At 41.2% G+C, this 61418-nt stretch overlaps 5 protein-coding genes and 3 long non-coding RNA genes across 16 annotated transcripts; 2 read left to right on the top strand and 6 right to left on the bottom strand.

The window, feature by feature from the left end:
* Positions 6169–11240, top strand: LOC109826967 (arginine--tRNA ligase, cytoplasmic-like). Of its 7 annotated transcripts, none has more exons than XR_002243311.1 (7): positions 6169–6493; positions 7179–7311; positions 8005–8066; positions 8153–8233; positions 8573–8637; positions 8957–9011; positions 10915–11240. XR_002243311.1 is itself a non-coding variant. In XM_020393981.1 (5 exons), the coding sequence occupies exons 3-5, from the start codon at positions 8058–8060 to the stop codon at positions 8732–8734; spliced, it is 252 nt and encodes an 83-aa protein (XP_020249570.1). In that variant the 5' UTR covers positions 6169–6493; positions 7179–7311; positions 8005–8057; the 3' UTR covers positions 8735–8940. The 7 variants fall into 7 exon arrangements, 3 of the variants coding, with proteins under 3 accessions (XP_020249570.1, XP_020249571.1, XP_020249572.1); XR_002243313.1 differs by having other exon boundaries at positions 10905–11240; XR_002243310.1 differs by having other exon boundaries at positions 8957–9026.
* Positions 12583–14398, bottom strand: LOC109826392 (subtilisin-like protease SBT1.5). The gene is made up of 2 exons (XM_020393425.1): positions 14039–14398; positions 12583–13923 (listed from the first exon to the last, which is right to left on the bottom strand). Exons 1-2 carry the CDS (start codon positions 14396–14398, stop codon positions 12583–12585), a joined length of 1701 nt encoding a protein of 566 aa, XP_020249014.1.
* On the bottom strand, positions 21517–22826 carry LOC109826391 (subtilisin-like protease SBT1.7). The gene is made up of 2 exons (XM_020393424.1): positions 21780–22826; positions 21517–21717 (listed from the first exon to the last, which is right to left on the bottom strand). Exons 1-2 carry the CDS (start codon positions 22824–22826, stop codon positions 21517–21519), a joined length of 1248 nt encoding a protein of 415 aa, XP_020249013.1.
* LOC109826390 (subtilisin-like protease SBT1.7) lies at positions 28321–30298 on the bottom strand. The gene is made up of 2 exons (XM_020393423.1): positions 30130–30298; positions 28321–30083 (listed from the first exon to the last, which is right to left on the bottom strand). Exons 1-2 carry the CDS (start codon positions 30296–30298, stop codon positions 28321–28323), a joined length of 1932 nt encoding a protein of 643 aa, XP_020249012.1.
* Positions 37865–40115, bottom strand: LOC109826969. 2 transcript variants are annotated; one of them, XR_002243315.1, is made up of 5 exons: positions 39954–40115; positions 39718–39785; positions 38964–39507; positions 38349–38486; positions 37868–37983 (listed from the first exon to the last, which is right to left on the bottom strand). It is a non-coding gene; the product is annotated as an uncharacterized LOC109826969 (long non-coding RNA). The 2 variants fall into 2 exon arrangements; XR_002243314.1 differs by having other exon boundaries at positions 37865–37983; positions 38964–39785.
* LOC109826389 (histone H2B.1-like) lies at positions 40972–41295 on the bottom strand. Its single transcript, XM_020393422.1, has one exon. The coding sequence runs from the start codon at positions 41293–41295 to the stop codon at positions 40972–40974; it is 324 nt and encodes a 107-aa protein (XP_020249011.1).
* Positions 42388–43377, top strand: LOC109826971. The gene is made up of 2 exons (XR_002243318.1): positions 42388–42703; positions 43019–43377. It is a non-coding gene; the product is annotated as an uncharacterized LOC109826971 (long non-coding RNA).
* On the bottom strand, positions 45487–49592 carry LOC109826970. 2 transcript variants are annotated; one of them, XR_002243317.1, is made up of 3 exons: positions 49232–49592; positions 46062–46225; positions 45487–45981 (listed from the first exon to the last, which is right to left on the bottom strand). It is a non-coding gene; the product is annotated as an uncharacterized LOC109826970 (long non-coding RNA). The 2 variants fall into 2 exon arrangements; XR_002243316.1 differs by lacking the exon at positions 49232–49592 and having other exon boundaries at positions 46062–46373.

The raw sequence follows: 61418 nt of genomic DNA, 5'->3' as shown, positions 1-61418 counted from the left end.
GGCGAAACTCTCTATCCGTTACTGAAACCGATAGCGCCAATGATCTTGTTGTTTGCATCCGCCTGGGATAAAGTAGCATTTTCCGTTCCATATCGGTGGCTGTGGAGGTGGAGGCATATTCTTGTCGTCGAATGAAGGGTGGTCTAACTTGATTCTAGAGTTGATCATACCGATTATTATACCTCGACCATAACCTAAATCTAGCCACAGTCCATTCGACCGGCTCAGACCTAAGAACTTCTGGCTGTACGTCGTTTGGAGTTCGCATTCGTGTTCAGGATACACACTTAGTACTCCTGGTCTAGTTTTTATCACCTGCAATTCCTCCGGCATCAGGTTCGCAACAAAGCCACTGATAGCATGTTGATATGCGTAGACTATAGGCTCGCTGGAGTTTGAGGTTGCGTTTGGTAAGAAAGACGTACAAATTTCTTCAGTCTCTGAAGGTGAGGAATTTGGTGTGTTTGGGCATTTGTTCATGGACGATGTAGGCTTGAGAATCTGTTGTGTTGCTCCCATGGATTTCAAAGAGAGAGGAAGAGAATAAGAAGAACAAAACAAAGGTTAGATGAGAGAAATTGTTGACATATTAGAATAGTTAATGGGGTTATTTGTAAGATGTATTTGTAGGGGGCCTATATAAGCCCATGTTATCTCATTAATAAGATTAGGGTTTTCATTCTTCATCGGTCATCCAGGGCCAAACCCGTAGCCCGCCATCCCCGCCATAGCTGCAACCGCCCCTTTAGCTGCCGCCCCCTCTCCGATCCTATTCGCAACCGGCGAAACCCGCGTCCCCACTCCCCTTCGCCCGATCCTGTTCAAATCCGCGGAAAGCCCCCCATTCACGCATCTGTCACGGCCAGCCGGAACCGCCCTTCACCCTCTGTTCAGCTTCGCGACGGAAACGCCCCCCTTCACCTCTGTTCAGCCGACCCCCGCTGGCGCCTGCTCTCTTTAACGATCAGATCAGCCCCCCTTTTTTGTCACGCCCTTCTGTGCCCGCAGAAGGGTTCGGCCGCCCCGCCCGCCCGCGCGCCCCCCGCCGCCCCGCCCGGCGCCCGCCCCCGCGCCCCGGGCGCCCAAAAAAAGAGCGGCGCCCCCCCCCCCCCCCCCAGGAGTTAAAGAAAGACCAGTCGTACAGAATTGAAAGATAGAGGCCCGATGGACATGAAAAAACAAAGAAAGGAACAACGACACCGATCAACCCCATCCCCTTTTTTTCGCATCCTTCGGCGAAGCACCCCCCCTCTCTGTTTTCCGAACCCCCCCTTTTGTGGCCAACCGGGTGTGCGAACACTAGAGTTGAGCATGGATTCCCTCGACTCAGTCCCCGAACTGATGACAGGAAGAGTATATATCTCACAGCGATGAGATATATAACTGTTTTTGGTTCTTGTTTCCTCTGAGAAACGAGAATTTGTTTGAGATCCTACTCTTGTTGTGCAGCAGAGGTGCTGCCGAAATTTTCACTGCACACAACAAGGGTCGGAAGAGAAGGTGAACAGGTGGTGGGTCTGAAGCTTGTTCGATGGAGGAGATCATCAAGAAGTTGAACCCTGCGGAGGTATCAACTTTGATGAAGTTAATGAAGTTGTCGGCTGGTGAGAGCGCGACAAAACCATCGAAGAAGTTGGAGCTTCCGACCATCGATCTGAAGCTGGATGGACCTAGTACGTACCTGAGCTGGTCACGACGGGTGAGATACCCCCTTGCAGGGAGGAATCTGGAGGGTTATCTGACAGGAGAGGTGACAGAGCCGGAGGAGGACTCGGAGGGAAGAGATGAGTGGAAGGCCACTCATATGCTGGTATACATCTGGCTCCTCAACTCGTTGGTCCAGTCGATCGCTGCCACAGTGGATGGCATTGAGAAGGTGAAGGACGTCTGGGAAAAGTTGAGGAGGACCTATGATGGAGTGGGGAATAACCTGAGGGTGTTCCAGATTAAGGGTGAGATCGACGCCACAGTCCAGGGAGATAGGACTGTACAGGAGTATGCCATAGAGCTGGAACGGCTGTGGCTAGATTATGATCACTTCTCACCTCGGGCAAGTTGCAAGGACCCGGGATGTAAAGAACGGGAGGCCTTTCTACAGGAGAGGACTATGATATTTCTCAAAGGATTGACATCAGAGTTCGCTCAGCGAATCGCATTGCTGCTAGCTCAGCCGAAGATTCCCACGCTTGAGGAGGCTGTCTCTGCTATGATCCAAGAGGAGACTCGTATTAGGCTGCAGGTGGGGACATGTGGACTTCCTGTGGTGAAGTCAGCACTGGCAGCCTCTAGCAACACTGGATCTAGGGGAGAGACTCGACAGTGCTACAACTGCGGTGCGGTGGGTCATCTAAGGTATGCTTGCACCAAGCCACCCAAGGAAGGAGATTCGTGTGGACGTAGACAGTTCGGAGGTCGTGGTCGTGGCCATGGGGGTCGACAGGGTGGAAGAGGAGCAGGGAATCGGGCGAATCTGACGGTAGCAGAGGAAGAAAAAGCTGAGGTGGTCTTTACTGAGGAGGATCGTGCTCTCCTGACGATACTCAGGAGAAAACAACAAGTAGCAGGGGATGGAGACATGAGGAGTGGAACTGAGGAGGCATCCACTTTGTTTTTCGCCAGAGGCAACATTGCTACCTATGCTCATCCGACCAAAGGTACTGATGACATACATGCTCTTGCTTCTATGTCTCCCGACAGAACATCAGAGTGGATAGTCGACTCCGGTGCATCTCGCCATGTAACAGGTAATGCTAGTGAGTTCTCATCATATACTCACTTAGCATCGCCTGATAGTATTCAAACAGCTGATGGTACATTTCAGCCGGTGGTTGGTAAGGGTACAGTCGATTGTACTGGTTCTGTAACTTTGTCCAATGTTTTGCATGCTCCTTCCTTTCCAGTCAATCTTTTGTCCATTAGTTCTATCATCCTCCAACTAAAATGTATTGTTTCTTTTGATATTCGCAAGGTGATTTTTCAGGAGAAGGGGACAGGACGGAGACTTGAGACTGTCACATGGCGTAATGGACTGTGGTATCTGGATCGTGAAGGGCTAGATTCAGCTTTGGTGTCAATGGTAGAGAGAGCATGAGTAGGATCTGAGATGAGTGCTGAGAGTGTGTTGATGCTTCATCACCAATGCTTGGGACATACTTCTTTCGGTGTTTTAAGTAGGTTGTATCCATTTTTATTTGAGAAAGTAAATAAAGAGAAACTTGTGTGTGATGCATGTAAGTTGGGAAAGCTTACTAGAAGCTCTTATGTTAGTTCTGATCATAGGAGTTCTCATGCATTCGATATGATACATTCAGATGTGTGGGGGCCTTGTTCTACAAGTTCTATGAATGGATACAAGTATTTTGTTACCTTCATTGATTGCTTCTCTCGCGTTACTTGGTTATACCTGATGAAGAATAAGAGTGAAGTGTTTGGCTGCTTTCAAAACTTTCATAGGTATGTTCAGACTTAATATGGAGCAGTGGTGAAGGTATTGAGATCTGATAATAGGATAGAGTACACCAACAGAATGTTTGGAGAATACTTGTCATCTCAGGGAATACAACACCATACTACATGTCCATACACACCAGCTCAGAATGGGGTAGCGGAAAGGAAGAACAGACATCTTTTAGAGGTTGCTAGAAGTATGATGATCTCCATGAATGTTCCAGAAAACATTGTGGGGGCAAGCAGTGTTGACTGCAGCGGCGCTGATCAACAGAATGCCCTCCAGAGTACTGGATTGGAAGTCTCCGTGTGAGACATTGAAAGGAGATAATGGTGGAATTATTCCACTGAAGGTATTTGGCTGTGTGTGCTTTGTGAAGGATAACAGACCATCCGTCGGGAAGCTTGCCCCTAGAGCAGTGAAGTGCATTTTTGTGGGATATTCTGCTACTCAAAAGGGATATGTTTGCTGGAGCCCGGTGGAGAAAAGGCTGTTCGTGAGCATGGATGTGTACTTTCGTGAATTTGAGCCATATTATACACAGAAGGTACCCTCATCCGTTGGTGACTCACCCAATACTGGAAGTATGAGGCGAGAAGGGGAGAATGGTGAGAGGCAGATGAATAATGTAGAGAATAATATGGAGAAATCGATTTCTCTAACGATTCCTTGGGAAGGAGAATTGGTTGAGGAGGAGCAGGAGAATAAAGAAGAAGAGGATAAGGAGACAAGAGGTGTTAGGCCCACGGCTCAGGGGGAGCTACTTACCTATAGTAGGAAGGGGAAGCAAATTGCGGAAGCAGTACCTACAGTGCCACTAGTGCCAGGTCCCTTATCAACGCCTGTCCCGACTCCTGAGACACCTACACCATCATCAGATTCCTCCCAAGGTGATATCATTCCTCTCCTTACTCCTCCCACACCAATGTCAGTACGGAGGACTACTCGCAGCAATGTGGGACATCCTCCCGATAGATATGGTTAGGATCTTGCCCAGTTTGTATCATATTCTAATATCCATCCTACACATAGAGCATTCATTGCATCATTGGACTCTGTTACTATACCTAACAATTGGCAGGTTGCTAAGAAGGACCCAAAGTGAAAAACAGCTATGCATGAGGAGCTAGGAGCTCTTGAGAAGAACCGCACTTGGGAGCTAGTAAAATTACCAGAAGGGAAGAGAGCAATTGGGTGCAAGTGGGTCTTCACTGTGAAGCAGAATCCAGATGGACAAGTTGAGCGCTACAAGGCTCGTCTGGTGGAAAAAGGGTATAGTCAGACATATGACATCGATTATGATGAGACTTTTGCACCGGTGGCAAAGATGAGCACTGTTCGGACCTTAATCTCTCTGGCAGTAAATGGTGGATGGAAGCTACACCAACTAGATGTGAAGAATGCATTTCTTCATGGAGATCTAGTGGAGGAGGTATACATGGAGATACCACCAGGATTCGGTACAGATCAGACAGTGGGAAATGTCTGCAGATTGAAGAAGTCTCTTTATGGGCTGAAGCAGTCTCATCGTGCTTGGTTTGACAGATTCAGGAGGGCTATGATTGGTATGGGGTACCAGCAGATTAACGCCGACCATACTGTGTTCTTTCGACGAAATGGAGGCCACATTACCATGCTGGTGGTATATATGGATGATATGATTATTACAGAAGATGATGAGAAGGAGATTGCCCAACTCAAAGTAAGACTGGGTAAGGAATTCGAGGTAAAAGATCTTGGCTTGCTTCGATACTTTCTTGGAATAGAGATAGCTCGAGGAGCAGAGGAAATCGTCCTATCCCAGAGAAAGTATGCACTGGATCTTCTCAAAGAGACATGGATGTTAGGGTGCAAACCTGCAACTACACCGATCGACCAGAAGTTCAAGTTCAAGCTAGGTGCTGAGGCTGGAGAACCAGTTGATCGTGATAGATACCAGAGGCTGGTGGGAAGGTTAATCTATTTGAGTCACACACGTCCTGATATCTCTTTTGCAGTGAGCGTGGTGAGTCGCTACATGCACGATCTGAGGAAGGGTCATATGGACGCTTTGTACCAGATTCTGAGATATTTGAAGAGTGCCCCCGGAAAGGGGCTGATATTCAGAAAGAATGGACATGTGAGCATCGAGGGTTATTGCGACTCTGATTGGGCTAGCTGTGCTGATGACAGGAGATCCACCTCAGGATACTGTATCTTTATAGGAGGTAACTTGGTCTCGTGGAAGAGCAAAAAACAGTCAGTGGTGGCGAGATCAACAGCTGAAGCAGAATATAGAGCTATGGCCTTGGGAGTCTCGGAATTATTGTGGTTGAAGAGTATGTTGGTGGAGTTGAAACTGGATCAAGGAGCAAAGATGAAGCTGTGGTGTGATAACAAGTCAGCCATCAGTATCGCTAATAACCCAGTACAGCATGATAGAACCAAACACATCGAGATCGATAGGTTCTTCATCAAAGAGAAGTTGGATAGTGGATTACTGGAGTTAAGTCATGTTTCAACAAAAGACCAGGCAGCAGATTGTCTGACTAAGGGACTTAGCTCAGTAGATATGATTAGAGAATGTGACAAGATAGGCTTAGTGAATATCTTTCGCCCATCTTGAGGAGTGTTGACATATTAGAATAGTTAAGGGAGTTATTTGTAAGATGTATTTGTAGGGGGCCTATATAAGCCCATGTTATCTCTTTAATAAGATTAGGGTTTTCATTCTTCAGAAATTGACGGGTTTGTGAATCTCCACTGAAATGTACATAGGGCTACATGGATCTGTATGTGACCTTGTATAATTTCATCAAGCTTATTTATCGTAGCTAGAAGAGAAATAAGCAGGAATCAAGAATACAAAGTTTATGAAATTGTAGCCTTGGGAGATAAGAGGTAAAAGTTGGCCTATATATAAGGCGTACATTAGTAATACAGATTTCATCAAAAACTCGATTGACCCCTGATCCTCCGCATGACCCAACAAAGCTCCTCTCTGAAAGTGTTAATTGATCTCTGATCATGCCTCAAGTTCCAACCACTGAGGATCGAAATCCCTCGGTAAAGTTTTGAGCTTGACCTCTAAATCTGCTAATTTCTGTTGGGATTAGGGTTTTTAGTGTTTTTGGGGGAGTTTGATTTGTGGGTTTTGGGCTTCATTGAAGAATTAGGGTTTTGATTGATTCCTTGTTGAAGCACTGACATTGGACGGAATGGGTTGAATTTCTTAACGTTTTTTGATCAAATTTAGATTACTGTTTTGGCTGAGGGATTACGTTTGTGATGGATTCTCACATAAACAGAATTTTTATGCTGATATATGCTTATTTATTCAATTTGGTGTTTGATTGAATTTTTCTCTTGGATGGTTCATGGAATCAGTGTGTATGTACTCCGCTGATATATGCTTATTTATTCAATTTGGTGTTGTTTGATTGGAATCAGTGTTTATTCAAATTTTCTGTTAATTCCCACGAAGACTTCTAAACCGCCGTCAGACTCTCAAATCCCTCTCTCATGAGGCTCCAAATTTCCCTTTTTCCTTCTATTTTCGACCTAAAATTTCAATCTTTTTTCCTAACAATCCGATTTTCTTCTGAATCCTGGAGTAAAGATGCAGAACGAAGAGGGAGCCGTTGTTGATCTCTACATTCCATGAAAATGGCATGAATATAACATTCTTTGATTGATTTCTTTTAATTTAGGGTTTCATTTGTTGATTGTTTTTTTTTGCGATTTTAATCAGTTCGGCGACGAATCAGTTGATTACTGCAAAGGATCATGCGGCGGTCCAGATTAACATTGGGCACGTAGATGAGAACATGATTTACACTGTCCAGTTCTCCACTTTTGCGCTCTCTAGTTTCATTAGAGCTCAGGTATTTGTTTTTGATTGATTTTAGAGTAATTTTGGCTAATTTTATTAGAAATGTCATTTAAATTTATGTTTTTGTTGCATGCTCTTCTTTGATGTGGTCTACTGTGAAATGCCTGCAGAAGGTTTTCCAAATGTATGGTTCTGGTTGCATGCTCTTCTTTGATGTGGTCTACTGTGAAATGCCTGCAGAAGGTTTTCCAAATGTATGGTTCTGAATTTATCATTCTTTGGCTTTATGGCTACTGTGAAATGCCTGCAGAAGGTTTTCCAAATGTATGGTTCTGAATTTATCATTCTTTGGCTTTATGGCTGTCTCATTTCTTGCATTTATAAGATGAAAACTTTCTACTTGAATTATGGACTGCTTGTTTGACCTTGTAATCTGCGCAGAGATAATATTCATAATAACAATGTATCATTCTTCTCTTCATAAGATAGACAAATATATTGTTCTGATTAGCTCGCTACCTGCAAAAGTAAATTAAAGTTACATGCCTAACGTTTGACATTCTTTACTATGTGGTGTACTTTGTCAACTTTGACTTCCATCAGTAATAATATAGGATTGATCCTAACATCATCAGTGACAGTTATTTATCTCTTTTTTAACACAATTAAATTCTTGTATAAGTTGAACCCAGAAGCGCACTCTCTGGTTGTATAGAATTCTGTTATATTGCCTCTTTGTTTGCAGGTGCTATAACTGGAGCTATAACTACCCCTCTTGATGTATTAAAGGCAAGACTGATGGTTCAGGTAAAGTTATATATGCTTTATACATCTCCTATTTCATGAATCCTTATAGCATCATGCATACCTGTATCTGGATGTAAACTTTACAGGGTTCAGGAGCGAAATACAAGGGACTTATTAGTTGTGCTCAAACTATTGTCAGAGAAGAAGGCCCTGCTGCTCTTTTGAAGGTTTGCTCTTCTATCTATATACTTAGAAAGATATTTAATTTTGAGTTTTTGTGTCAAAAGAGTTATAGTCCAACAGAGTAACTTCATGCTCAAGTTGGTGGGATCCCCTTTGTGCCAGATGTAGCAAGTCTATTTTATGATCTATTTTATGAGTGGAAAATACATGTCACAGATGCTGGTCAGCAACAATATTTTAGTATGGTTTCCATTATATGTACGTCAATTTAATTAAGGCTTCATCAGCTCAATAGATATCTCATATTGTATAGGCACCTGACAGGATTCCTTAGAATATCTTGTAATTGATTCCCTATTTCCTTGTATGTGCATTTGTTACAGGCTGCTAGACTAGCTGGTTGGCTTCCAGAAGTCAGAAATTTATATTCAAAAGCAAGCCATGGCAGGTTCGGTCTCGTTCTTGGATCAGATGGCAAGCGTTTTAGAACTCGCAGCTCGGAAGTTGTTAGATTAGCGGAATTACTTGATGAAGCTAGGGATTAGAGTAAAGATGAACTAGGACATGCCTTGAGGACAATGGCAATTTGTTGGTCTTGTTCACTTTGCTGTTCCCATTTGATTTTTCATCATGTTCTTTAACTTTTTTTTAATTTGATATTTTAGTTTCTGGACATGTATATAACGGTTACAGAATACAGATGCTTATTTGTTTGATGTTAAGATTTCATAAATCATGCAACTTAGGTTTTTTTTAATGTTGAATAGGTAAACTTGCAAAATGGATGGATGAAGAGCTTGAACAAACTGTAGAGACAGTTGGGTATGGTTCTGTCAAGTAAGCTTTTTTAAGATTGTGATTCATCTTTGATTACCGTCTTCAAGTCTCGTTAACATGCGTAGTTTTTAGTCTTTAATAGTTTTTAGCTTTATGTTTAGTCTTTAATAATTTTTAGTCTTTGATTAAGAGTGTAGATCTTTAATAGTTTTTAGTCTTATGTTTTTGGATTACTAATACTATTCTTGGGGAAGATGATTATTCACTCAATCATAGTGCACAACACTACGCATATAGCTTTTGAATGTCAAACATTAGTGAACGAGAAAATATAATTGTTGGTTGTCTAAAAATCACTGCAGATAGCTAATCCCTCATCAAACACCGACGATAGAAGTTACAATCTGACGACTTCCAGAAGACTATAATTTAAAAACTTTCACGTAGATTGATGAAGGTTACAATCTGACGACCTTCACAACAACTGATGAAAGCTCTAGTTCAATAGCCTTCACAATCAATATCGGGAGTTACAATTTGACGACTCTCATATTTTAAAGGAGCCAAGATGAAGATTACAAGATGACGGTCTTTGCAACGTTCCGGCAAAAGAGACCACAAATTGATGGTCTCTTCACATCAAAACGCAGAGGTCATCCCTGTGTTACAACATCAAAACGTAGAGGTCATGCCCATATTCTAGAGTCAAAACGCAGAGGCCACCCCAGCATTCAAGTTCAGACGCAGAGTTCGTGGACTCAAAACACAAAGTTCATGCAGAGCCCAACTCTGCGTCCAAAACGCAGAGTTCATGCAGAGCCCAACTCTGCGTCTCAGGTCCAAAACGCGGAGTTCATCTCTATGTCTTAACTCTGCATTTTAGATTTACAACGTAGCGCGACCTGTGCGTTCAGCCACTAAAATAGGTCAAACTCTGTGTTTTAAGTCTAAAACGCAGAGTTCGGGCCCTGAATGTTATTTTTCAGCGTTTGACTCGTTCAAAGCACGAATTGAACGGTTTTAAAACCGTTTTCCTCACAATTTGGGGAGTAGTTTAAGGGGGCGGTTACACTCCATTCAGCCCCACTTAGGAGCGAAATAAATAGGAGTAAACTCAACTGAGTTTGGATCCTTTGGATCTTGGAGTATCTTGGAGATCTAGAGATCGGCTTCTTCGGATCATCGTCTCGGCAGCAGATCATCTTCAAGCTTCTCACAACAACAAAGTTCTTGGAGCATTCCCTTGGCTTACAAACCGATCTCGGTTAAATCAACTCTTTCATAGAGTTTCAAACTCGTTCAGAGTTATCAACTCATCAAGAATTCTTTAAAACTTGCCACGTAAGTTCTTCATAGCATTAAATCGTGAGGAGAAGACCACGTTTCAGTGACACAAGACGTTCGGATCGTCAACGAAGAGCAAACTCGACGCGAGCATTCGAGGGAGGCACTCCATCGCCACCGTGAAGAACCCCGAATTAAACAAATAGGAGAATTCAGATCAATTCTCTTCTCTTTTGTAATCAAGAAATTCAAATTGTAATCAAGATTGAGAGAATAAAACATTCAATTCTTTCATTGTCTTTTTACAAAATTTCCACCAAACAATAACTAAAAGAATTTCTTGTGGTGTTTATATATTTTCTTGTCATACTTTAAGGTCATGTATGAAAACAACTGCTTCTTTTCATTGGAAGAAACTACAATAGATTTTCATAATTTTGTTGTCTTCTTGATTTATTGGAAGCCACCCTCTTGTTCCTTTCGGTTCCTCTTCTGCTTTTTTTTCCGAGTAGAAGACTAGTTATAGCATGAGCAACATTTAGTGGAAGCTATCCTCTTGATTTATTGGAAGCTATCCTCTATTTCTAAATCTCCATAGTTTGTGGCATCCTCTTGATTTATTGGAAGCTATCCTCTATTTCTAAATCTCCATAGTTTGTGGCAGGATGAAGGTTGTGAGGTGATGGATGGTGAAGGACGGAATATTTTGGATAGAATCAGTTGGAATGTGACAAAGCATTGGGAGAGACTCGATGAAGGAAGAACTCGTCTTGATAATTAATGGGCTCGCCATGATCTTTATCATTCAAATTCTAATTATTCATGGATTATTGCTTCACTGTCATATGTCTTTGAATAAGTTTTAATTTGTTAGAATGCATTTCAGCTAAGAGTTGTAGGATGTGGAGAAGTTGTGAATCTTGTAAATTGTCTAAACTCAAAGTTTTATAGTTGATTATCACTTCATTGAATTTATTGACAAAGCATGTATCGAGCACTCATCATTTTTAAATTGATTAAGTTAATTTCTTATTTATGATGATAATTATTTGTTTCATTTGAATGATATCATGTATTGAAATAAATGATTAGAAATAGATTAATATCATTGCTACAGTTGGATGCGAGAATAAGCATTAATATCTTGGTGAAAATATCTTTTTAATACCCTATAGCAAAAGATTTTCTGTTGTTAATATACCTTAGCGATGGTTAGGATTTTACTGATGTGGATATTTTATTTTAAAAAAATAAATATTCAATCTTATAGTAACGGTTGCTTTTTGTTGTTAATAGACTGTAGCAACAGTTAGGATTTGCTGTCGTGGATTTTTTATTATTTTATAAAAAATAATCTAAAAGCAATAGTTGTTATATTTGCAACGGGTTTAGGTCGTTGCTATAAGCTAATTGCAACAGCTTTAATAGTAACAAACTATTTACAACGTTTTTAACTGTTGTTAATGTATTAGAAACGGTCCATACTGTTAGTCTAAGGTGTAGACCCAAAGTTCGAGACAAGAGCTGAAATCAAAAGGATAAGAAAACGAGCAGACAGATCCACGGTCGACCGGGTCGGTCGACCGCGAACGTGCACAGGAGCTGGGAGAGCCTAGAACAGGTCGCGGTCGACTGACCCGGTCGACCGCCAAAACCCTGTAAGAAAAACTGGTCTCGGGTTTTGATTGCGGTAGACCGCGCCGGTCGACCGCCAAACTCTCTGGAATCTGATCGGTCGACCGGGCCGGTCGACCGCGACGCAGTCAAACAGAATCCTGTTCTGTTTAGGAATCTGTTTCACCCAGGGTTCTATATATACCCCAAACGATTTTAGGGTTTGTACTACATCAAAAAAAGGAGTTTTTGACTGTAAAAAAAGAGAGAATCTCAGAGAGATTAATCCCTTGTTTGAGAGCTTGTATTTTCTTCTTCAATTAATAAAAAAATTATGTGGTGTGGCTCCCGAGGACGTAGGCACATTGCCGAACTTCGTTAAATCTGTGTGTTCATCTCCTTTACTGTTTTTTGCAAGTTAGATCTTTATTTCTGGTTTTATTCCTACTTTCCTACTTTCAACACAAGGTCCGGAAGGGCAATGGTTCGATTGATTGTTTCGAATCCCCAACACATACTGTTACTAAGAGGTCTATAAGCAACGGTTGGAACCATTGCTATAAGGGGCTTTTGTGGAAGTACATTGCCATTTTTATGACATACTTCTTTTGATATGATACCTGCAATACCCGTTTCAAGAATATTATGTGCACACCAAATTCCATGTGTTTATTTACTTATTTTTTTATTTTCAACAACTTTACATCTCTTTGGGATCTCAGGTGAATGTAACTGCAATAGGACTCCTCACAAAATACTTGCCAGAATCCCATACCAGTTGCCCTTCTGAAACTTTGCCTACTTTGGGTGGTACTCCTTGAATACTCAATGTCACAGTAAAATCTTGCTTTTCACCTTCATTATTGAATGTAAGGGTAATAGGGTCAACATCCACATCCACTCCCTCTGGATTATCAACCTTCACCGTGTAAACTGAGTTAGCATCACCAACATTCGTCACCATTCGATTCACAGTCTTCGATACCAATTTAGCCCCGAGATACACCGAAATCGAAGGATAGTTCAATTGCTCAGGCTCAATAGCTTGAACTTGAGAACACACAATCGGGCCACCAGCAATTGTTGATACCTCAGAATCCGTAAGTTTCATCCCACAAAGATATCGGATGTAATCGTGCGGGTCATTGTCATATATCAGACCCGGATCATTAGCTGCCACGGGATCCACATGGCCCGATCCCATCGTGAAAACTCCAGCATTTTCACCATCGTATTGATCTTTTATCGGATTACCATCTGGGTCTTTCGTGTAGGCTGTTGTCATGATTGCTGATTTAATTGCGGCAGGTGACCAATGTCGATGATTGTGCTTGAGAAGAGCTACGATCCCTGAAACATGAGGTGTGGCCATCGAAGTTCCACTTACCATGATGAACGTCTTATCCGTGCCTGTATGACTCGGCCCAACTTCAGTTGGCCAAGCTGCGAGAATGTTCGAACCGGGTGCAATAACGTCTGGCTTTATTATGTTACCGTTAAAGGGGTTAGGCCCTCGATTCGAAAAGGAGGACACTACAGGTGCGGGGCGACCTCCAAATTGCGTTCCGTCGAACTTCATCGCTGCAGTAGGATTTGATTCCTGTTTGAAATACGTCATAATTTCTTTTGAGTCGTTGTAGGTAACACGAGAAGCTGGATGGAGAAAAGCATCGGCGTCCGTTCGATTCCCCATCCCCGCCTGGCTCAGGACTATAATGGCGATGCCACCGGCCTTTTTAACCTCATCGCTGGCTTCCACATTCTTTTTATAATCCGTATTGGCTCCACACAGCACAATCTTACCTGTGATGTCGATCAATTTTAGAGCGTTGCCATGGCATTTCCTCGAATCCTCAGATTTCAGGACGCCGTATGGATAAATCAAAGGAAACTGAGTGGGAGGGAAGTTATCTGGCTGATAAGCCGATTCCCCATAGAATTCTCGGCCATCTCCGAGCTCTACTATCGATCTTACCCTTCTGTCCATGACGCTCGATCCGACCATTAGAATCCATGGAGCTCCGTCGACTTGGTTCGCTAGAGGCCCCGCGTTTCCCCCCTGCTTGAACAGGGACGATCCCCTTTGTAATGGCCGCAAACGATCCAACCGCTACCTTATCCTCATCAAGTTTATAAGGTTTGTCATAGCCTAAAGACATAGAGAGCATGTGTACCTGATCATGGATAGCTTGGTCTATACCTTTGAGAATATCTGCAGAAGTCCCGGGCGTGACTCTGTAGACTGCGAGATGAGCTCCTGGAGCTAACCCGGAAGCCGTGCCCTTTGCATGACCGACGGCATTGGCGTCATCAACGAAGCTCCCGGCAGCTGTGCTTGCCGTGTGGGTCCCATGCCCTCTGGTGTCCAACGGCGAAACTATTCGTCCTTGATGGAAACCGACAGCACTGATGATCTTCTTGTTGCATCCGCCTTGGCTCCAGTAGCATGTTCCTTTCCATATGGGTGGTTGGGGATGCGGAGACATCTGCTGATCGTCGAATGAAGGGTGGCTGTACTTGATTCCACTGTCCATCATACCGATTATTTGACCCGCACCGTAGTCTGAGCTAGGCCACAGTCCGGACCACCGGTTGAGGCCCAAGAACTTCGGGCTGTAGGTGGTTCGTAGCTTGCACTCGTGTTCAGGATGTGCACTTACTACTCCTTGTTTAGATTTCAGCGTTTGCAATTCGTCGGGGGTTAGCATTGCCGCGAAGCCAGTGATTGCGTGTCTATACGTGTAGATCATCCGAGGCTCACCGGAATCTAAGGTTGTGTTTGGCAAGAAAGACATGTACCAATTTCTCCGGTCTCTGAAGGTGAGGAATTTGGTGTGTTTGGGCTTTTGTACGTGGACGATGTAGGCTTGAGGATCTGTTGTGTTGCTTCCATGGATTTCAAAGAGAAAGGAAGAGAGTAAGAAGAACGAAAGAAAGGTTAGATGAGAGAAATAGATGGGTGTATAGATCTCCATTGAAGTGGATATAGACCAATGTGTAGCATAGATCAGGTTATATAGAATCCATGACAAGCTCAGGTATGATTTACTTATTGCATTGTGTAGCATGATACTTAGGGAGCAGGGATCCAATGTTCGTGAAAATTTTGCTTTAGGAGACGAGAGAAAAAAGCCTGGAAATAATGCGTGCGTACATGTACACAATAGGAGCAGCGTATGCTATGCTGGAAGCATCCTATGGGTGAATAAAGCACGAACAAAATGACTGTGGCTCTTTCTTCTCTTTTAGTTACGTTTATTGTTAATTAGAAACCAACTCAGTAATTAGAAGCCTCCCATAACTTTAAAAATATCAGAAATCCCCCCTTTAATCTAGGGTTTATCAAAAAGACCCCTTACCTTTAAGATTTAATTAGAAAACCTTCCTAAAAAAGGTAAACCGCAATTTTCATTGGAAAAAAAACTACCCCCAATGCTAAAGGGGTCTTCTGATAACCCCTAAAATTAAGAGGGCTTTTATGATATTTACAAGTTACGGAAGGTTATGTAACAATCGTTTCTGATATCTAGCCTTGACTCTCACTTGTTAGTGATAGGGAAATGCTTGTACTTTTGCTGATCAAAGATTTTGATCAAGAGAGGATAAATGTATTGTTTTTGCATGTAATATTCTGTTGGGGATTCGAACAATCAATCGAACCCGTACCTTTTCAGATCTTGTGTTTGAAAGTAGGCAAGCAAGAAATCACCACAAATAAAAAATAAAACTTACAGGAAAAATAAATAAGAAAGAACACACCAGATTTAACACCAGATTTAACGAGGTTTGACAACGTGCCTACGTCCTCGAGAGCCAACACCACACAATCTTTTGATTAATTGAAGAAGGATTATAAGCTCACAAATTAGAGTTTAATCTCTATGAGATCTCTCTGAAGAATCCTCTCAAAACTCTCTATTTTCTATTGCATACATTATTCTAAAATCGCTTAGGTATATATAGAGTCCTGGTTCAAAACAGAAACCCAAAAACTTTAGGAAACTGCCAGAACCCATCGCGGTCGACCGGGCTTTGTGTGGCGGTCGACCGGCCAGAGCGTCGATTCTTTACCCTGCAACGTGCACGTTCACGATCGACCGGACTAGCTTCCGCGGTCGACTGACCGGAGAGCATGTTTCTTCTCAGTTTCTGGCAAGCATCACGGTCGACCGGACCAGGCGTGGCGGTCAACCGACCCGAGATTTGACTGTTCCCTTTGTCTTTTTGATTCTAGCTTTGGATCTACACACTTAGACTAACAATCTCCCACTTGGAGACCAAAGCAATATCAACGAGCTCTCCCAAACTCTCTCCTTTTTCGCAAGCATCTTCTCCTACCCGTAAAACATCCATTCTTCAATCATCATCTTCTCAGCGATCCTGCCGATCCTCCTGGTGTGGCTCCGCCTTCATCTCCTACGCGTGAAGGCCAACTGAAGTTGCGCACAACTCCAGTTTCTTGATGATCATTACTTTTGTCAACATATCTGCAGGATTTTGACTTTCTAAAATCTTCTCCAGATGTAACTTCTCGTCATCAATCAACGAGCGTATGAAATGATATCGTACATCGATGTGTTTCGTTCTGGCATGATATACTGGATTCTTTGCAAGATGTATAACGCTCTGGCTATCAAAATAAAGAACTCCTTTCCCCTACTTCAGATCCAACTCTTCCAGGCACCCGGTTAACCAAATCATCTCATTGCTGGCTTCAGTCACTGTGACATACTCCGCCTCAGTTGTGAAAAATGTTACAATCTTCTACAAATGTGATACCTAACTCATTGCTATCGACGCTAAAGTATAAACATACCCCATGGTTCTTCGCATCGTATCACGATCACCGGTGAAGTCCGCATCCACGTATCCCTGTAGTACCAACTCCCTCCTGAAACATAATGGTTTGTCCGTAGTCACTCTCAAGTATTGTAATATCCACTTCACGGCCTCCTAATGCTGCTTCCCTGGATTGCATGCAAACCTGCTCATAACTCCCACTGCATGGGCGATATCCGGTCTCGTGCAAACCATCGCATACATGAGACTCCAAATGGCCTATGAATATAGCACGCTGCTCATATGCTCCCTTTCTACATCTGTCTTAGGTGATTTCTCCTCAGATAACTTGAATTGCCTTCCAAAGGGCGTGCTAACAACCTTAGCATTCTGCATGTTGAATCTATAAAGTACTTTCTCGATGTATTCAGCTTGACTCAACATCAATATTCCTTCAGCTTCATCTTTACTGATTCGCATCCCAAGAATCTGCTTCGTTGCACCCAGATCCTTCATAGCAAATTCTCTTGCCAATTGCTTTTTCAATCTGTTTATCTCTTCTAAACATGGTCCTGCAACTAGCATGTCATCAACATACAATAACAATACGATAAAGCTGGACTCGAACCTCTTGAAGTAGCAACAGTGATCTGAATTGCATCTTCCATAGCCATTGCTCTGCATGAAGTTGTCGAACTTTTTATACCACTGTCTCGGAGCATGTTTCAATCCGTACAAGCTCTTCTTGAGCTTACACAACATCTCTTTCTTTCCTTCTTCAATGAAGCCAACAAGTTGCTTTATGTAGATTTCTTCATCCAAGTCACCATGAAGAAAGACAGTCTTCATATCTAACTGCTCAAGGTAGAGATCTTCTACATCCATTAAGCTCAACACCATTCTGATGGTTGTGAGCTTCACAATGGGGAAAAATATCTCCGTATAGTCCACTCCTTCCTGCTGCTGGAACCCCTTCACGACTAATCTAGCATTGTATCTCTTGCTTCCATCACTCTCCTGCTTGACTCGGTAGACCCATTTGTTACGTAATGCTTTCTTCTGTGCAGGTAGCTGGGCTAACTCTCATGTCTCATTAGTGTGTAGAGAATCCATCTCCTCCTGCATCACATGCTCCCACTATTAAGATTCACTCACTTGCATAGCTCCTCATAACACTCTGGTTCTCCACTATCTGTCAAAAGTAAATAATCAAGTGATGAGAGATATCTAGGATTCGGTTTGGGTATCCTGGATGACCTCCTAAGCTCCATGCTCTGGGTAATAATTTTTGCACTTGGAGCCTCCTCCGTTCTTCGGTCAGAATTGACTCTGTCACCCCTATCTGGAAGTTCCTCTAAATCTATGTACTTGGATCCACCTGCATCCGTAGTGCTGCTCCCACTATTTTAGCTATCCTTGGCATTATCCTTGTTCTTGTACATCACCTCCTCATTGAATATCACATCTCTGCTCTTGATGATTTTCCTATTCTTCTCATCATAAAGATGATACCAGAACTCATCATTGTCGTATCCAAAGAATGTGCACTTCTGTGACTTAGTTTCTAGTTTGTCCCTAACATGGTCACTGATATGAACATATGCCACGTAGCTAAATACCCGCAAGTGTGAGAGATTGACCTTCTTGCCACTCCAAACTTCCTCTGGAATCCCAAAATCCAATGGAACTGATGGCCTATGATTAATCAAATAAGCTGTCGTATGTACCGCGTCCATCCAAAATGTCTTAGACAGACCTGCATGTAATCGCATGCTCTTGGCACGCTCCGTCAATGTCCTGTTCATCCTCTCTGCTATGCCTTTACTGCGGTGTCCCTAGAGTAGTCCTCTCCAAACGAATCCCATTCAGAACACAGAACCTCTTGAACTCCTCCAGATCATATTCTCTACCGTTGTATGATCTCAGATACTTCACCTTCAGATCTGTCTCGTTCTTGACCATGGCCTTCCACTTCTTAAAGATCTCGAACACCTCTGACTTGTGCTTCATGAAGTATACCCATACATCTGTATGAACAAGCTCTAGCTTCTAAGCTTTAGATGGTCTTCCATTCTTCTGAAAGCTGACCCTCTTCTGCTTCCCGTAGATGTAGTCCTCACAAACACCAACTTTAACTGAATCGATGCCGGTTAACTTTTCCTACAAATGTAGAATCTTTATCCCTTTCTTGCGTATGTATCCCAGCCTATTGTGTCACACATCTGTACTCTCTTTGCCAGCCATAATTGCGAGGATGTCACTCGCATGTGAGGTGAGTAGAGAGTTCCTGTTTTGTTGCCGCGGGCAACAACCATAGTATCGTTGGAGATCCTCTACGAATCCTCGGTGAATGTCAAAACATAGCCTTCCGTTCTAAGCTGTCCTACCTAAACAAGATTCCTCTTCAGTTTCAGTACGCGTCTGACGTTCTTCAGATTCCACTTAGAGCCCTTCATCTGTATCTGAACATCGCCCTTTCCAACAATATTATAAGGCTCGTTGTACCCCAAATATACTTTTCCAAAGTTCACTGCTACATAGTTCTGGAGAAGATTCCTATTAGCAATGATGTAGAAAGAGGCTCCTGAGTTGATGACCCAAGAAACAGAATCGTTGTCCATAGCAAGGATCAATGCATCCTGCACGATATGAGCATTCTGCTCGTTCGTATTCTTCTTTGGCGTTTTATAGACTGAAGACATATGGCCTTCTTGGTCGCAATTCCAACACTTTCCTTTGATAGGCCTAACTTTCGAGTTCGACCTTTTCTTTATTGACTTCGACTGATTCATGTTCTGATTGCCCTTCTTCTGGCTTCTGCCTCTCTGCTCGAGATTTAGGGCTGAACCTGAACCTTCAGATTCGGATGATTTCCTTCTAACCTCCTCGGATAGAATCATGCTAACAACCTCTCTCAGCTTTAACTTTTCCTTCCCCGTCTAATTGCTAATTGCGGTCACACAACCTGCCTAACTATCCGACAACTATGATAGTAATAATAGGGCCTGCATTTCGTCATCGAATGTGATGTCTACGGATTTAAGTTAATCAATAATCATGTTGAACTCACTAAGGTGCATCGTGAAGGACTGTCCTTCTGTCATCTTAAGGTTGAAGAGCGTTTTGACGAGATGCACCTTATTTGCTGTAGACGGTTGCTCGTACATCTTCACGAGCGCTTCCATAAGCCCCACCCGTCGTCTTTTCCTTTAATATGTTGTGGGTGACTATCTTAGCGAGCGACAACCATATATACAAGTCATTTTAGTACAGATAGTCATTCATCTGTGACTTCCAGTAGGCGAAGTTTGAGTCAAACTTCTTGATCTTTGATTTGCTTTCTTCTGCCATGACTATAACCTGAATCTGGCCACAGTCCATTCGACCGGTTCAGACTTCAACCATAACCTGAATCTAGCCACAGTCCCTTTGCTTTCTTCTTTTCGATTATTATACCTTGACCATAACCTGAATCTGGCCACAGTCCATTCGACCGACTCAGACCTAAGAACTTCGGGCTGTACGTCGTTTGGAGTTCACATTCGTGTCCATGATACACACTTAGTACTCCTGGTCTAGATTTCATCACCTATAATTCCTCCGGCATCAGGTTCGCAGTGAAGCCACTGATAGCATGTCAATATGCGTAGACTATAGGCTCGCTGGAGTTTGAGGTTGTGTTCGGCAAGAAAGACATGTACAAATTTCTTTGGTCTCTGAAGGTGAGGAATTTGGTATGTTTGGGCATTTTTACATGGACGATGTAGGCTTGAGAATCTGTTGTGTTGCTCCCATGGATTTCAAAGAGAGAGAGGAAGAGAGTAAGAAGAACAACACAAAGGTTAGATGAGAGAAATTAACGGGTTTGTGAATCTTAATGATACATGTGTATCTTCTCCGCTTCGGGAACTTAGCGATCCTCATGGGAGCTTGAGGATAGATGATTCTCATGGTAGCTTGAGAATAAAAACATGATAGAAGCGTGTCGAAAATGGCGAAAATCAGGAAAAGACGACTCTAGCGAAATAGTTCTGGTCGGTCGACTGATGGCTTGGCATCAGTCGACTGATAAACGTGCACATTACAGGGTGCTGAAAGTCGCTCTGGATGGTCGACGGATGCTGGTTTATCAGTCGACCGATGAGGGCCTATCAGTCGACTGATAAACCATCATTAGACGACCGATAGCGGGTCGGGCCGATTCTGATTCCTAGCCGGTTTTGGGTTTTTAGGGTTTGTATAAATAGAAACCCTATTGATTTGGGATTCCCAGTTAGAAATCCGAGAGTTTTGAGAATAGAGAGGAGATTTGTAATTTATTGTTCTTTATAATCTAGAGAAGGTATTTTCCTTCGCCATATCGAACTGTTCTTCTGTCTTGCTGTTTTCTTCATGAATATATCTTTAATAATTCCGCGATCAAAGGTGCTCGCACGACGACTCGTATTAAGTTGGTATCACAGCCAATATATTACTTGCATCAAGATTATTTATCGCAACTAGAAGAGAAATAAGCAGGAATCAAGAAATCAAAGTCTATGAAATTGTATCTTTAGGAGAGAGAGGTAGAAGTTGGCCAATATATAAGGCATACATTAGTAATACGGATTTGATTAGGAGTCCTCCACCTACTTGGTTTGAATAGAAATTTGACAAATTTGTAAATCGAAACAAAGTGATCGTTTGGATTTATCTGAAGATTTATTTTATAATTTATATAGAGCAATGACCATTGCCATTTTTATGACATACTTCTTATGATATGATACCTGCAATATATACTCGTTTCAAGAATATTATGTACATGCACACCAAATTCCATGTGTTTATTTACCTATTTTTATTTTCAACAACTTTACGGTCCTTTGGGAACTCAGGTGAATGTAACTGCAATAGGACTCCTCACAAAATACTTGCCAGAAACCCATACTAGTTGCCCTTCTGAAACTTTGCCTGCTTTGGGTGGAACTCCCTGAATACTCAATGTCACAGTAAAATCTTGCTTTTCACCTTCATTAGTGAATGCAAGGGTAATAGGGTCAACATCCACATGCACTCCCTCTGGATTATCAACCTTCACCGTGTAAACCAAGCATCACCGACATTCGTCACTATTCGATTCACAGTCTTCGATACCGATTTAGCCCCGAGAGACACCGAAATTGAAGGATAGTTCAATTGCTTAGGCTTAATAGCTTGAACTTGAGAACACACAATCAGGCCACCTGCAATTGATGATACCTTAAAATCCGGAAGTTTCATCCCACAAAGGTATCGGATGTAATCGTGTGGGTCATTATCATATATCAGACCCGGATCATTAGCTGCCACCGGGTCCACATGACCCGATCCCATCGTGAAGGCTCCAGCATCTTTACCGTCATATTCATCTTTTATGGGATTACCATCTCGGTCTTTCGTGTAGGCTGTTGTCATGATGGCTGATTTAATCGCAGCGGGCGACCAATGTCGATGATTGTGCTTGAGGAGAGCCACGATCCCTGACACGTGAGGTGCAGCCATTGAAGTTCCACTTACCATGATAAACGTCTTATCCGTGCCTGTAGGATTCGGACTGACTTCAGTTGGCCAGGCTGCGAGAATGTCCGAACCGGGTGCAATAAAGTTTGGCTTTATTATGTTACTGTTAAAGGGGTTAGGGCCTCGATTCGAAAACGAGGACACTACAGGTGCGGGGCGATGTCCAAATTGCGTTCCGTTGAACTTTATCGCTGCGGTTGGATTTGATGCCTGGTCAACATACTTTATAATTTCCACTGTGTCGTTGTAGGTAACACGAGAAGATGGATGGAGAAAAGCATCCGCGTCCGTTCGATTCCCCATCATCGGGTGGCTCATGACTATAACGGCGACGCCACCGGCCTTTTTAACGAGATCGCCGGCTTCCACATTCTCCTTATAATCCCAGGTCGCTTCACACAGCACAATCTTGTCCTTGACGTCGATCAAATTTAGAGAGTCGCCCTGGCATTTCTTCGAATCCTCCGATTTCAGTATGCCGTATGGATAAATCAAAGGAAACTGAGTGGGAGGGAATTTATCTGGCTGATAAGCCGATTCCCCATAGAATTCTCGGCCGTCTCCGAGCTCTACTATCGATCTTACCCTTCTGTCCATGACGCTCGATCCGACCATTAGGATCCATGGAGCTCCGTCGACCATGTTCGGTAGAGGCCCTGTGTTTCACCCTGCCTCAACAGGGACGATCCCCTTTGTAACGGCCGCAAACGATCCAACCGCTACCGCGTCGCGATAAAGTTCCTGTTGAGTTATTTAGATACTAAGTAAATTAGTCAATGTTGTAAGGACCTAGTTGTAAGAATGCATTAATATAAAAGAGGGGTCTCTTAATGAGAGAAACTAACCCTAATCTTTCTACATGGTATCAGAGCCAAACCTAGTCGCCTCCCTTTTCTGAGCCAAATCCGACGATTCCTCCGCCGCCCAACTTCGTTCGTTCTCTCCGTCGCTCAATCCGTCGATCTCTCCTCCTAATTTGTCGGTCGATCTCACCGAGGCGGGTCAGACCTGTCGATCTCGTCACCGATGAAGGGAGAAAGGGGGACGCGGTGCTAGTGGTGCGACGGTTAGAGAGAAGCGACGGCTGTCGTCACTGATGAGGGGTGGCTAACCGTGGATGAGGAGGGATCGGTCTCCGTCATCAGTCGTGGCTGGGTGTTGACGATCGTGCTGATGAGGATGCTAGGGTGTTGACGATCGTGGCTGAGGATGTGGGGATCGGCTGGAATGAGAGGGTTGATTTCTAGGGTTTCATTTTTTTTTAGGGGTTGGATCGTTTGTGATTTGGATCGTTTGTGATTTGGGGATTTTAAGGAGAGAGAAGAGAAAGATGGGGTCTGTATTAATTTGAGCGATTTAGGAGAGTGATCTCCAGTATTAGGTGATTAAGTAGTGTGGTTTCGCTGTTGAGAAAAAAAGGAAAAAAAACAGAAAGAGAGAGGTTCTTGATTTGTAATAGTTTATTTAGGTTCCCTCGACAAGTCAGTCCTAGAACTGATGAGAGAAGAGCTGATATCTCACTTTGTTGAGATATCTTACTTCTTGGTTCTTGTTTCCTTGGTGAAACAGGAATTCTTGTTGATCTATCTATCTTGTTGTACTGTCGAAGTGCTGCTGGAATTTTTTCGTTGCGCACCACAAGAATAGAAGTTGGACCGATGACAAAGACTGAAAAAAATCCGATGGAGGAGATCATCAAGAAGTTGAACAACCTGAGGGTATTTCAGATCGAGAAGAAGATCGGCGCTATAGTCCAGGGAGAGAGGACTGTACAGGAGTACGCCACAGAGCTGGAGCGCTTGTGGCTCGATCACGATCACTTCTCGCCCCTTGCGAGCTGCAAGGACCCTGAGTGCAAGGAGCGCGAGGCCGCTTTGCAGAAGAGGACCATGTTATTTCTCTGAGGTTTGGCTCCAGCGTATGAGCAGAGGACGGCATTGCTACTAACCCAGACGAAGATCCCACCACTGGAGAAGGCAGTCTCGGCCATGATACAGGAGGAGAGTCTTATCAGGCTACGGTCTGGGATAGGTGGACTTACAGGAGAGAAGTCTGCACTGGTGGTATCCAACCCGGATAACACTGGATTCAGAGGGGAGACTAGGCAGTGCTTCAACTGCGAAGAGGTAGGGCATCTGAGACAGATGTGCCCTAAGCCACCTAGGAACTGGAGTGAACGTGGTCAGACTGGTGGCCGTGCAGGTCGAGGAGGCAGGGGGCGTGTAAGCCAAGGAGTTGCTCACCTAGCTGTGGCAGATGAGTCTCAGACTACTGCTGGGATGACTGGAGCTGAAATAACAGAGCTGAAGGAACTACGTCTGTTCAAGCTTCAGGCTGAGAGTTCGAAGGGCAAGGGACAAGTCACCCAGGATCTGGCTACCACTACATGCTTGGTAACTTTATTGGTTATGCTCATGCGAACAAAGGTACACAGGTTCAGGCACTTGCATCCACTAAAACTCATGTTGATTGGATCATAGACTCAGGTGCATCTAGGCATGTCACAGGAACATCTAGTGAGTTTGCATTATATTATCCGAGTAAGCATATGCATCCTGAGACAGTTCAGACTGCTGATGGGACATCCCAACCCATCAGGGGTACTGGCTCGGTCCATTGCACTTCATCTGTTATCTTGTCATCAGTATTGCATGTTCCTTCGTTTCCAGTTAACTTACTCTCAGTTAGCTCTCTCATTGATCAATTAAATTACACCGTGTTATTTGATCGAGATTTGTGTGTCTTTCAAGAGAAGGAAACGAGGAGGAGGATTGGGACTGGTATTAGACGTGATGGTCTTTGGTATTTGGACAGGGAGACAACAACGATTGCTGCTGCGGTTAGCGGAGGGCCAGAGGCAGAAGCGATGCTTCAACATTGCCGGTTAGGGCATTTATCTTTTGAGAGTTTAAATAGATTAGAACCTGAGTTAATGAAGAAAGTGGATAGAAAAGAGTTATTTTGTAATGCATGTGAACTTGGAAAACATACTCGTTCTACTTATAGAATGATTGGTCTTCGAAGTTGTGAACCATTTGCACTTGTCCATTCTGATGTTTGGGGACCATGTCCTACTACCTCTATCAGTGGTTTTAGATGGTTTGTTACTTTCATTGATTGTTATTCACGTATGACCTGAATATACATGATGAAGCAGAAATCAGAGGTTTACAAATATTTTCAAGATTTCTCGGCTTATGTGAAGACACAGTTTGGAGTGCAGGTGAAGATTCTTCGAACAGATAATGGGACTGAGTATGTCAATAAGGAGTTTACACCTTTCATCTCTAATCAGGGAATTGTTCATCAAACCACCTGCCCAGACACCCCTGCTCAGAATGGGGTGGCTGAGCGTAAGAACAGGCATCTACTGGAAGTGACACGCTCATTGATGTTGACAATGAATGTGCCTAAGTTTTTATGGAGTGAGGCTGTTATGACAGCGGCTTATTTGATCAACAGGATGCCATCAAGAGTATTAGAGATGAAGACACCATGTGAGATGTTTTTGGGCTCGAATGTTTTTGTTGTTCCACCAAGAATGTTTGGATGCACATGTTATGTGAGAGATCACAGGTTGATGGTGAGTAAACTGGATCCGCAAGCAGTTAAATATATCTTTGTTGGCTACTCATCAAGTCAAAAAGGATACAAGTGTTGGTGTCCCACTGAAAGAAGGCTGTTTGTCAGTATGGATGTGACTTTTCGGGAGTTTGAACCTTTTTATGGGGAGAAAACGGAGTTGAGTTCTCAACATGAGCCGCCTCCTGTGCCTATGCCAGTGCCCACAAATGTTGATGTCCCAAGTCCCTCCTCTCCAGTGACTTCTCCACCTGAGTCGATAGGTAACGAGTTCTTCCCTGATACTTCTAATACTCTCGTCTTGCCCCGCAGAACCCCCAGAGTTAATGCTGGAAAACCTCCAGCTAAGTTTGGTAATTGGGATACTGATATTGCGAATTACATTTCATATGCATCCATTCCACCTGCATATAAGTCATTCATTGCATCGTTGCATTCAGTGCCTGTACCTAACAACTGGCAGGTAGCTAAGCAAGATCCTAGGTGGTTGAATGCCATGCACGAGGAACTCCAGGCCTTGAAGAAGAATGACACATGGGAGTTGGTACCTTTGCCAGCTGGGAAGCGTGCTGTTGGATGTAAGTGGGTGTATACGGTTAAGCAAACTCCAGAGGGCAAGATCGACAGATACAAGGCCAGATTGATTGCTAAAGGCTACAACCAAACATACGACATTGACTATGACGAGACATTTGCTCCAGTAGCAAAGATGAGTACTGTTAGAGTGTTGGTGTCATGTGCTGCCAACTTTAATTGGCCACTACATCAGCTAGATGTCAAGAATGTCTTTTTACATGGAGATCTTCAAGAGGAGGTATATATGGAGATTCCACCAGGCTTCACTACTTCTCAAGTAGCTGGGAAGGTGTGCAAGTTGAAGAAGTCTTTGTATGGGTTAAAACAGTCTCCGAGGGCATGGTTTGATAGATTCAGGTTGACAGTTTGTAGTATGGGGTACAAGCAGTGCAATGGTGATCATACTGTGTTTTACAGGCACTCCAAAACTCGTATCACTATCCTGACGGTCTATGTTGATGATATTGTAATCACTGGAGATGACACTGAGGAAATCCTACTGTTGAAGAAGAAATTGGGAGAGGAATTCGAAGTTAAAGATCTGGGGCAGTTGAAGTACTTTCTCGGAATTAAAATTGCAAGGTCGCGAAAGGGTATAGTGCTTTCTCAGCGGAAGTATGCTCTGAATCTTCTCTCAGAGACAGGGATGTTGGGGTGCAGAGTTGCATCTACTCCTATTGAGCAGAATCATAAGATGAGTGCCGAGGGTGGGGACCTTGTGAGTAAAGAGCAATATCAAAGATTGGTTGGACGACTTATATATCTATGCCATACGAGACCTGATATTACTCATGCAGTGAGTGTGGTGAGTAGATATATGCATGATCCCAGAGAGCAGCATATGGAGGCAGTTCGCAGAATTCTTAGATATATTAAAGGAAGCCCAAGAAAGGGGTTATGGTTCAGGAGTTTTGGACATCTGAGAATTGAAGGCTATTGCGATGCTGATTGGGCGGGTTGTATGGATGATCGTAGATCCACTACAGGTTACTGTGTATTTGTTGGAGGCAATCTCGTATCTTGACGTAGCAAGAAGCAAGATGTGGTGGCTAGGTCTACAGCTGAGGCCGAGTACAGAGCTATGACAGTTAGTCTGTGCGAGTTGATGTGGGTAAAAAACATATTATCTGAGTTGCGCTTGTTTAGAAGAGACTCCTTACAACTTTGGTGTGACAACAAATCGGCGATTAATATTGCAAACAATCCAGTTCAGCATGATCGCACCAAACATGTGGAGATTGATCGGTTCTTTATCAAGGAACAACTGAATAGAGGAGTTCTGACTTTGAGCTATGTGAAATCAGAAGAGCAGTTAGCTGATTGTTTAACAAAAGGATTAGGTTCTAGAGAGTATGATATCTTTTGTAACAAGATGGGGATGATTGATATCTATCGCCCATCTTGAGGGGGAGTGTTGAGTTATTTAGATACTAAGTGAATTAGTCAATGTTGTAAGGACCTAGTTGTAAGAATGCATTAATATAAAAGAGGGGTCTCTCAATGAGAGAAACTAACCCTAATCTTTCTACAGTTCCCTAGGCTTGTTATAACCCATAGACATAGAGAGCACGTGTACCTGATCATGGATAGCTTGGTCTATACCTTTAAGCAAATATGTAGAAGTCCCAGGCAAGAATACAAAGTTTATGAAATTGTAGCTTTAGGAGAGAAGAGGTAGAAGTTGGCCAATATATAAGGTGTACATTAGTAATATAGATTTGATTAGGAGTCCTCTACCTACTTGGTCTGAATAGAAATTTGACAAATTTGTTTATCGAAACAAAGTGATCGTTTGGATTTATCTGAAGATTTATATTATAATTTATATAGAGCAATGGACATTGCCATTTTTATGACATACTTCTTCTGATATGAGACCTGCAATCCTCAATTCAAGAATATTATGTGCATGCACACCAAATTCCATGTGTTTATTTATCTATTTTTATTTTCAACAACTTTACGGCTCCTTGGGATCTCAGGTGAATGTAACTGCAATAGGACTCCTCACAAAATACTTGCCAGAATCCCATACCAATTGCCCTTCTGAAACTTTGCCTGCTTTGGGTGGAACTCCTTGAATACTCAATGTCACAGTAAAATCTTGCTTTTCACCTTCATTAGTGAATGTAAGGATAATAGGGGAAACATCCACATCCACTCCCTCTGGATTATCAACCTTCACAGTGTAAACCGAGTTAGCATCACCAACATTCGTCACCATTCGATTCACAGTCTTCGTTACCGATTTAGCCCCGAGAGACAGCGAAATTGAAGGATAGTTCAATTGCTCAGGCTCAATAGCTTGAACTTGAGAACACACAATCGGGCCACCAGCAATTGTTGATACCTCAGAATCTGTAAGTTTGATCCCACAAAGGTATCGGATGTAATCGTGCGGGTCATTATCATATATCAGACCCGGATCATTAGCTGCCATCGGGTCCACATGACCCGATCCCATAGTGAAGGCTCCGGCATCTTTACCGTCATATTCATCTTTTATGGGGTTACCGTCTCGGTCTTTCGTGTAGGCTGTTGTCATGATGGCTGATTTAATCGCAGCGGGCGACCAATGTCGATGATTGTGCTTGAGGAGAGCCACGATCCCTGACACGTGAGGTGCAGCCATTGAAGTTCCACTTACCATGATGAACGTCTTATCCGTGCCTTTAGGATCCGGCCCGACTTCAGTTGGCCAAGCTGCGAGAATGTTCGAACCGGGTGCAATAACGTCTGGCTTTATTATGTTACCGTTAAAGGGGTTAGGGCCTCGATTCGAAAATGAGGACACTACAGGTGCGGGGCGGTGTCCAAATTGCGTTCCGTCGAACTTTATCGCTGCGGTCGGATTTGATGCCTGATTGAGATAGTTTATAATTTCCATTGCGTCGTTGAAGGTAACACGAGAAGCTGGATGGAGAAAAGCATCCGCGTCCGTTCGATTCCCCATCCACGGCTGGCTCATGACTATAACGGCGACGCCACCGGCCTTTTTAACGAGATCGCTGGCTTCCACATTTTCCTTATAATCCCCACTGGCTCCACACATCACAATCTTACCTTTGACGTTGATCAATTTTAGAGAGTTGCCCTGGCATTTCTTTGAATCCTCTGATTTTAGGACGCCATATGGATAAATCAAAGGAAACTGAGTGGGAGGGAAGTTATCTGGCTGATAAGCCGATTCCCCATAGAATTCTCGGCCATCTCCGAGCTCTACTATCGATCTTACCCTTCTGTCCATGACGCTCGATCCGACCATTAGAATCCATGGAGCTCCGTCGACCTGGCTCGCTAGAGGCCCCGCGTTTCCCCCTGCCTGAACAGGGACGATCCCCTTTGTAATGGCCGCGAACGATCCGACCGCTATCTTGTCCTCATCAAGTTTATAAGGTTTGTCAAATCCTATAGACATAGAGAGCACATGTACCTGATCATGGATAGCTTGGTCTATACCTTTGAGAATATCTGTAGAACCCCCGGGCGTGACTTTGTAGACCGCGAGATGAGCTCCGGGCGCTAACCCGGAAGCCGTGCCCTTTGCAGAACCGACGACATTGGCGTCATCAACGTAGCTCCCGGCAGCTGTGCTCGCCGTGTGGGTCCCGTGCCCATTGGTGTCCAACGGCGAAACTAGCCGTCCTAGATGGAAACCGACAGCACTGATGATCTTCTTGTTGCATCCGCCTTGGCTCCAGTAGCATTTTCCTTTCCATACGAGGTGGAGACATCTGCTGGCTGTCGAATGAAGGGTGGTTGTACTTGATTCCACTGTCCATCATACCGATTATTTGACCTGCACCGTAGTCTGAGTCAGGCCACAGCCCGGACCACCGGCTGAGGCCCAAGAACTTCGGGCTGTAGGTGGTTCGTAGCTTGCACTCGTGTTCAGGATGTGCACTTACTACTCCTTGTTTAGATTTCAGCGTTTGCAATTCGTCGGGGGTTAGCATTGCCGCGAAGCCAGTGATTGCGTGTCTATACGTGTAGATCATCCGAGGCTCACCGGAATCTAAGGTTGTGTTTGGCAAGAAAGACATGTACCAATTTCTCCGGTCTCTGAAGGTGAGGAATTTGGTGTGTTTGGGCTTTTGTACGTGGACGATGTAGGCTTGAGGATCTGTTGTGTTGCTTCCATGGATTTCAAAGAGAAAGGAAGAGAGTAAGAAGAACGAAAGAAAGGTTAGATGAGAGAAATAGATGGGTGTATGGATCTCCATTGAAGTGGATATAGACCAATGTGTAGCATAGATCAGGTTATATAGAATCCATGACAAGCTCAGGCTCATAGTTGCATCCAAGATTTACTTATTGCATTGTGTAGTATGATACGTAGGGAGCAGGGATCCAATGCTCCATGATAATTTTGCTTTAGGAGAAAAGAGGAAAAAAGCTGGAAATAGTGTGTGCGTACGTGTGCACGATAGGAGCAGTGTATGCTATGCTGGAAGAAGCATCCTATGGGTGAATAAAGCACGAAGAAAATGACTGTAGCTGTCTTCTCTTTTAGTTACGTTTATCGTTCATTAGAAACCAACTCAGTAATTGGAAGCCTCCCATAACTTTTAAAAATATCAGAAATCCCCCCTTTACTCTAGGGTTTATCAAAAAGACCCCTTACCTTTAAGATTTAATTAGAAAACCCACCTAAAAACGTGAACCGCAATTTTCATTGAAAAAAAACAACCCCCCATGCTAAAGGGGGTCTTCTGATAACTGTTGGGAATTTAACGCCGAAATCCCTAATGCAACGGAAACGCAGATAGAGAACAATACACCAAGTTTTACGAGGTTCGGCAACTGCCTACGTCCTCGAGAGCCACACAGATAATTTCTTATTTAATCTAACAAGAAATTACAAATCAAGAGCAAATCTCTAAACTGAGATTCCTCAAACAAACACTGTAGCTACAGTGTTAATACCCACAATAAAATCCCCTCTTGACAAACACTGTAGCTACAGTGTTAATACCCACAATAAAATCCCCTCTTCTCTTTTCTCTCTCTTCTTAATCCCTTTCTTTATCTCCCCTCAAAACCCTATTTGAGAGCTGAAGATTAGAAATCGCTGCTGCGATTTAAGAGAGAACGCTGCTGCGTTAAGGGGGAGAACGCTTCTGCGTTAAGGGGTCCGCCGCCAGAGAAAAAACGAGGGGAGGAAGAGCAGCTAGGGCATCGGGTAGAGAGGGCTTTTTATAGCCGAAAATTGACAGGCTGGCGACAGCCTGTCGCCAGCGCACGAACGGACGCGAGGGTCGGAGGCCAGAAACGCGAGCGTGGGCGCTGAACGCGGAGGTCGGAGCTCTGAACGCGGGGGTCGGACTCGCCCAACGCCGAGGGTCGCGTTCGCGTTCGCCAATCGAGCTTAACTGCTCGAGTTCGCCTGCGTCTTCCTGGAGCTCGTCGGAGCTCCTCCGCCGTCGTAGGTTGGTATCCACCCCCAACCTAACAATCTCCCACTTGGAGACCAAACCGACGGCAACGAGCTATCTCATCAAGCTCCTCTCCTGTGTGGCTCCGCCCTCATCATCTATGCATGAAGGCCAATTGAAGTTGCACACAACTTCAGTTTCTGAAAGATCGCTGCCTTTGTCAACATATCCGCTGGATCTTTCTTCCTTGGATAATCTGTTGAAATCCTTTGACAACTCGTCGGGCTCTGTATCTTCTGGAACCATTCTGCTCCTTTTTCACTCGATACACCCACTTGTTATGACGTGCCTTCTTCCCCATGAGAAACTCAGCTAGTCCCCATGACTGGTTGGAGATCAGAGATTTCTTCTCTTCTTTCGCAGCAAACTCCCACTTGCTCGCATCTCCACTCTGACAAGCTTCATCAAAGCTTTCAGACTCTCCTCCATTTGTCAGCAACATATAATTCATGTATCTGCTGTTAGGCACAGGAGGACGAGTAGTTCTCCTTAATACCGGAGCTGGTGCGTCGGGCTTCTGCGCACCATTCTGTCCAACAGTCTCTTCTGGCTGAGGACCTTCTGCATTGGGTTCTTCCGAGAGGTTATCTGGGACATCATCTGCATCTACAAATGTTGACTCGCTCTCTGAGTCACCGTCATCTGTCTTGTGCATGTCCTTGTACATCACCTTCTCGTTGAATGTCACATCTCTGCACCTGATCACCTTCTTGTTTTCGTTGTCCCAAATGCGGTAGCCGAACTCGTCTTCACCATACCCGATGAATGTGCATTTCTTAGACTTGGGATCAGGCTCATTCCTGCCTTGATCACTTATATGCACATTAGCTACACAACCGAAAACTTTGAGATGTGAGAGGGTTACCTCCTTTCCGCACCATACCTCTTCTGGTATTCTGTGCTCCAATGGAACCGATGGACCTCGGTTGATCAAGTAAGCTGCTGTGTTGACTGCTTCTGCCCAGAACTGCTTCGGTAGACCTGACTGCATCCGAATGCTTCTGGCTCTCTCTGTCAACGTTCTATTCATGCGCTCAGCCACACCATTGTGCTGAGGCGTGCCGGGCACGGTCCTCTCCATTCTGATACCGTGCTCATAGCAGAACTTCTTGAATCTGGTGTCTTCATACTCACCACCATTGTCTGTTCTGAGTTTCTTTACCCTCAAACCGGTCTCATTCTCGACCATGGCTTTCCATCTTCTGAAAGCCTCAAACACTTCTGACTTTTTCTTCAGAAAGTAGACCCATACTTTCCGAGAGTGATCATCAATAAAAGTCACGAAGTAGTGTTTCCCACCAATCGACGCGGTGGTTGTTGGTCCCCAAACATCCGAGTGAACAAGCTCTAGCTTCTGCTTCCTGGGGGGTCTGCTACTTGCCTGAAAGCTAACTCTCTTCTGCTTTCCAAGTATGCATTCTTCACACACATCAATCTCTACTGATTGTAAACCTGGGAGTTTTCTCTTTGTGTGCATAACCTTCATCCCCTTTTCACTCATATGACCGAGTCTCTGGTGCCACAGCTTTGAAGTCTCATTGCCTGCCGCAACTGAGATCGAACAACGTGCACCTGCTGTCATATACAGGGTACCAGTCTTCCTACCTCTGGCAATCGTCATTGCGCCCTTCGAAATCCTCCAGTCATCGCCATGCGTGTAGCCTTCACTAGCCAGCTGGCTTACTGAGATTAAGTTCCTCTTCAGGTCGGGAATATACCTGACATCCTTCAGCTCCCATACTGACCCATTCAGCTTAATCTTCACTACACCTTTGCCAATAATGGCACATGCTTGATCGTCACCAAGATATACATTTCCAAGGTTTCCGGGGATATACTTCTCGAGGAATTCTTTCTGAGAAGTAGCATGGAATGATGCTCCCGAGTCCAACACCCAAGACTCCTCCTTGCTCTCCAAAGAGCATATCAGCGCATCATCTCCTCCTGAGGTGGAGGCAACGTTCACATCTGCATTTGCCTCCCACTCCTCCCGTGCACTCCTGCACTGATTCTTGTAGAGTTGTTGCTTGGATTCCTTGACTTAAACATCTTGTCCTTTGATCTACCTCTATAGTTTGATTTGTCTCGTCCATTCTCTCTGGTTGAATTTCTACCTCTTGACTTTGTATGCAATACTGAAGAGGTTGTAGCTTCACCCGACTCTCTCCGTCGGATCTCCTCACTGAGAACCAGATCACGAACGTCGTCAAACTTCAACTTATTGCTTCCCGATGAGCTACTCACAGCTGTGACCGTAGCGTTCCAACTCTCTGGTAGGGAAGACAAAAGGATCAACGCTCGAACTTCCTCATCAAACTCAATATCAACTGAACTCAATTGGGTCGTGACTGTATTGAGTTCATTGAGATGATGTGCTACCGATGCACCTTCCGCCATTCGCAGATTGAACAACCGCCTCATCAAATGGACTTTATTTGAGGCTGATGGCTTCTCATACATATTTGAGAGTGCTGCCATAAGACCCGCCGTGGTCTTCTCCTTCGCTATGTTGAACGCAACATTGTGAGTTAATGTCAATCTGATAACTCCGAGGGCTTTTCTGTCCAGAAGATTCCAATCTTCTTCCTTCATACCCTCCGGTTTCTTCCCCGATAGAGGTTGATACAGATTTTTCTGATACAGATAATCCTCTATCTGCATTTTTCAGAATCCAAAATCTGATCCATCAAACTTCTCTATTCTCACATTTCCTTCATCTGCGGCCATGGCTCCCACTTGAATCTGACTTCCTCTAGATCGTTTCACGCTCTGATACCAGTTGTTGGGAATTTAACGCCGAAATCCCTAATGCAACGGAAACGCAGATAGAGAATAATACACCAAGTTTTACGAGGTTCGGCAACTGCCTACGTCCTCGGGAGCCACACAGATAATTTCTTATTTAATCTAACAAGAATCTCTAAACTGAGATTCCTCAAACAAACACTGTAGCTATAGTGTTAATACCCACAATAAAATCCCCTCTTCTGTTTTCTCTCTCTTCTTAAATCCTTTCTTAATCTCCCCTCAAAACACTATTTGAGAGCTGGAGATCAAAAGTAAAATCGCTGCTGCGATTTCAAAAGAGGACCGAATGGGAACGCTGCTGCGTTAAGGCATCCGCCGCCAGAGAAAAATTCGGGGAGGAGGAGCAAAGCACCCTAGGGCATCAAAGGGGCTTTTTATAGCCGAAACATTGATGGGCTGGCGACAGCTTGTCGCCAGCGCACGAACGGACACGAGGGTCGGAGGCCAGAAATGCGAGCGTGGGCGCTGAACGCGGAGGTCGGAGCTCCAAACACCGAGGGTCGCGTTCGCTCTGTCGAGGGTCGCGTTCGCTCTGTCACCATCGCGTTCGCCAATCGAGCTCAACTGCTCGAGTTCGCCTGCGTCTTCCTGGAGCTCGTCGGAGCTCCTCCGCCGTCGTAGGTTGGTATCCACCCCCAACCTAACAATAACCCCTAAAATTAAGAGGGCTTTTATGATATTTTGCAAGTTACGGAAGGTTATGTAACAATCGTTTCTGATATCTAGCCTTTACTCTCACTTGTTAGTGATGGGGAAATGCTTGTATTTTTGCTGATCAAAGATTTTGATTAAGAGAGGATAAATGTATTGTTTTTGCATGTACGATTCTGTTGGGGATTCGAACAATCAATCGAACCCGTGTCCTTCATTGAAGTGGATATAGACCAATGTGGAAGACTGTAGCGTAGATCAGGTTATATAGAATCAATGACAAGCTCAGGTTCATAGACGCATCAAAGATTTACTTATTGCATTGTGTAGCATGATACGTAGGGAGCAGGGATCCAATGTACATGAAAATAATGTGTGCGTACATATACACAATAGGAGCAGTGTATGCTATGCTGGAGGAAGCATCCTATATGGGCGAATAAAGCACGAACAAAATGAGCTCTACTTCTCTTTTCGTTACGTTTAGTTGGGTTATTGATTGGGACAAGTTGGGGCTAAGTGGGATAATTGTTCCAATAGAACAATTTTATCCCTTTGGGATATTTTGAATGGTGTAAAGTGAAATAATTTAGGATAATGGGACAACTTAAAAATTTAATTTGACTATTCATGTGAGATAATTGATGACATGACTCCTTATTAAAATATAACATTTATAATAACCGTAATATACTATTAACATGTTCAATATTATTAACTACAAAATATTATTAAATAATATAATATATTACATAAAATATATACTAAATAATAAAAAGTAATATAATAATAATATAATTCTAATATTATAATATATGAAATAGTATTAACCAATATGTAATAATGATATATAATAATGTTATATTAGATAATATTGTATAATATTTTATTATCTTATATTATAATAGAATTTTATAATATAATATAATTAAAAATATATTATCTAATATAATACAATTAATATATATTAGATATTTAGTAAATTAGCACTTCAAAATTATCTCACTTTCCTCATGATTGTCCCAAAGTTAAGAATGATGCCATTTTTGGAGGTTGGGACAAAAAGTTTGTATAGAAGTGGGATAATTTTGAAAAAAGTGGGGTTAATTGTCCCAATCTCATTGTCCCAATAAATAACACCTTAAAGTAAAATATCAATCCTATTGTCCCAATAAATAACACCATAAAGTAAAGTTTTAAAAATTATCCCACTTACCCCAAAATTACACCAACCAATATTGTTCATTAGAAACCAACTCATTAATTAGAAGCCTCCCATCATATACTTCTTCGGAAAAGTCTTTCTATTGTTCATTAGAAACCAACTCATTAATTAGAAGCCTCCCATCATATACTTCTTCGGAAAAGTCTTTCCTTGGTCAATATTATCTTTCACTTTTTTAAATATCTTATTAGATCTTAATCTATCATAATCATAATTAAATCTTATCTTAATCCCACGTGAATTACCTATAGCTCAATAATTTTTAAAAAATAAGATTAATAAGTTACATAAAATATTACAACAATAACAAAAAAACCCCAAAAAGTTTCAAAAATTGCACAAAATACACTCAAATATTCAAACTTACACAAAACACTCTCACATATCAAAACTTAAAATAAAAAACATGAAATTTAGAAATTAACAGTATCCTCTAAAGAATTTAAAACTTATAATTAATGCCCACAACATTACAAAAATTATAAAAACACATTCAAAAGTTTAATTTATAAAAAAACACCCTCAAAACTTGTGAATAACATAGATAAATTCTAGAGATTACCATCAAACTTGAACATAGATTCTCCTTTCTCCATTATAAAAAGCTCTTTGTCGCATCAATTAAGCCTCAGGGATAATAGAGAAAGATAGTACATGAATTATTGTCAAAAAACTAAAAAATTATAAAAATTGCACAAAACACCCTCAATAATTTAAAATTACACAAAACATACTGACATTTCAAAGCTTAAAACAATAAACATAAAATCTGAAAATTAGTAGTAGCCCCCTAAAATTTAAAAATTACAATTAGCACCCTCGAAGTTTTAAAAATTGTAAAAACACCCTCAAAAGTTTAAAATTAAGAAACCATGAAATTTGAAAAATATATTGATAGATTAACATTTAATATCATTGTCTAAATAAAAGTAATTTTATATAATTTTACTCATAAGTTGGAGTATCAAAAATATGGAGGTATCATTAATTGATAGAAAACTAAATCACTTAAAATTGATCAAAGACTGTAATATAATAGCTTAGGAGGTATCATTAATTGATAGAAAACTAAATCACTTAAAATTGATCAAAGACTGTAATATAATAGCTTAGCATTAATTGATTATATTTTATAAACATTATTCTATGATGTTAGTAATAATCACAAGGTAAAAAAATATTCTCTGATGTTAATAATACTAGTATTTAGACCCGTGCAAAGCACGGTTTCTAAAAGATTTTGAACAAATATTGAACATGTGCAAAGTGAATCGAAGACGGGTACAATTTGCTCCTTCAAATATTGAACATGATTTCCAAGTATTTAGTCCATCCCATATAGGCATCAGAAACAATTTGTTTCTTCAAATTTAAAAATAGATTATGTTTCTCAGAAAATAATATTTCAACTTACTCCTAAGCTATAAGAACCAAATGTAAAAATAACAGCATTGGCCTCCTCAACCATCTGATCAGTATACCCTCTATGTCGAGTCAGTTGCTTCACCCACATTTTAACAATCTGAAATATTGCAAAATGTTTTAGTACCAAGAAGAAACAGATAGATAACACAATATTTACATTCATCAGGAAACAACTGGAACAAAAGTAAGAAAACATAAATATGCACGGGTCTCAATATTTACAGAAAATCTGATATTCAATTAATCTATGAAAAATCTATGTTTGAACTACACAACTTTTTAAGGCATGCCAAAAAAAATTAGTAATCGAGAGTGTACCAGGATCATACACCACTAAAACTTGAATATCGGATTCAAAATGCATGTCAATACATGTAATTATATCATAGAAAATCTAATGCTTAGAGCAACAGAATCGCTTGAGTCAATGCAAAAATGAATTGTATTACAAATAAATTATACCTGCTTTGCAAAGATCTACCTGCTTTGCAAGAGCACAAGCACGATCAGGTGAGTTCAATGCAAAACAAAATTATACCTGCTTTGCAAGAGCACAAACCAAGTCTGATCAGTGAGTTGGAGACAACCCACAGCAATGTCCTATACATAAAAAAGCTCATTTTTTAAGCTGATAATAGAAGTACTGCTAATCTTATGGGATAAAAAATAAACATAAAGCAGTTATTCTACACCCACCATACTGTCTGGAGTGCATAACACCCAAAAAAATCATGATGCACAATGATAACTCCACAACGTGAAGCAGATATATAGCTAAAGTTCGAATTCTTTGTCATTTATAAACATACAACATAAACAGTAAATTGTCACGAAAATACAAGAGAAAAACTTGGTTTAAAGAAGAAAGACATATTAGATAAATGGTGACAATGCATATAGATATAGATATGCTCCTTGAGAACATCAAATGAAGATGACCAATCCTAAGGTGGATGTTGAAGGAAGAGTTATATATGATAAAAAATAACAAATAAGATACATGGGTCAATTATGGGATGATAGATGGTCGATGACAGTAAAAGTAGGAATATCTTCGATATGTAGTAAACTACTGACCTGAGCAGATTTGTAGGCCAAGAGTGTGTTCTTAGCAGCCTCTTTCCTCTCAGCACCAGTTTTGAACTCAGCAAGGTACATGAAAATCATGTAAATAATTAGCAAAATTAACGCAGATAAAGTTGATAAGAGGCATATTCTCATGACTTTTTCCATATTCATATTCTGGAAAGAAAAAAAACATGTACTGTGAAATGTGAGTCATAATACCATAATTCCGTAAACATTTATCACTATAATTACAAAGAAAAAGCATCATCCTAATTTTACCATAAAGAAAAAACATCATCCTAATTTTACCATAAATCCCAAAGCTTTAAAATTCACTTGAAATAAAATTAAAAAATTTTAAAAATTCAAAATATCTCACATTACATGCCAAAGCTTTGCTTCAGGATCCACTATTAACTTAACCATCATCACAAATATCCATTAGAAGCAAAATTAAAGGGCAAAAAAAAAAAGAAATTGTTAATTCTCAATTGTAAAATACCTTAATAAGATAAGGTCTTGGGCAACGTCTTCATGAACTTTCTATGAATAACTACACATTCAAGAACTAAAATTTGAAATTGAGTCTTTGTAACAATTGTAAGTAAGCTTGTATTTAGTGTGAGAAAAGACGCAAGCATGCATATTTCTATACATTGTTATCAAATAGATAAATATTTAAAATAAAAAGATAAATAGTTAAAATTCTATCAACCCAACAAATATTAGCACAAAATATACAAAAAAAAATACTTAAAATTACTTTATTGATTTGGGAACCTTCATTTGTGTTGTATTTGTCAGGCGACTCCGATTTTGGCCCTTGACGATCTAATTAACATCCAAACAAATATACCCAATTAGAGAAAATAATAAAAAAATAATAGAAACTTCTACTTAAACTTAAAAGACAAAAATTAGTTGCTTAGATCTCAACTAAACAGCAGAAAACCAAACATGGCAAAATTTTTAGAGAGGGAGAGAGAGAGAGAATGTTACCGATTGAAGAGGAGGCGGCGGCGCTGGACTCGGTTGAGGATGGAGGAGATTTGATAGTGAGGAAATAGAAAAAGAAGGTTTCCGCCATGGATCATCGAATATTTGACGATTTAGGGCAGAAACCCCTCTGCTTGAGATAGGCTCCTCTTCCGTCATGGATCGTCGAATTATTTGACGATTTAGGGCAGAAACCCCTCTGCTTGAGATAGGCTCCTCTTCCGTCATGGATCGTCGAATATTTAACAATTTAGGGCAGAAAACTCTGGATCTCCGCGAGAATTGAGAAGATAGGGGCATTGAAAAGTTAGATTTTTTTATTGGGAAGAATTTGAAAGAAGAAAGGGGAGAGGAGAGGCTGGCTTTGGGTTTCGGTTTTAGGGGAAGGCGAGAGAAGACGTGGGAGTTTTTTTAGGAGAACGTGAGAGTTTTTTTGGCAGTTTTTATTAGAGAATGTGGGAACTTTTTTATTTTGTTGGTTGGTTATTCATTTTATTTTTTTCTTAGATCAGAACCTTAGGTTACTGTTCATTTTACTTTTTTTATTATTCTCCTTTAGTAATAAAGAAGTAGATTCTCGTATTCGACCTTGTGCTTCTCTGATTCTTCGAGAGGGACGTAGTATTTAACAAGCCGAGTCTTTCGTTGCCTATTTTGGAGCAAAATAAATCGAATCTGCAACAAAAAATTTAAAATAATAAGAAATTAAAACCCAATGGAAATTGCACCTCCGATCTTCAAAATGAGATCCTCTTCTTCTTTACCCTCCTGCGCCGTCGTGGAAAGGCGACCAAGGTTGAGGGTTTTCCTGGTAGAGGAGAGGGGGAGAGAGGGAGATCAAGGAAAGTTGAGGAGAGAGGAAAATAAAGATAAAGCAGAGAGAGATGTAGAAAGGAAAAGGAGAGGTAGTTTTATTTTTCTCCCCCCTTTCAAGTTGAGCCCTGTTCGTTTTTGAATTTTAAAAACAATTCAATGTTAATGAAAATTTTTACCCATATCCAAATTTAGATTTAAAAAGGACTCACCAGAGTTGGGCATTTAAGATTTTGTTGATGAAGGAGTTCATGATGCCCATGACCTTGCTCGAGACGCTGACATTGGGGTGGACATGCTTCAGGACCTTGAAGATGTAGATCTTGTACGTCTCCACGCTCCTCTTCACCCTCTTCTTCTTCTTCATCATCGTCTTGCTCTTGTCTACTCCTCCCGCTTCTTTTGATGGGATCCGCTTCACCGCCTTTGGCTTCTTGCCGACGCGAGATTTCTCCGCCTTGGGCTCCTCTTCGGCATCAGCGGCGGCGGCGACCTTTTTATCCGCGGGCTTCTTCTCGGCCTTGGGCGCCATTTTGAGAGGGTTTTTAAAATTTGGGGATTTTTTTCTTAGCCGGTGAAGGACGGAGAGAAGAGAGATGGGAGATCAAGGATAGGGGAGGAGAGAGTAAAATAAAGATCTCTCTGAGTATTTTTTTCCCCTTTCAAGTTGAGAATAGGTGTTTGTTTTTGAATTTTGAAAATCAACCTTGAAACTAGTTAAACAATACTTGAATTTTATTTTATTTTTTTAAAAAAATTAAATAAAAGTGATTATAATATAGGGGTGAGAGGAGAGAGAATTATGTAGCATGAACAGTAATTATCTGATTCTCTCATTTGTATAAAAGAATAGATTAAAATTTCAAACTAATATTTTGATATCTCTAATAGGTTTCTTTTTCACCCACCTTGTTTATCACCTTAATCTTGATATAATATGAATATATCTTCTCAACTCACTCAACATCAAATCCAAATTCTATACAAAATTTTTTTTCCACTCTTAATAACATCTTATTCATATTTCCTCAATCCAATATCATGTTCTCAAAATTAAATTCCAAGCACACGAGGGACAACTGGAGTAAGGGGTCGATGTTTTTGGGGCCATAGGGATTCCCTAAAATAAGATTGGTCAAGATTAGGATTGAAATAAGATCGGTCAAATTTAGGACTTGAGAATCAAGGTATTGAGAGTCAAAGGACATATTTCTGTAGAAGGAAAGCACCCTATTCTTACAAAAGTTGATGATAATTTGGGGTATTACACCCACCTTGACCCCGCCTTTTCCCCTCAGCCCTCTGTTCCTCCGTCTTCATGTTCTCTTAACCTACTGCCTTTGCTTCTTCTAAACCCTAGATCTTCAGTCACCCAACAACCAAACTCGACCCCCCACCTTCGAAACCCTCAATCCCACCTACCCAGCCTCCAGATCTGCCCCCTCTCACACCCCAGCCTCCCCTTAGATTCCGCCCCCAGCCATTCCGATCCAGTAAGCGCCATCGGTTAAGAGAACATGTCCTCCAGGCACCCGTCCGATCTTGCCATATCCAGTTCTCCGCCCAATGTCTCCAGGCAGCCTCCCTCCCGCTGCCTTCCATTCCACTCTTCGCCTACCTCTCCTATTAGACCCCAACCCCGTTCTCCCCAGTAGTCGCAGCCCCAAGCGCCGCCCCCAGCTGCCCGCCCTCCCCCGTTGTCCTCCGATCGGAGCTCTGGTTATGATCTTTCATGGAGGTCACCAATCCCTCGAATCAAGTCACAAGGAGAATCACAGCCAAACATGCTGCAGGTGTTCGACGCGAGGCCTTAAGGAGAATCGCCGAAAAGAATCTCAACGCCCTACCTCTTGATGGGTTCGATTATGCCTCCATTCCCGGTAGGAGTCTCAACGCCTGTCAGACTTTTGATGGTGTTGGATGATACGGCTTATGTTAACGTGAGTAATACACATACTCCATTGTTGCTTTTTATCAATGGATGCCAGGGGGAGCTGCCAAGAGAATTAGAATGGCTGAAATAAGTGATATCCACTAGAGATAAGGAAGACGTATACAATGGATAAATTCTTATCCTATGAAAAAATGTGGAACAAATGAGAGTTCTCAAATTTCATAAGCAAATATATGAGATTAGCTGATATTTGGAGAAGGTTCACATATGAAAGAAACGAACATGGAATAGAAAAAACAAGAATTATAGTTCTTCTATGTAAGGAAACAAGCTCAAACATGATATACTATTAGTCTGTCAGGTTTTGGATGGGAGGACTTACTACGTGCTGATTGGGTTCGTCGCATTGCTTGTTGGCATTGCGGGCCCATTGGTTTTGGATGGGAGGACTTACTACGTGCTGATGGCCACGACCGAAGGGTGTTTGGTTACGAGCACGAACAGAGGGTGCAAGGTCATCGGGGAGTCAGGTGGGGCCCAGAGTGTTGTGCTGAGGGATGGGATGACTAGGGCCCTGGCAGTGAGGTTTGTGCTTTGTGTGCAAGGCCATCGGGGCGTCACGTGTCATGTTTCATTGTTCAATTGATTATACTATGTGTTCTTGTGGTTTGGTTGTACTTAGATGAAAATTTAATAAAATGTATTGTGTCTATTTAGTGATTAATTTTGGTGTAATTTATTGCGATTGTATGTGAAATGTATTATGGCTGTCATGTGAATATGTACTTGCGATTGTATGTGAAATGTATTATGGCTGTCATGTGAATATGTACAAGTTCATTCAAATAGAACTTGATGTGCATAATAAACTGAAGATTATGTGAATATGTACAAGTTCATTCAAATAGAACTTGATGTGCATAATAAACTGAAGATTATATATAAATTATATGTATCAAAACCCGAACCTGTATCTTATGTTAATTTTAACTGTTACATGTTAACTTTCATCCTAATATGTTAACTTTAACTGTTACATGTTAACTTTCATCATTATATGTCAACTCTCTTCGTAACATGTTAACTTTCAGCTAAATATGTTAACTTTCATCATAATATGTTAACTTTCACTATTACATGTTAACTTTCTTCATAACAAGTTTTTTGAACTAAAATTTGATGTGTTTGAAAAACTGAAAGTCCCTCAAGATGATTTATATGGAGAGTTCTTATGCAAGCTATTGTTAATATCGAGAGTTCTATTTTTAAAAAATTCAGAAAGTTCTAACTGAAATGTTAACATGTAAAAAATGAGAAAGTTCTAAGATTGTAAGTCTAATTATTTCGCGTATTCAAGCAATATCAGCCGTAAGAATGTAAGAATTTTATTATGGTGAACGTTAACATGTTCAGTTGAAAGTTAACATGTTATGAAGAAAGTTATCATATTATGGTGAAAGTTAACATGTAATAGTGAAGGTTAACATATTATGATGAAAGTTAATATGTTCAGCTAACAGTTAACATGTTATAAAAAAAATAAACATATTATTATAAAAGTTAACATGTAATAGTGAAAGTTAACATATTATAATGAACGTTAACATGTTCAGCTGGAAAATTAACATGTTATGAGGAGAGTTAACATATAATGATAAAAATTAACATGTAATAGTTAAAGTTAACATAGAAAACAGGTCATGTTCTTGCTAATCATGTTCATGTTGAAACATAATAACCTGAAGGATATGTACAAATTATGTACAAGTGTATGAGATTTAATAGTGTATCATAACATGAAGATTATGTACATAATATGCATATATTATGTACACAATAGCCTTAATATTAAGTACATATTATGTACCATAATATTGAGGTTTTGATACACATAATTTATATATAATCTTCAGTTTATTGTGCACATCAAGTTCTATTTGAATGAACTTGTACATATTCACATGACAATCAAAATACATTGCACATACAATCACAAATAAATTACACCAAAATTGATCACTAAATAGACACAATACATTCCATTAAATTTTGATCCAAGTACAACCAAACCACAAGAAAACATAGTATAATCAGTTGAACAATGAAACACGACACGTTACAAGCAATTTTGGATTGCACTCCATTTGCTACAATATCCACATACTTCGTGCTTGATGCTTGAATAGTCTTTTGCACTCCATTTGCTCCAGATGCGTTAGTTCTGATTGCAACAATCTTTACACATGTTACCCAACCAATGACCAACATTATGTCATCCTATGTGCGTACATCCTTGTTAGCATCTATTGCAGAAATTAAGCAATCTAATTAGAGAACAAGAATATACAACATCTTTAAGACCCTCTCAAGTAAATTATATCATTCCAGTCATAAAATTTATCATTAGGCTGGTCCATTTTAGTATAATAGAACAACTAAAAGAAAAGGAAGTACTTTTCCTCAAGGTTGGTTGAAGACAAAGACAACATTATATTATTATAGAGTAATTTACTCATAAAGTACTTTTCCTCAAGGTTGGTTGAAGACAAAGACAACATTATATTATTATAGAGTAATTTACTCATAAAGCATTCAATTATGTTGTATAGTATACAAGACTGATTTCATAGATATACAATACCAACATGGATTTGCAGTAAGCTTTTGTAACTATTATTCACTCAAAAGTCATATCAACCTTGATAAAGTTCAAGAAATTACAAAATCCCTACAGAAATTCAATAACATACCGCTTGCTAACTTGACGGAAAATATCAACCAGTTAGTTATTCTTTAAATTAGCAAATCATGTCCACCAATGAGCCCAACTTCCTTTTCTTCTCTTCAAATAATAGTGCACTTAAGCATCACTGCGTGAATCAGACCATGTCTCCCTATGCTTCCCCTCACTACAGAACCAAGCACAAGGGTGCTCAGTGTACAATACTAACTGAACATTGTTATGAATTGGAGGGAAACCTAGAACTAGAAATATTAAACTGCTATTTCTCTAACGGTGATGAGAAAATAGGAAATAAATATATTACTTTTTTCTCTAGTCAAGATAACACATATAAACGGATCCATTTGTTGTAGCAAAAAGTGGGCTTCCCGTGATACTTAGTTAATTCAGTTGCATCAGCTGCTTAATGCAACTGAATTAAGCAGAAGTTCAGGACGTGGACTTCCCTGAGGCCTCTCAATGAATGCCATACGTGCATTATTCGCCATGTCATAAACTTTTACCCCTGCATCATTAGCCCAAGCAATAAGACCGGTCCTCCATTTGACCGCATGTGTTGGACCTTCTCCATCATGTAATACCTGAGACAACAACATATTTATGGTTGAATTTTAGAGCAGCAAATATTAAAATTTTTCCTTGTGTCAAGTCCACCAGATACCTGTTTAGAATAACCAATGCCAGGTTTTCGAATTCAAAAAAAGTTGACCAGCTAAACCACCAGCAACATATCTTCTTGATGATTTCCGTGAATAATCTGGGTCTAGAGCTAAAGTTTTCATTGGACGATAGTACTCAAATTTCAACTTTTCATCAGTAAAAAGGCTGCTAATTAATAACCACACACCGTAAATCAATCAACTAGTAAATATAACAAACTCAAGAAGATAACCTTACTGAAGAAAAGCTAAAAAGGAAACTCATTTGGGCATTTCATCAAACACCTACAACCCCCATCTCCTCCTCCCCCTCCTCAACCTCCCCCCACTTCCCATGGACATCCCACTCCTCATAATCCCTCTCGACCATCTTTGCCCCCTCCTCGTCCCCCAACCTCCGCAACCCCCTAACCAAAAACCCAAACAAGTACTCGTTCGGCATGCACCCACCTCAAATCAATCGACTAGTAAATATAACAAACTCAAACAGATAACCCCACTGAAGAAAACCTAAAAAACTCTCTTCATCAACCCATAAACCTCATTCGCCTCCCTTCCCATCCCCGCCCCCACCATCGCCTTCAGTAACCTCGCGAGCCCCCTCAAATCCTCCCCCTTCACCCCTCCCATTCCCCTCAACTCCCCCAAAACCCCCATCAAGAACCTGCCAATCTCGCCATCAAGGTCGCCGTTACTGTTGGTTCTTGACAGAGAGTTGAGGATGTCGGCGTAGAGGGAGAAGAGAGAAGAGAGAAGAGAGCGAGAGAGAAGGTAGTTTTGGGTTTTCGAAAATTGTTTCTCTCTATGCTACCTTGAAAATTTAAATAGGGGCTGAAAATAATGGCTTCATGTATTTGGAACTTTGGCACACAAAAAATAATACAGGGAGCTGGCCCAACTGGGTCACATCCCCTTTATTTTTTGGGGCCTTGACACATTTTTCCCTTGATTATATGTTGCTTCCTTAGGAAAAATATACGGTACCTTTTTTTTCCAAGGAATAGAGTCACAATTATATTTCATTGTTTGTTGGCAAGGAAGTAATAGTTGAGAGGAGGAGGAGGAGGGAGAGGGGGGAGGGGGTTAGGAGCAGGATAAGTTTTTTATAATGGAGTTTTATGCAAAAAAATCCCATCAATACTGGCCGGAATAGTAACTCCGGCCAAACTTAATGCCAATATGGCACCGGAGTTGAAAATTTATACCAATTTGACAACTTAAAAAAAATATACCAACTTGTCACCAAGCCTTAAGAAATTATACCAATCTGGCCATTTTGCCAGGTATATAGCGTCTATAATGCTTATAAAGTGCATTCAAAATATTGGGAGTTCTATTACAAATTCGAGTGGTTAGTATTTGCTACTTCCTGAGGTGATTACATTTAATCATTGAATATTTCTAAGTTGCAGGATTTTTGGCATATTTGGTTGGGGATTGATCTTCAACCAAGGTACAACTATCTTTGAGCGAACTACCCCTAATAACTTTGCCTTCGGAGCCGGCAACGAAGCTCCCATGGACAGCAGCAGTGCTTAAAGATTAAAAGGAGTTATTGGTGCGTTACATCCTCATACTAACCAAAAATACAAAAATGTGAAACGGAAATGCTTAGCTTGTGCATGTATTCTTGGAGAAAAAGAAGTGTTTTAGGGCTCTGGCCTTTGTTATTACTGTAACTTATGATGCGATTTCTTGTGTATACTACGTTTTGTTCTTCTGCCCTTTTTTGTTATTTATTTATGTGGTTCTATCTGTCCTCTTTCTTTTGTATTATCTTGTTAATTTAGAAGTCATGTACTTGATAACAATAAATTCTGCGTGCATATTTTGCAGAAGGAAAATGCCGAATGATAAGAGTAAACAGAGTTTTGTAGTCTTGCAAATACATGCTGGAAAATCTGTTCCAATTGTAAAAGGTGGTGAGCAGACAAAGATGGAGGAGGGTGAATTTTTTGCAATTGAGACTTTTGGTTCAACAAGTATATTGACTGCTCAACCGTGTAATGTAATGTTTGTGTATATATATTATATAAGAAGGGGAATTTTTCTCATATAACTGTTCATGTAGTTTATAATAATTACATAGCTAAGTTAATATGTCGAAGACAATGCATCCAAGAGAATCATGTGACTTCAAACTCATTAATGCTATTACATCTTTCATTTTGTAGGCAAATGATATGTTAGAGAAGACCTTGAGTGAAGCCATTACATGAAGAACTTTGATGCTGACCATGTACCATTAAGGTTGCCTCGAGCTAAGCAACTACTTGGAACAATTAACAAACACTTTTCGACTTTGGCCTGTTGCCGGCGTTACCTAGACCGCGTTGGAGAGACAAAGTACCTAATGGCGCTGAAGAACTTGTGCGATGCTGGCATTGTTCAGGTATGTATTGCTGCTTTTGTTTTCAATTATTCAGCAAAGAGTATATATTTATTCCAACTATAGGAATTGTACCACATCATTGTCAAGAAGAGGAGAGAAATCCCAACTTGATAAGAATACACATTAATCTCTAATTATAATATAATATAACCACTACATTTAATACTTATAATAATACTATAATAATATAAACTAAATATTATAACATTTTATTTACAATATATTTTATTATAATTAATATATAATATATTAATATGTTTAATACTAATGTTATAATGAGTCAAACTAGTGCTGACCAAAAATATTTAACATGGTGTTTTGAAGGCATTTTAATATTTTATTATAATTAATATATAATATATTAATATGTTTAATACTAATGTTATAATGAGTCAAACTAGTGCTGACCAAAAATATTTAACATGGTGTTTTGAAGGCATTTTAAGGGAAAAATACAACACCATGGTGTTTTTTTACAAAAACATGATAAGAAAAACATCATGGTATCCAAACGAAGCTAATCATAGACAATGAAGTCCAATTTCTTCCTTTACAAACAAAAGAAATAAAAAGTCACATGGATGCTCAAACTTAGAAGGCTGTTTAAGTATCAGTTCATGGTTAATAAATCATAAATAAACAAATAGGAAGCTGCTCGCTTCCAAGTTCATTAAACCCCTCTAATTAAATTAAGTTCAGGTTGTAAGAAAACTAAACAATAATATGTAGGCAAATGATATGTCAAAGGAAAAACAAGCAATCGACAAATTTCCTACTTACGATCGGAGGAGGAAGCGGCTCGGGCCCCATCTCCATTCTCAGGAACCCTAGAATTTGTCAAAATTGGGGAAATTTTCGAGCGAGATTTGGGGAATTTAGACAAAAGGGGGAGTTTTTGAGGGCCTAGGGTTTTGAAGCGAGGATAAAAATTGGGGAATTGGGCGGTATTTGAAAGGAGTGAGGCGCCATCGAATCGATTTCGATTTGGGATTCGGTTTTCGTTCTCGCGCTTTTTTTCCTCCCAGCGGGCTGGTTGAATTAAACGCCCGTCCGGGATTCGATCAACGGTTGAGATTGGGCTCTAGTATGAGTGAGGGTGTTAGATCAACCGTTGGTTTTGATTTGGTATGTGATGCGGATTAGGATTGAGCTTCGGACTCGACTTGGGTGGGATTTCTAACTTGGACGCTTCCGTTCGCCTCCTAAAGTTACTAGGGAATTGGGCCATTGGCATGTGGGATGCGGGTACAAATTTATTTAATTATATGATTAATTTTACATTTTCATGTAATAATGGTTTAATGCTAATTTAATTTATGCAAGTTTATTATGGAGCTCTGCATAGAAAATGTATCTTAAACTGCTATTTAACAAATAAATTCATCCTTCAACCCAATTTTGTTGAGTAGTTTTCAAATTGAAGATAATTTAATTAAAGTAAGTGATTAAAATAAAAAAGGAAAATAAAGATATATATATATTACAATTTAATTTAATGTGTGTTGTCATTTCATGATTTAGAATGTTCTAGAATTAGAAAGGATAGAAGACAAGAAATAAAGTAAATGTTTCTATTAGAAAAGAACAAAATTAATGATATGAATTCCTATTCTCATGTCATAGTTTATAATCTTTTAGAAATAATATACGAAAAGAAAGAAAAGAGGGGAAAATTTTCCCTTATAAACTTATTGTTTTACCCTCCAAGTTACAATATGAATGAGAAAAATGTCCACCGCTCATACAATTTTCGCTACCATCATGTTTTACCCTCCAAGTTACAATATGAATGAGAAAAATGTCCACCGCTCATACAATTTTCGCTACCATCACTATGTTCATTATATGGTAGTATAGATATTAGAAAAATGTCCACCGCTCATACAATTTTCGCTACCATCACTATGTTCATTATATGGTAGTATAGATATTGACATTTACTAGCGACATCAGTCAAAATATAAAACCTGGATTCTGAAATTGAAGAATCTTAACTTTAAATATGATCTACTTCTTTTAAAAAATGTTATACTTTTTGTTACCCACGTGATGAATGTAAATCATTTGAAATATTATTTTAAGGTAGTTCATGCATATGAGGTCGCATATAACAGTTATAATTAATAAAATAATAATATATTTTAAAATTCAAAATTTTTATATTTGGATTAATATTATCCATTGTTTTGAATACTATGAATAATATCCTAGCTTAGCTCAGATACTTTCTCCACTCTAACTGATTTATTGCTTACATTTATTTGATAGATGATGGAAGTAAGTAGCTTTTAAAAATGAATTTTATGGTAATATTTTTGGATTATAGAGCGTAGAATCATCTTTTAACTTAGTTAATGATAGAATTTTGAACTTTACCAGTTTTAAAAATAAAGGTGATAATAAAACAACCTTCTGAATATAATGGAACTCTAATTGGATCCCTTCATATTCGGTTTCCTTTTTATATTAAACAATAAATAATATAGATGAGTCTATCTAATATTTGTTTCTTAACTTTCTTTTGATTCTTTTTTCCTCCTTAGGTATTATCCGTATTTTTTTTCTTTCAAATTCTACTGTTTTAGTAAAATATGAAAATAAATTATTTTGTAGTGTGCTCACTGTTTCGTATAATTGCATGAGATTTTGAAAATGTGATATAACTTGTCGTTGCTGGACTGCTAGTGAATCTAGGGGTTAGCTTGTTTCCATGGACTCACAACCACAAGAACTCCACTGAAAAGGAGTGGATACTATAATAGTTACTTAGCTTGTTTCCATGGACTCACAACCACAAGAACTCCACTGAAAAGGAGTGGATACTATAATAGTTACTTTGCCAAAATGGGTATGCAAACCGTCAGTACGGTCGGTATTGATTTTTTTTCCCAAATCGAACCGAACATAATTAGATACAAAATCGAACAAAACCGAATCAAGTCGATTCAGTGCAGTCCGATTTAGTTTGTTCGGTTTTGTCATAGATATGTCAAGACAAAGATTTTTTAGCTAAAATACAATGCTCTTACCATTTCAAATCTCTCGGCTATCTCATATCCCAAGTTGAAGAGCAATCTCGTCAAATCAACTACTCTACTGTAAAACCCCGTAAAAATTTTTGATTAGTGAGTTTTTAAATATGAAAAATATCTTTTATGGATGCATGATTATGTTCACAATTGATTTGAGATCAATTAAGAGTATATATGCATTATACACTGATGCAATTCGAATCTGAAAAAATGACCAGTTAAGAGTATATATGCATTACACACCGATGCAGTTCGAATCTGAAAAAACTCAAAAGACAAAAGTTGTAGGTATCTTCCATAACTTTCCAACACATCTTAGATCACCTCATTCCAAGGTTGGACGAAAAGTTACAACAAAAATACTGAAGTCAATTTTCCTAGTCTGACTGGGTTTCCTGTTTAGGTTTTGGGCTGTTTTGTTTCGGGTTTGGAGCTATATAAATATGTGTTTATACATGAAAAACATATCTTTTCATCGGTATTTCAAACCCTAGCAACCCCTCTCCTCCTCTCTCAACCCCTAGCCCTAGATTTGTGGTTTCAGGGAAGTCTTGTGAGGCGAGAAGCGAAGAGAAGACGAGATTTGCGGCTTTTGGCGACGGGGGATCGCTTCCTGATTTTTTTCAGAGGGTTGTACACGTGATAAGGCAAGATCACCTCTATCCAAACTTTTCCCTTAGTTTAAAAATAAAGTTTTTACGTGATATTAGCAATTAATCTCATGCTTAGGGTTAATTTAATGCGTTAGAACCTAATTTGTGATGTAGTATCTTAAACCCATGCGTAGAACATTAGAGTAAGTCAGAAATTTTCGTGTTTAGATGATCATGGTCATTAGAGTTAATCTTAATATGTTAATTACAGTTTAATTTTGGTTTATATGCACTAATTTGTCGAAATAAACATGAATTTAGTTAATTTGCATGTTAAACCTTAAATCCATGAGTTCATATTGGTTTCATCTTGTTTAAACAAACCCTTGGTTAAGTAGTCATGAGTATTGAATCAAGTTTTATTCATATAAGTTAATAAAAACCCGAGCTTTGAAGAAAATCAAGTAAAAACCTGAATTTGTAAATTTTGGTCTGTTTAGTTGTTATGGGGTCTATCTATTCCACGAACATGCAATTTGATGAATCAGCATCTCGACTAGTCAGACGAGCAGAAGCCCCAATGTCGACACGAGAAGCGGTGTTAACTAATACGGGAAGTACTGACTTCCCAAGTGAGTCGACATCTCAGCCGATGGAAGAGATAGTTAGAAATCAGCTAGCGGTCCAACTCAATCAATCAGATGAGTCGACGCTCCTCTATGCCGACCCGAAAGGCGGGACGAGTCTTCATTCCCTTTAGACAAGACGGTTCTCTTCGCGAATCCCATCATAAGGAACATTGCTTCTCAACGAAGCTAGAAGATAATTTCGCCAAAGCCTATCCATCCTGACGACAAGTCACATCATGTCTACTCATAGACCATGCATCATTACGCCGCCTATCAGCCCACAATCGCTCCTCAGATCGAGGCAGAAGGGATCTTCTTCCAGTCGCCAGCCGACACCTGTCGAGCAAGAAATGTCTTAACTTCCAGCTCACCCTTCGCCGCCCTCTAACTATGTATTCTTGAAGTGACTAATTTTCCCTTGACGACCTCTATAAATACAAGTACTATTCAAGCTAGAAACAGGTGGGCAATCTAAAAACTCCTAGAGGATACACTGCACAATGATAATAATACATGGTTCTTCTTTAGTTCCACTCAAGTTCATCAATTGACTTGATCGTCGGAGGTACCACGGGGGACTTTAGCCCCGTCCTCTTACGACTCTTTCTATGCAGATTGCCCAGTCATCCTAATAGTAGAGCCAGGCATAAAGTCGAAGAAGGAAGCGCGCCCCCCTCCTTTTTCTACAAAATCCGTGATTTTAATTGGCTGTGTGATATTCAACATCAACATTAGTCGACTGATGTTGCCATCAGTCAACTGACGGGAGGTCATCAGTTGATTGATGGGCAACATCAGTCAACTGACGGGCTCGGCTGTGTGTGATTTGTGTGACCTCAGCTTATCAGTCGAGCGAAGCTTTCGTCGGTCGACTGAAGAAGCTCAATATTGTGAGTTTGAACCTTTTACATGTGGGGTCGATGTGTGAGCACGTAGTACAAGTCATGTGATATTCTATACACGTATTTTGAGGAGTACACGTACGGAGATTGAGTACGCACAAATCCATTGTTCGGAATAGCCAAATAGTTTGCAATCGTTATGAGTAACGACTATTATAGTTAGCTTTTATTGAGGATGCTGAGTGGGGTTAGTTGGGGCATGCAATGAGACCGTAGATGGACTACACTCTGAGTGCGTTAGTCAGAACCGTAATGAGATCGTGATGGACTTCACTCCTTTATGTATTTTTGGTCCGTACGAGCGTGCGCATATGTCGTTGAATCTATGATTTTGGTCCGCATGGTTTTGCGTAGAGGTTGATAAACCTATTTATCGGTCCGCATGGGGTGCAGTGAGTTGATATACTATTTATCGATCCGCATAGGGGTGCGACCAGAGGTTGATATACCTATTTTATCATGTTCATTTCATTATTACTTTCATTTGCCTATTTTGTACCTACATTTATTGTTTGATTCTACTAGAGAGATATTGTTATGATGGTGAAACATGTTATTGCACAGTGTAGGTGCATGGTAAGTTTGACATCATTGGTTTTATCTTAGACTGCAGCCTTGTGTGAACCCGTGGGTGTTTGGTGGAAAAATTCATAGTAAAAGAAATGAAAGAAATATATTTGTATTCTCTCGATCTCAATTACAATTGGATTTCCTGATTACAAAATAGAAGAGATGATCTAGATTCTCCCCTTTGTTTAATTCTGGGTTTTTCACAGTGGCGATAGAGTGCCTCTCTCAAATGCTCGCGTCGAGTTTGCTCTCCGTTGACGATCCGAACGTCTTATTTCACTGGAACATGGTCTTCTCCTCACGATTTGACATTGTGGAGAACTTACAAAGCAAGTTTTAGAACTCTGAACGAGTTATAGAACTCTGAGCGAGTTTAAACTCTTGTAGAAGAGTTGATTTGAACCGAAAGTCGGTTAATCAGCCAAGGCCAAAAACTCCAAGAACTTTGTTATTTGTAGGAAGCTCGAAGATGATCTGCTACCGAGAAGATGATCCCAAGAAGCCAATCTCTAGATCTTCAAGATGCAGGAAGCTCGAAGATGATCTGCTACCGAGAAGATGATCCCAAGAAGCCAATCTCTAGATCTTCAAGATGCTCCAAGATTTCCCTCTTTACTGCCAAGTCCCCGATCCAAAAAGCCAGTCTGAACTCAATTTAGTTTCCCCACTATTTATAGGGGATTAAGGGGGTGTAACCACCCCTTAAATCACTCTTAAGTGGGGTGTAACCGCCCTCAAATCATGAGAAACAGTTTTAGAACTGTTCAAGGGTTTAAGGGGTGTAATCCCCTCTAAAATATCTCCATAATGGAGTGTAACCGACCCCATTAAGTGGAGATACAGTTTTAAAACCGTTCAGGTTCTGTTTGAACCAGTCGAACGCAAAAAAAACGGGGTCTGATCCCCCGCATTTTGATGTTGCAACGCGGGTTCGACCCCAGCGTTTTGTTGCTGACACACGAGGAGGACCTCCGTGTTTTGGTGTGACAACACAGGGAGGACTTATGCATTTTGTTCTGGGAGTTTGGAACATGGCCACGAGCTATGCGTTTTGAATCTGGGACGCATAGGTGAGCTCTGCGTCTGGATTTGAAAAGACCATTAATTTGTAGTCTCTTTTGCTAGAGTGTTGCAAAGACCATCATCTTGTAATCTTCTTCTTGGTTCCTTGAAAATATAAGAGTCATCAGATTGTAACTCCCGATTATGAAGGCTATTGATTAGAGATTTTATCAGTTGTTGTGAAGGTCGTCAGATTGTAACATTCATCGATCTACGTGAAAATCTTAAAATTGTAGCCTTCTGGATGTCGTCGAATTGTAACTTTCATTATCGGTATTTGATGGGGATCAACTATCTGCAGTGATTTTTAGACAGCCTACAGAACCCCCTCCAAAGTTTTCGAAAGTTCGCGGTTGATCGAGACGAATTTTCGGAATACTTTGGATCTCGACTCTGATCTTGGAGCTGTTGATTCCTTGTTGTAAAGGAGTCATTCTCTGCACTCGCTTCGAAGGCATCTTGGTTGAAGGGATTTGCCATGCAGGACCTGTGTGAAGGTATACATCATAATCCTGCTTCTGGAATACGGGGGTGGATCACTGCGTTTTGAACTTGGGATGCGGGTCTCACCCTTGCGTTTTAAATTTGGAACTCGGGTGTGACCTCGACATCATGGTTTTTGTAAAGCGAGTCTGACCTCGGCGTTTTGACTTGAGACGCGGGTGTGACCTTGGCGTTATGGTTTTTGTGACGCGGGTCTGACCTCGGCGTTGTGGTTTTTGCGACGCGGGTCTGACCTCGACTTTTTGACTTGAGACGCGGAGTTGACTTTCATGCATTTTTTGACTAAGTCTTTGAGACTTGTCTGTAGCTCATCTGTTTCAAGTCTCAGCTCACATCCATTAAGCTGATGGGCCTACAAACATGCATAGGATTTTTGGCAAACCCTCAGCCATCAACGAATTTGATAAGCCTTTACCGACTACCATTTGAGTCGGGCTAGCATGTGAATTATTTGAATCTGTTTCACATGTAACGTTGTGCTAAGAGAATGAACTCTCTTAGACTTGATGCTATGGTTTTGAATACATAGACTTTGTTATTTTTAAGGAAAAGACTAACCAGTAACACATGTTAGGCGTAGGCTTATCTCTAATTAGGGATCGAGATAAAGTCCCCCATGCGTGTGAGGCATGGATTTTGATGTCCTTTTCATGGTAAAAGACTAACCGACAACACGTGTTAGGCGTAGACTTATCTCTAATTAGGGATCGAGATAAAATCCCCCATGCATGTGAGGCATGGATTTTGATGTCCTTTTCACGGTAAAAGACTAACCGGCAACGCGTGTTAGGCGTAGACTTATCTCTAATTAGGGATCGAGATAAAATCCCCCATGCATGTAAGGCATGGATTTTGATATCCTTTTCACGGCAAAAGACTAACCGGCAACGCGTGTTAGGCGTAGACTTATCTCTAATTAGGGATCGAGATAAAATCCCCCATGCGTGTGAGGCATGGATTTTGATGTCCTTTTCACTACAAAAGACTAACCGGCAACGATAAAATCCCCCATGCGTGTGAGGCATGGATTTTGATGTCCTTTTCACTACAAAAGACTAACCGGCAACACGTGTTAGGCGTAGAATTATCTCTAATTAGGGATCGAGATAAAATCCCCCATGCGTGTAAGGCATAGATTTCGACGTTATTAATAACAACCTGCCACGATGTTAAATACGTGAGCTTTGCCATTTTCACGGGAATGCGCTACCCGGCGACGCGTATTAGGCGTAGGCGTATCTCTATTTAAGGATCGAGATAAAATCCCCCATGCGTGAAATGCATGGATTTTTGGTGCTACGATGTTGAATACGTAGGCTTCATTGCTGTTTCTTCCTGTGCTACATGAAATACTGAAAGAAAGTTGAAAGCGCCAGAGGTGTAGTATTAACTTGGCATGAATTTTCACTTAGAGTGAAATTCAGAAATTTTCTTCATTATCACTAGGATAATTCTAGAGAATCATTAATCTGCTAGGGATTTTATAATGAAAACTTGCTATTCTTGTTGAAAAAGGATTAACAAGTTCATTGGGAGGTTTGACTGTTAGAAGTATGATGTTAACCTAACAGTATTTTATGGGCTTATCGCTCTATTGAAGAGAGTCGATAAACTGATTTGGTCGTCAGAGGTGTGATGTTAACGTGACAGGAATTTGTGGACCTATCGCTCTATTGAAGAGAGTCGATAAGTGGATTTTGTCAGATGTGTGGGATTAACGTGACAAGATTTGTTACGATAGGAGTAACTTTGTGGACTTATCATCCTATTGACGATGATTGATAAGTGGATTCTGTCAGAGGTGTGATATTAACGTGACAAGATTTTTGTGGACTTATCGCTCTATTGAAGAGAGACGATAAGTTAATTGTCAGAGGTTTGGTGTTAACATGACAGAAAAATATTACGATCAGGGAAACTTTGTGGACTTATCATCCTATTGAAGGGGATTGATAAGTGGGTTGTCAGATGTGTGATATTAACGTGACAAGATTGTATTACGATTGGAGCAACTTTGTGGACTTATCATCCTATTGAAGAGGATTGATAAGTTGATTGTCAGAGATGTTTTGTTAACGTGACAAGAATATGTTACGATTGAAGCAACTTTGTAGGCTTATCATCCTATTGAAGAGGATTAATAAGTGAGTTGTCAGGTGTGATATTAACATGACAAGAGAGTGTGTACTTGTGACTTGCACAAGATTTTGGGAATTAGCGTCTCGCTGGGGAAACTTGCTAGGTGAGTTTATCATCAGAAGAGATGAATTATGATACTTGTGATTTGAACAAGATTTTGAAGACTTAGTGTCTTGTTGGGGAAGATTGCGATTTGAGCAATTTTGAGGACCTATCATCCTATTGACAAGGATTGATAAGTTGATTGTCAGAGGTATATTATTAACGTGATAAATTAGGAGTGATGCAGGCTGCATTCATACTCTGTGGGGTGATGATTATCAGAAGTGTAATGTTAACTCGACAATGTGAAAGATTTGTTACTCTTAATCCAATGGATTCCAAGTAACCAACCCCCAGTCTTGATTAAGACTTAGCAGGGGAATAAAAAGAGGTAGACAAGGCCCATCATCTAGTGGGGCACTATCCATAAAGTTGGAATAAAGGCACATCACTTGGTAGGCCATTATCTGATGAGTTTGACTATTAGAGGTAAGTGTTAACGTGATAGTTTTGTGGACCTGTCATCCTATTAAAGAGGATTGTCAGAGGAATTTGGGAGAAATGGACTATCAGAGGTAATCATTAACGTGATAGTTTTGATAGACCCGCCATTCTACTTGAAGAGGATTGGTAAGTTGATGGACTATCAGAGGTAATCATTAATGTGATAGTTTTAATGGACCCGCCATCCTACTTGAAGAGGATTGGTGGGGGAATTTGAAAAAAAATGGACTAAGTCGCTGTTGCTCTTCAAATTTCTTTGTCAAGTCATCAGAGGCTTCCGCTATGTGCACCTTTGCGTGTTTGCCCTGTACAAAACTCAAAGTTTGGGATGTCCCTGTTGCTGAGCAAACCTCGTTGTTGTTGTCGTAAATGGGCGATAGACGGGCATAGTCAAATGGGATGGCAGCCCCTGTTTGAGCACGGGTGAATTGGTAGACACCCTCACTCTCAATGGGGATATACTTGAATCCTGGAGAAAATTATGGATCTGATGAATCCGAGTACTTGGCTTTGCCTTTCCCCGTCATGTTGATCGTGGCTGCTGGGAGCTCTAAGTCATCGACAGCTCATCCCCTCTGGTGATTGCGTCTCTAGCAAGGGGGTCTTGGCTGTGAAGGCTACTGAGAAAGCCTCTTTAACACTAATGGCTTCGGCGTCTCGGTGCATTGGCAATCAACAAGCACCGCTATGATGAGCCTCTCATAATAGCATTAAGGATTAGCCTCAAGAATCATGCGCTTGTGAGTCAGATGTTCTCTGAGATCTTTTGTGGGTTGATGGTGACAACCCTCGGTGTTAGAAGAATCAAAATTGCGATTGTGCGACGAGTGCTCAAAAGAAATCAAGTGAGAACACTTAGGAAATTCATCAAGTGCTAAATTCAGGCGACCCTGCCTTGACAGGCGAGGTCAGGAGTTCTGGCAAGCTTCAGCTTTCTGGCGAGCTCTAATTGTTTGGGCCTTCAGGTGAGATCCGCCTGCTTGGCTGACCTTAGTTTTGCCTCTTTGGCTAAGGCATTCTTTCAGGCGGGCCTGCTGGGGTTCACCTGTATGGTGGCTTCTGTCCATGAGGTGAAGCTTGCCTGATGTGCAAAGCTCGCCTGCTTTGAGCAGTTAGCCTGACTTGGAGAAGTGGCTTGAAGAGCAGGTCCCGCCTGATTTGGTAGGCTCGCTTGTCTTACTAAGTTCGCCTGATTGGAGAACTTTGCTGCTGGAATAAGGCTCGCCTAAAGTGTTAGGCTCGCCTAGAACGCTAAATTCGCCAGTTTTGGGAACTTCGCTAATTGAGCGAAGCATGCCTAAACAGGAGGGCTCGCCTGATCGACTTAGCTCGCCAACACTGGGAACTTTACGTTCCTACTTGGCTTTTCTCAGGCCTGAATAATAATTCAGGCCGTTATAGGAGATAAAGGCTTGCGCTTCTTGGCCGGCGCTAGCTTGTATTCGCCGCCGCCTAGCTCTTATGGAAAGAGGCACATTCATTTTTACGGTGAAGGCGAGGTCGCCCACCTGAACCACAGTCTCCTTTTGCATAGGGGACTACATGGATTGCTTGGAAACCCAACAAGCAGCCCTTTGGCTTGCATTCTTGGCCTTTGGTTCGGCCATGATTGGCTTGGGGGAGATAGAACCCCCTGTTATAGCTCGGGTAGAGCTCTCAGGTGTGGTTGCCTCGATCACATGGGGCTAGGCCACACGCGCGACTCTGTAGCACTTGCGCGATGCATTGTCACCAGAGGAGGAAGAAGACAAGTATTCTTCATACTTGGCTTGGTCGAACTCAATCATAAAGGACTCAACAGTCGTCCCTTCTGCAACTTCGTCGAACTGCATCACCACCAATTAATTTGAGTGAATGGTTGCTCCCACTGTGGTCGTCATCCTCTGTTTAGTCATAAAAATTCGACTCCCGAATAGGGGTAGCTTGTATTGATAATAATGACTTATTACAAACTAACAATTAAATGTTTTACAACAGAAGCAAAGGGAAGTTCCTTCTTGTTTAACATGGGTTCTTCGGTAGCGATAGGATGCCTCTCTCGATACTCGTGCTGAGTTTGCTTCCCTTGGACGATCCGATCGAAGTTGCGGTTGAGTTTCAATATGCAGTAGAAGCTCGCGTGTAGTTGAGTTAGACTACTTGAGCTTGATGATTATCAAGGCCGAAAGCTTAGAGAGAGCTTATTGCAAGGGTTTGCAAAGAGCCAAGAGCCTCAAATCTGAGAGTTCAGGTTGAGTCTACTTCAACAATCCAAGCTTGTAGCCAAGAATGTTCCAACCAAGAAAGCCAATGAAAGTATCTGCTTTGAGAGTCTCGTGGGTGCCTAAACTTCAAAGTCTCTCTCTCCAAAGCCTCTGGAAGCTAAGTTCTGAGCCGAACCCCCTTCCATGCTTGCAAAGGGATCCTATAAATAGGCAAGGGATGACATGAGCCATCCCTTGATTTGTGGGATATGACCACCAATGGGTGAGGAGCATCATGCCCTCCCCTAGATGTGGGATGTGACCACCTAAGGTGATGAGGGCTATGCTTCATTACGCAAGACGTGGGAAGTAGGTGGGCCAACTCCCACAAGCAAGCAGCTGCTTACACTGTTCAGGGGAGGCTGACAGGCGAGCTGGCGAGCTTGGAAGCTGTTTGAATGCTCAGGTGAGCTTGCAGGCGAGCTTGGCGAACAGGCGGGGTCGGCTGGCGGGCCCCTCAAGCGTGTGAGCTGGCGTTCGTTGACAAGATGGGTTCGTGCGGGCAAACTCACTGCAGGCGGGCTTGGCTCATGCGGGCGAGCGAGGCATTCGGGCTGGGTTGAACTCGTGCTGGCGAGCTTAACGATCAGGCGAGCTCGATTCGTGCTGGCGAATTTAGCAAACATGCGGGTATGACTTGTGCTGGCAAGTCAAGCCATCAGGCGATGCTTGGCTCGTGCTAGCGAGCAGAGCGTGCAGGCGAGCTCACTCGTGCTTGCGGGCGAGCTTTGTTAGGCTCGCTAGATG

The sequence above is a fragment of the Asparagus officinalis genome, chromosome 10 (assembly GCF_001876935.1).
Source record: "Asparagus officinalis chromosome 10, Aspof.V1, whole genome shotgun sequence".
Taxonomy (NCBI): domain Eukaryota; kingdom Viridiplantae; phylum Streptophyta; class Magnoliopsida; order Asparagales; family Asparagaceae; genus Asparagus; species Asparagus officinalis.
Note: the sequence above shows the minus strand (reverse complement) of the source record. Positions and strands in the feature narration are given on the sequence as shown.

Coding starts and splice junctions, on each gene's coding strand:
- LOC109826967 (XM_020393981.1), top strand. Junction 8,234..8,572: donor GCCCTGCTGCTCTTTTGAAG/GTTTGCTCTTCT, acceptor CATTTGTTACAG/GCTGCTAGACTAGCTGGTTG.
- LOC109826392 (XM_020393425.1), bottom strand. CDS start 14,398: ATGGACAGTGGAATCAAGTACAGCCACCCTTCATTCGACGATCAGCAG. Junction 13,924..14,038: donor ACCAAGCTATCCATGATCAG/GTACACATGCTC, acceptor CTGTTCAAGCAG/GGGGGAAACGCGGGGCCTCT.
- LOC109826391 (XM_020393424.1), bottom strand. CDS start 22,826: ATGGTCGACGGAGCTCCATGGATCCTAATGGTCGGATCGAGCGTCATG. Junction 21,718..21,779: donor TGTCTCTCGGGGCTAAATCG/GTATCGAAGACT, acceptor TACACGGTGAAG/GTTGATAATCCAGAGGGAGT.
- LOC109826390 (XM_020393423.1), bottom strand. CDS start 30,298: ATGCTAACCCCCGACGAATTGCAAACGCTGAAATCTAAACAAGGAGTA. Junction 30,084..30,129: donor CGGTGCAGGTCAAATAATCG/GTATGATGGACA, acceptor TTCATTCGACAG/CCAGCAGATGTCTCCACCTC.
- LOC109826389 (XM_020393422.1), bottom strand. CDS start 41,295: ATGGCGCCCAAGGCCGAGAAGAAGCCCGCGGATAAAAAGGTCGCCGCC.